Genomic DNA, 60,948 nt, shown 5'->3' with positions numbered 1-60,948 from the left:
GCTTTCTGCTTGCTTTTAGTCAATGCCAAAAATGAAAACCTGTACCTAAGTGTAGGTAATAAAAACAAAGAAGATGAGTTTACTGAAAGCGTTGAAGACTGCGTAGAGTATGACACTTTAGAACTACCAAAAAATGTAACTCTAGCAATAAGCAACACTCAGAAGATGGGCATAATTAGTCTTCATCTAAAGCTTGAAGATTCATTTATATTTTCTTCTATTCTCTCAGATGGATCTGTTACACCATTATTAACTCCTCTGAGACTTCTTTCAGGCACTTCAGTCTTTGTGTGTCAGGCTTAGACCCCTTTGCCATTTGTGACTTGCCTTTCTCTGCAGACTGTATCAGAAGTGATAGGGATCTAGGGGGTATGCTCAAAGATTTTCATGAGTTTATTTTAAAGGGGGCAACTTTTTTCAAAACCCAAAAATCTTTATTTCCTGTCTTTTCTCCACTTCTATTGACATTTCCTATAAAACCAGGATGAGTATAGATTTTTCAGGACACAGAATTGAGGAAAGCTGTGATAACACGAGTACCATAAAATTGTGGATTTTTTTTCTTTTTTCTTTTTTTTTTTTTTTTTTTCTCAGAAGAAACCTTCTGGAGAGACTGCAACTGACATGCTGGTTAAATCTAAATGTAGAAAAGGGCAATAGTGGGCAATGAGGTTAAGCAGAGATCTAAAGATTAGTGGAAGCAATAAACAGAAGGTTTTTAAAAATGAAAAAAATATTGAGAGTCTGGGAAGGAGAAAGATTTAAGAACTATAAAGTACAGAGAACAAAAAGCTGTATTGCAATTTGAGCTACAGATGATGCTTCAGTACATGCTCGTAAGTCATCAGAATACCCATTTTAAAATAAATAACAACAAAAGGCTCAAGAAGTAGTGGCTGACTAGAAGTATGAACAATACATACAGCCAGTTTCATAAATGATGCATTTGTTGAAGTCGGTTTTATATTTAAAAGAATAAATATAGCTAGTAATAAAAAGCCAGAGATCAGCTTGAAGAGAATAGAGAAAGTTAACACAGAATGATAATACAGAATTGATAATATAAAAATACTATTGAAGAAGAGTTAAATGAGGTTTGAGTAAAGTTCAGAAGTTTGATATTCACAGAAGATTTAAGTGGAGGAAAATGAGATCTAAAACATATTCACAGCTTTAGCTTCTTGTTTGTTTGGGTTTTTTTCTTTTCAGGATTATCTTGATTTGGGGCAATTTTTAATTCAGCAATTTAAGCTTCTGAAAAATACAGTTTATTCAAAATCAAAAACATTTATAAGAGATGATGCTTTTGCTTCAGAGTCCATTTCTTTAAGATTACAGAACCAAATTAACAGTTACATGAACTTACATTCTCTTCTATTGTTGTAACTTATTGTCTCTTTCATACCAGTATGCAAATGAGTTTTGCTCACAGAGAGAAGTATAAGGAAGTAAGAATACAGAAGAAGAAGAATAGGAGAGAACTTTTCTGTTCTCAAATTGTGTTAAGTGAACATTGATGTTATATTAGTGAGCTGATTAAGTGGGTTCAGTATACTCTCTTAAGAAAGCAAAGGAACCCTTCTTTGGTAGATTTGAATTGCAATGCTGTTTTTTACATCAGTCCTGTTTTGGAAATAAATACAAGGTATTTTCAATGGTTTGAGTAGAAAGCATGCTTCTGAATTTGACACAAAATAAAGGTTAGGAAAAGCAGTCTTGCTGAGCATGACGCACCACTGCCAAGGCTGTTCCAAATCTATGACCTTGAATGATCAGCTTATGGCCTACTTTTCAACATGTCCCTTCCTAATACAAATAAGAGTGTCTAGACTGTAAGAGCTTGACGACCTGTCCTTTTCTGTGCATGCGTGTGTGCACACTCACGCACACACACAGAGTGGATGAAATTTTACTGTCCTGTAGAGATGTATATTTAACTGACCTAAGTGTTCTTCAAATGTACAATAGGGAATGTGGCCACATTTCTTTCATCTAAAAAAATAGTCACTAAGGTAAGAGGCTCTTCAGTTTTTGAGATAAAAACTAGTGCCTAACTTAAATCATAACCAATAAATTGAAGAGTACCTTTAAAATAACCTTTTGTATTTTCTAGCTTTTTATTATTTCAGAACTCAAAGTACATCATTATTGCTAGTATGAAAATTAACATTCAGCCTTATAGCCTTATAGAAAACAAAACTGTTTATAGAAGTACTTTCTCTGACTGATGATTGACCCAGAATTTTGTATCCTTTGTCTATTTATGCAGCTTATGAAGGGAACCTCCTTTGGTTTGACTCAAGTTGAGGACCACCTTCAAGTGAAATTCCCATGCAGTTCCACATTTGCTTCATGCAGGTACAATTACACACACTCAAATGGAATCAAGTTGTCTGTATTTCTGGCTGAGTAAAGATGGTGCAAAAGACCCTCTGCTCTTTACCATTTTACATTCTGTGTAGCTGTGCAAGAATGTTCACAAGAACCCATATCTTAAAATTCTGGTGTGGCAGCTACAGACTCCTCTCTTTTAGCCACTTGTCCTACTTGTACTTTAATATCTTTTCACACCAGCTCTCAGAGGGCCCTGCAAAATTTGCAAAATTGCCTAGTTTTGTGCTGGCCCTGAGAGCATAGTATCAATATTTAATTTCACCAAATCAATTCATTTCTCTGCTTTGGACAGCACAGTGGTTGATACTGCTTCATTCATGTTTAAAAGGCAATTCTTGTATCATTTTTTCACTGCAAGGAAGGTTATATAAGAAGGTAAAAACTGACATGAAGAAAATAGATTTGGTTAAAAGTGAAAACTTTAAAACCGGGGCTCAGATGTAGCAGAAAGGGATATCAAAGGAGTCGAGAATGGGAATCTAAAGGTGTCATGGTTTAACCCCAGCCAGCAACTAAGCACCATGCAGCCGCTCACTCACTTCCCCCCCCCCCCCAGTGGGATGGGGGAGAGAATCAGAAGGAAAAAGGTAAAACTCGTGGGTTGAGATACGAACAGTTTAATAGAACAGAAAGGAAGAAACTAATAATGATGGTACTAACAATAACAAAATGACAATAATAATAAAAGGATTGGAATATACAAAACAAGTGATGCACAATGCAATTGCTCACCACTCACCGACTGATGCCCAGTTAGTTCCCGAGCAGCAATCCCCCCCAGGCCAACTCTCCCCAGTTTATATACTGGACATGATGTCACATGGTATGGAATACCCCGTTGGCCACTTTGGGTCAGCTGCCCTGGCTGTGTCCCCTCCCAACTTCTTGTGCCCCTCCAGCCTTCTTGCTGGCTGGGCATGAGAAGCTGAAAAATCCTTGACTTAGTCTAAACACTACTTAGCAACAACTGAAAACATCAGTGTTATCAACATTCTTCACATACTGAACTCAAAACATAGCACTGTACCAGCTACTAGGAAGACAATTATCTCTATCCCAGCTGAAACCAGGACAAAAGGACAGAGGGAGAAATAACATGGTGAAACACTGTGCCAAGGGAAGCATGAGGCACAGGAAGAATCCCAGCAGTCCAACTGTGAAGACTTCACAGGCATAAGCAATCAGCTTGGCTGAAGTCAATGACTAAACAGATGTTTGAGACATCTTACTCTTTATGCAGAAAACTAGTTAACAACATTGGTGATGTCATTTTCATTGGTGTGGCAGGAGAAGACAAAAATAATTTTGCTTCTGAAACTTCCTAACCTATGTTCCACTGACATCCATTTATGTAGGTAATATTATTCTTATGGACATTTGATCAGTTTTAGACACAGAAGATACTACCTCACCTCTTAGCAAAGATAGAACAGAAAGCTCTAGTACAAAGATTTCAATCCGATTACAAACCATTTACTAGATTAAATTGCAAAATTATCAGAAATAAATAAGGGAAATAAGGGGAAAAAAATTATGTAAGTAAATGGACAAAATCAATTACACATCTCTTGATTTCTCTTTACCCTATTTGTTCACCAAAGAAAACATATTTGTCCTCCTTTAAAAGGCAATGCTTAATGTGAGAGTAAGCAAATGTAATCTTTCTGCATTTCTTTCTGTTAATGTATAGCTTCTGTCTGCATTAACACAATGGGACCAACTCACAAATTTGCAGAACATACTTCTAAACAAAATAGCTATACATTCTTTCACTTGTTTAGCTTTTCAGTATAATGAGAAGAGACAAAAATTGACTGATTTTGAGTTGGAAGGGGAAGAAACCCTGGTCCTACCAACTGGTGGAGATTTTGATCAAATCTCCTTTGACAGAAGGAGTCAAACCAAACCTGTCCAATAGGAAAGAGCCTAAGCCAGAACTATAAGGAAAATTGAATTTCTGAATAAATCCAAAGATATCTTTCAGTACATCAACCTGAAACACTCTCCCCAAAAAGATTAGAAAACATATTCTAAACAGCAAGGATTTGCTTTCCAACTGGAGATAGCTCTGTCTATTAAAAAGAACTTACTTGTTTCAGGTGTCCATTGTACAATGCAGCATCGTAAGATGATTTTACTAGGAGTCATTCAGAACATATCTGTGAGTCCATAATGACTCCAGCATAAAGGAGAGTTGGTATGTTCATTTGGTCGTCTCTCTGGAATTATTCTTTCTGAAATTATCCGTTACTTATTCTGACATTACTTTGTAAAAATGTAAAATCTTTCAATCATCTCAGCTAAACAGTGAGGATCTTCTGAGGATCTTCTGAGGTACAGAAAAAAAATTTTGTGTGGCCAAAGTGTTTGGGAAGTTAACTGAAGAAGCTGACAAATAAGACTTATTAAAGTCCATATTAACATGGTGTGTGTGGCTGCGTGCCTGTGCATATGGGTATGCACGTACATACACACACACACAGAGGAAGTCATGCAGTGATTAAACATTTCCCTGCATGTCCCTCTCTAACATTTACCAGATTTTTTTCCAGTTTAAGTAAGCTTTTTAAATAATATGTCTCTCTGTTTGACCCTCTGAGTTCGCCAACATGCAAAAGCTTTGAATTATGCAAAAACTGAAGACAAATTACTTGTTGTTAGCTTGAATATAATAATTAATTTATAGAAATATTTAACCTTCAGTTTACTGAAAGAGTACAGATGTGTGTCATCTATGCTGTACTCCAAAGGCTTTCCAAAGGCTTTTCTAGATCATACAGTGTAGTTAAATGTAGCTATGATGGCCCTGGCTTGAAAAACAGTTTAAAAACAGCTAAGAAAGAATAATCACTTCAGAAAGAAATGGTTAGCCTGTGGTTACATTAAAACAATTTAGATTTTCATAGGGCTTGAATTTAACATGTGATTTCTAACATATTTGAAAGCTTTTATAGTTTATAATTTAAATTAAAAATTATCTGATTACATTATTTCACAGTGAATTTTACTTTTATAATAAAACCCCTTTTGTTAAAAAACCCCATACCTTAAGGAATTATTATTTTCATATAAAAACTTAAAGAATAGCAAATAAAAATCAATATTTCAAGGACTTCACTTTAGGGTCATTACTTAAGCTTTTGGATCATATAAAATTTTGGAATGTGGTGTGAAATACTTTTATGGTTCAGGAGGTTATCTAATGTATATTGATGAACATTCAAGAAAAAATATGCAGTATCATCAGCAAATATGGAAAACAGAAACTAAATATCAGGGAGGGGAGAAGAGTCCTTCCATAAATCCACACAGGATACATGTACCATCTTTGTTACGTGTCTTTCACCTGACCTCAGAGGTAAAATACATCTCAGAGCAGCAGGAAATGAAGACTTCTGTATATGAGTTGTAACTGATAAGGGTTCTTCCATGCTACTTACTTCATTTCAACTCTTCTTTCACAAAATATCATCCAAACGGAAGGGTTTCTTTAATAGCTTCTAATCACTGGAGTAATTAAAAGTACATCAAGTTTTAAAAAATATCAGTTCAAAACCCTTTTAAAAAAAAATTGTTTGCTATTGGTGCAATAAGATCCATGTGGCATTTTATGTAAACAAATAAAACCAGGCAAAAAGGTGTCCTGGTTTTGGCTGGGATGGAGTTAATTTTCTTCCTAGTAGCTAGCTAATATAGTGTTGTGTTTTGGATTTAGCATGAGAAGAATATTGATAACACTGATGTTTTAGTTGTTCCTGAGCAGTGCTTACACTAAGTCAAGGACTTTTCAGCTTCTCATGCCCAGCCAGCAAGAAGGCTGGAGGGGCACAAGAAGTTGGGAGGGGACACAGCCAGGGCAGCTGACCCAAACTGGCCAAAGGGGTATCCCATACCATGTGACATCATGCTGAACAAAAAAAATGAGGGGAGTTGCAGAGGGGGGGGACAGGGAATGGTGGCCCACTGCTCGGGCACTGGCTGGGCATCAGTCAGCTGGTGGTGAGCAATTGTATTGCACATCTCTTGTTTTGTATCTTCTTTTATCATTATTATTATTTTCCCTTCCTTTTCTGTCCTATTAAACTGCCTTTATCACAACCCACCAGTTTTACCTTTTTTCCGATTCTTTCCCAACCCACTGGGGGAGGAGTGAGTGAACGGCTGTGTGGTGTTTTGCTGCCTGCCAGGTTAAGACACAACAAAAGAAAGATAAAAAAATAAACCTGTACTTTTTCTGTATTCTATCCCAAAACTTTTCTATTCACTCTTAGGTAGGGAGATCAACTCTCACTGTAAAGAACTGTTTTATTTGCTTTTAGATAATCTGGATGATTTAGATTACCATTTTGAAGTGATGTTCATTTCTCTTAGGCAACTGTCTCAGGATTTCACATTTTATAATAAAATTCTGAACTTAAGAGTAGTGAGAAAAGATGGCTGCATCTATACATGCATGTAATATATCATTCCCTAAACTGCCTTCTGGTTAGTTGTTTCAGTTTTGTCCAGAAATTTTACAAACTGCTTCAAGTATTCTTTTGCCTGTCCTGAAACAAGATACTTGCACTGAAAAATGGTTTGCAAAAGGGGTGTGGAAAGCAATCCTAGTGTTCTTTTTTTATGTCAGTGAAAAAATAGCACTCATTTCAGTGTTGTCAAAATAATGACAAAGTAAACAATATTTGAAAATGAAATGGTATTTTGAGTTAGATTAGACAGTATCTTTTTCATAAATTTGTGAATTAAAATCCCAAACAATTGATTTCATTAAAAGCAGAATACAGTTAAAAATTATCTTTGGATGAGGACTTTATTCCATAATAATCCATTCATAGATGCACCAATGCAATATATGACACTAAAAACAAATAATAAAGAAATAAATCAGGAAATATCATAGTATGACAGGGTTCGGTTTTGTTTGTTTGTTTGTTTTTTTAAATAGTGATTCTTCAATGCTTCCTAATGTCCCAAAGCTAAACAAATGTTGATAATACTCTCAAGGACATCGAGACAGGAAAGCTTCAGAAAGGTGACTCAAAAAAGGGAGGATTTTAATAATATTTAATCTGGAAAACTAGGATAAATTGAGCTTATCCCAATTTGTAAAATCATTTTAAATCTGATGCACTGGAAGAGGATAATTTAATTTCAAGAGGTCAGGAGTTTGCCTAGATATGTACACCGAGGGTGTATTTAATAGGTGACAAAGTTTGCATCAAAGGAATTTTGCCCTTGTGTATTGTAGGATATTGTGGAATACTCCTGATAAGGCCCAGGGCTGAACACACAATTTTAAATGTAGTTTTGCTAGACTCATACAGAGGGCAAATTCATAGTGTGGTTTAGATCAGTTCAAAATACCTTAACCCTTTTCTGCAATTACATTGAATTGAGGTACGATTCTCGGTGAGTTTCCTGTAAGAAGTATGTGAGTAAAAGGTTTGGCTTCCTGAGGAGTGGGCTGCTCTTAAGGATGACTCCTTGACTAGAGTTACAGTCACGGTCTCTGGCAAGATGTTATATAGTCTCTTTCTCGGCATGTTCAAAATGTATTAATCCTTTAAAGAAGTATAACAGCTGGTGTTTTGAAGACACCAACAAAGATTCAAACTAAGATTCAAAGAGTCAGCCTACAATTGAGCTGGACGCGTTTTGTTTACAGCTGCTGCAGTGAAATGGAGGTGAATCCAAGTGAATCGAGGAGACTGAATAACTGACAATAAACATGACATTTTTATTTGATGCAAGACTGAGCTTGTTTCTGATTTGTTCCTGATTGTTTTTGATTAATTTCTGCTAACTTTCATAAACTTTTAGGGTGCAGATGAAAGGAAGACAGGTTTTCATTTCCAATACTGAGGTGGTTCTCTGTTCTGCTTTTAGAATGCATTTGATAGTATTGTTTTTCTTAAACGTTTATTTTCCATAAAAAAAGGAAGAGGGGGGAAACTAGGGGATTGTTTTTAGTCAAGCAGAAGTTTTCTTATATTCCCCAAGGTAACATCCTGTATGTTCCTATGTAAGGCACTGGCTGTTGCCAGGTTCACTTTTTTTCTGATGCTACTTAATCCTTCTAACTTGTGACAGAAATCCAAGATCTGAACATAAGTCTTAAGAAATGGAAATGCCAATATGTGTTTTTCTTCAATTAGTTGTTCAGACAGTCCCTATAGTAAGTTCTGTCAGAGACAATAAATTTGCCATATTTCACTAGATTTTTTTCCTCAAATGCCCCTTCCCTTGCCCGCAATACCTAGCAGGTTCTCAGCTTGCAGCATCTTCTACCACACCAAAAGTTAATCAGAAAACATATGTTACCTGTGCTGTTGTAAGCAACAGAAAGACTATAAGTGCCTTTCTACTTTTGCTGTCAGGCATAGGCTTAGATGAGATAGATTTGAAGTTGCTTGAACTTGCTACAGGCATTTTATCCCAACAGCTAGCATCTGTTCCCAGTGAAGCATTTTATCAAGGTATTATTTCACTGGAGTGTGAAGTGGCAAAAGTTATCTTCATACAGGCTGTTCAGTTGTAAATGTTAGTTATGCTAAGGCTTTTATTGTTGTTGTTTTATTTTGTGCATAATTAAAAGTTAAAGTATCTAACATTTACATGACAGAATTTTTACAATTTGTTCCCTACAAAGTTATGAAAAACCTTGTCTTGATGGAAGAAGCTTGGCTTGATGGAATGATCCAGATTTGAAATTCTGAGATATTCTTCCAAAAGTGCCTACATGCAAACTACCTACTAAAGAAGGGACTGCATTTTCAGGAAAGATTTGATTTATTGGATGTTTAGTGCAAAACAGATTTTTTTTTTTTTTTCAAAGAAGACCAGAAGTGTTTCTATTATTTACTAGGCAAAAAGAAGTTCTGAACAGGAGGCAATTTCTTCATTTGAAACGTTGCTCTTTGAACATAAAGAAATATAGAGATGTGAAAGGATCAGAAGCAAGCCACGCAAACCACAAACTCCTTTTCTAGTCCATACCAGAAAACCCAGTGCTCTAGTTTACTTGCAAAATGTTTCCTTTTCAATTACAGTGCAGTCAAGAAAAACCAGCCACAATTATTTTCACAAACACAATAATATGTGACTTTACTCACCAACAGAAAAAAAATACATGTTTTTCATCTGAAAAAGCTGTCTTCTGAAATTTCCTGTTCTGAGACTGAAAAAAATGGTGTTATGAATGGACAGAAAAATTCTCTATGACACTTTTTAAAAAATTCCTAATTACAAGAGGAAAAACATAATTTCTGCTTCTCTTAGCTGTCTGGAATTCTCATGTTTAATATTCAGCTGTTATTTTGCCTTTAAACATTACTTGTATCTAACATAACAAAGCTTATGCGTTTCCCTAGCGCTTAGCCTGTTAAAGTGTGTACAGTCACAGTGGAGTCCAGCACATAGATGGCATTTCAGCAAGTAGATGTTCACTGTACATGAGCTGATGGTGCAGACTGCTAAAAGTCTGGGTCAAGTCATATTAGAGCCTGCATTGTGGGGAGTTAGTGCTGCTTGTCGATGACACATCATAAAGGCCCCTTGGAAAGAGGGAAAAAAGCTCAGACACCTGCCTTAAGTGTCTAGGGAAGGAAGTTAATGTCCCTAAACTCTCTATATATGGAAAAAAAAGTACATGCAAGCTCTTACAGAGAGTGCTCTGGACTATGTTCCTAACTTAGTTCATGTTGAAATACGAGTCCAAAATAAGTAGCCTCCTGGTTTAGGCATAACTAGTGTTTGTCAACATGAATGGCTATATGCTTTGGTGAACTAAGTTTGTTTCATAGATAAAAATAGAAGAAGAGCTAAGCGGAAGTTGTCTAACCTATTTTGGCAAATTCTGCTTCTCTAATGTTAGCCAAAAGTCCAGAGACCTTACCTGTCTCCCTGAAGAAATATAACTTTAAAGGAATCTTTCTTTTTCATGCTCTCATTTGCTTTTTAAGTGGAACAGCTAGTGAAACTTTGAAAGTGGAACACAGTGGAGCTGAGCTGAATAACAAACTAAAATTTGCTTCTAGCCAAAAAAAGTTTTAATTCTTTTTTCTTCTTCTTTCTTCTGAGCTTCCATGTCTCTAGTTCCTTGCAGTTCCCAAAGGACTGAAGATAATGGCCTTCAACACAGACACTGCAGAATAGGTAAGATGTCTGTAATGTATAATTCAGCTTGACTTCTCCAGTCCATATTATAAGAAATGGCACTGTTATCGCCTTTTACAAAGAGCCAGCATCACTTATGGGTGGCAGCTCCTTTTTTACTCCATGTGTGCTAATCTGCATGGGAGAGAACATCGAAGGAAGTGATGAATAGACTGGACTCCCTAGGGAATGAGGATTATTTATGAAGTTACTCCAGTTCAGTGAACAGTGTAACTCATGTCAAAGTGTGTGACTTAAGCCCAGTGAATTACAAACTTCACTCCAGGAGGTGATTTGAAACCTGGAGATCAGGGGAAAGCTGTGAAAAGGCAGTGGCTAGAGTACATTTTCTAACGTACCTTTCCTACCACACACCTAATGAAAGCACAACTCCGAAACTCTCTGTGCTCCTTTCAGATCACAGATATAATCCACTTTTTGTCACCATTGCACCATGTCACACAACCACCTGTGCAGTGACAGGCAAGCTCATTTTTGCTCATTAACAAAATATATTTCTCAGTCTTAAAATATTTACAATTTAAGTGTCTGTGTGAGAAATTACTACAGATCACATATTCTGCAGAGGGTGTTAGCAGATCATCTGGCCTATGTGATATTTTAGGATCAAAGACAACAATAGCATTTTATGGAAAAGCTTATCAATTTTGAGCATCACCCAAGTTATCACTTGTTGTTTGTTTTCAGACCATAGCTGTCAAATCAACACAATGGTGCTAGTGGGAACTCTTTTGGTTGTGACTCAAATCATTCAATCCTATTTCTGTTTCTCCTTCAACTGCTGCCCTATGACAAAGCATGTTCTGCTCCTCTATACTTTGTATACTGCAAAGGCAGCTAAGGTTCACAAAATCTGTACAATTTAAACTTGTCATTAAGTACTTGCATATGTTCAGTGGATTTCATTTTAATGAGCATATCACCCTAAAAGTATTAAGGAAAAATAAATGAAACAAGCAGGTGACAGATTCACAACAAAGACAGCACTTCTTCATAAAACGAGTAGCTATGAGTAACTCTTAGTTGCCTCTTGGATTTATTTACCCGGATTAAAAAGGCACACAGGCAAATTAACAGAAGAAATATGGGACATTGAACACTCTGTTATTCTTCTCATTTCCTTCAGATCCTATGTTAGAAAGTTGCAGTGATGGTCTATGTATAATGTCTGAGCATTTCCCAGTCAGCTAACAAGCCAGCAGGGCTTTCGAGGGCAATCATCCAATATTCCACATATAGAAGCCCAGTGCAGATGTAATTCAGATCCCGTGATTCCTCAGGAAAACATTTAGGAACACTAGCAGTTTGACATGAATTCTGACCGTGGAATTGGGCTTCCGCTCCTGCGCCATGTTTTCTCCAGGCTCTTGACATCTAAGCTATTCAGAACTAGACTAAATCCTATTTTTCCCAGGCAGTTTCCTCCCTTCAGGTCTTTCCTTTTTCTTTATTATTTTAATTACTTTTCATCATTGCTTTCCGTTCTTTGGGGGGAGTAAGAGGAAGGATTGTTTAGTTTTTTCACCCCTATTTCTTCGTATTTTCAATTTGGTCTCTTTTACCCTTACTCAGCCACCTGAGGTGAGGGTACACATTGGTGTCTGAGCAGGCAGCCTCAGCCGACACCACACCGGGGCAGAGCCTGCAGCTCTCTCCTGTGCATGTGAGCTCTTTCTTGGCTGATTGCATGAGGGCAGCTGCCAGAGCACGGACAGAAGGTGGGAGGTTTTCAAGGATCTCTTCTCTACACAAACATGGCTGCAAGAGCACAGTCACCCTGAGGATTGGAGAATCTGGGACACACAATATTTTTATTATTTTTTTTAATATGGACCAACAAGAAGCTGATGAAAAATTATGCAACTGAAAAAAATAAATAAACCCTTGAAACAGTATATTTAAGACAACACTAACAGTAAAAGTCATGAAATAATGCACTGATGTTCTCATTCTTCACAAGTGTCTGCAGGTTAGCATGCATGTTTCTAATCCACTCTGTAAAAGTGTGGTTTTTTAATTCCTCTTAGCTCCTCCTCAAATTCCCTTCTGTTACAGGACACTCAGAAAGCAGAAAACTTTTGTTGGAAACTATACATTTCTTTTAACAGAGATTGAGGAATTCATCCCTGAATTGAAAGAAGAGGGTGATTGTTAGGAATCCCTAATAATGAAAAAATTCCAGAAATCATAAGCTTTATTTACTCTTTTCTAAATAAGAAAATGCTGACAGAAATATTATATTCATGTCTAGTAAGTACTGCTCTAATTTCTTTATTGCTTCTATAACTGCTAGCAATGCAAAAATAAATCCGAGGATTGTTCAATCCCTTTTGGGCAGACAGGCATGATAAACACTTTTTTTGGATGTGCAACTTACTGAAATCTCAGTTTTGAATAATGAAATAAAACCTTAAAATTTAAGCATTCAGATGCTTACAGGGCATGTAAAAAAGTGCTAAGCCACAGGTAAAATTCAGATTTCCATTAACACAAAGACTACCAAAGCTCTCTGACCTCTTGCTAATTTAGTATTAGCGCACTGTTCTCTGGTCTGAAGCCTCTACACTAAGAATGCTCCAAGTCCTTCACTGGGGCATTACACGATCTGTCTTCCATCAGAGCTGAACTCAGGGATTTTTAGTGTCAACAAATTAAACCAAATGTCATGCAGCTGTCTTGCCTAACAGCCTTGCTCAACGGGGAGCCTAGCAAGCTCAGTTCAGCTGAAATAGCCCCCCAAGATCAACGCAGAGTTTCAGACATGCAAACAGGCAGAAAAGCAAGGTCAGGCAACAAAACACTGAATGATTCACAGTCCTGAGACAAAATTTCATGCCTGATGATGCTGACAGACATTTTTTTCTCCTACAACACAAGGAATAACTGTAACTCACCCAATTCAGACCTAATGCATCAGTATTGTGTTCATTAAATGAAGAGCTGATAAATCTAAGTAATAAGAGGGACTGGCTCTTTTTTTTTTTCCTTTTAGAATAGGCTGCAGTGACGTTGTGCCTGATGTGACAACCAACATAATTCCATCTTTGAGGTTCATCTGTTCATTACTATCTAGACAAACATTAAAAAATTTTAGGGTTTTGGACACGTCAGTTCTAATGAGTATTCTAACTATCCTATTGCGTTCTTTACTATTCTAACCTTTAATGGCTTTTAGAGTAGGAGTTAGCAGGATCTATTCAGTTGTTTGCTGCAGTCACTTAAGAGTTTGTTGCTGTTCAAACTGGTGGTAAGAATTTTACAATTATTGATTTTATGAACAGGGAGAAGTTAGAGTATGTGTTACCCTATAAAAGACAGTAATAGTAACCTGCATCCTCTGTGCAGTGACTTTTCATATAAAGCTAGGAACATGTTACTGAGAATGAAAATAGCTGATAGTTAAGTTCTGTTGTTGTGGTGCTAGGAGTCCTGAAAAAGTAACTTGGGGTGATATTTTCAAATTATTACACCCATGGGTAAAATTTCCAAAAGGCATTATGCATTTTTGAAATGTAATTTACATTTTAAAAGTTACATGGAAGTTAAAGTCTCATTGCAATTCAATAATACATATGCTCCTCAGTTAATTGTACCTAAAAATGAAATACAGGGTGTTGAGCCAAGTAGATAATTTGGGAAATTTTACTTTTAATATAAAACAAAATCTAAACACCAAATACATTTTTGTTTAGGAGGGTAATTATTGATATAGAAGATCACATTTAGCCACTACTTTTGAAAATACTGCCCTCTTTCCCCCCACCCTGAGTTCATCCATCTATAATTTTGAGGTACACAATACTTCCATGAGATGCAATATATTGATATCTAGAAAAGCAAGTAAGAATCTGAATGAAAGTATCTCAAAAACCGTATGTTTATTTCATTCACACATTACATGCAGTAAAGCAAAGACTTGCCCTGTAATGACTGTGGTATGATCTTTAAGTCGTTGATAAAGTATTAGTAATTCATTAGTCATTAAAATGGTAATGCTTTAACACATGTGTAGCCTACTGAAATGTTTAAGTATTTCTTTATCCAAATATTTGAGTGGCAAATTCCTAAGCACTAGGCAAGTCATTTTATCTCTGCCACATTTTTGTGAAAGAAAGCATGTTTCTGCTGGTGTGTTAAAGAGCTCTGAGATTTTTTTCTCTTCTGCTCAGATGTCCAGTTATGGTGTTTGGCAAATTTCAAAATGTTGTAAATGAGAAGTGGCACCTCCAGTGTTTTTTCAGGTAAGCTGTTTCAAAATACTCTAAATAACACTGCAGCTCTTGAGACTCTTCTGCTCAAGTGAAAATAAGAGATTCAGGGATTGGTTCCAGTATTTTTTGCCTATGGAGGGAAACTGCTTGTCTGACAAGTTAATATTTCTTGTCCATTTCCCTAGAATGATCAAACTTAAAATCCCACATAAGACAGAACATCTGTTTATCCACAAAAACCTTCCACGTTCATCCATGCAGGCTGGATGTATATCAGTTCTGAACTTTCTTTAACCAGGAAGGAACTGCGGAAAGTCATTAATGCTTACATACCCTTCTTGAGAGACATGCTTCAGACAAATATGAACTGAAGAACTGAGTGACTTTCGACAGCTATTGCAAAGCAGATCGATGTACTGACTACTATTTTCTTGCCCTAGTATCTACTATCACTATAAATAGTTACTTTTGCAAAAATACACTCATACACAACACTTGGTAGCAGTAGAATTTAAGGAGAGTATAAATGCTAACTGAACAAGATATTCCTAGCAGCAGCTGCATGCCAGATATTATGATCTTCGTTCATTAGTAACAGTATTAAATTTGTCTAAATAGAGCCTTGCCTGATCAGCTTTAATGACAAAAGGGAGTCTTCTAAACCACATCATCTGAATTGGCTGCAGGGAGGGATCCCAAACTAGACTCAAGGTACAGTGCAGAATATTCTACTGTAACTTATCTTCTATTGTAATTCAGGTTCCTCTTAAGCTTATTAATGCAGAAGGAATCCTAATGATAATATAATCCTCTTATGTTTGTAGTGTTTTTCTTCTGCAAGAAGTAGGGTAGAACTGCCACTGTGCTATCTAATGAGTCATTAAACTCATTTCAAAATAGTGAGAAAAAGAGGTCACATAGGCATAATTTCAGATTTTGCTTCAACAATTTAACAGGATTTCTTCCCTCCTTAGATATGGCCAAATAGTCTTTGAGGATCTTGATATCTGAAAGATCAAGTAAATTTGCTTCCCATTGTGAAGATTTAACTGAGATTATATTCCTAAAACGAACTGGTCTTATAGAACACACTACAACAAATACAAAAATTTTAGTCAGGGCTGACACATAGGGTGAGGTACCAGTAACTGCTGCCCTTATAAACATTCACTGATTAGTCCTGATTAAACACCTGCTTTGTTTTGAGCATGAGTTATCACATTCAGATTTAATAAAGGACTTAAGTTTGTGCTTAAATTCCACCTAAGCCAGCATGAATGAAGCATTTGCTATAAATTAACAATGTATTTTAATGATTTTTTTTTAAGCTGTGGTCAGAATGCATGATCAGCAAAATGGAGATGTATAGCTAGACAGACTTCTTTTCTTACCTTTAATTTCCTTCGTCAATGTTTATTTCACCTCTAGAAAAACAAAACAATGGTCACTCTGTTGTTCTTACATTTTTTCTTTATTCTTCATGCATATAAAATGAGCATTATTAAGAACTACAAACATTTTATCATTTTTTTAAGCACCCATTATTTTCTATCACATTTTTAAAACTCTGAAGTGGGAAATAAATATCCCTGTATTTGCAAGCCACATTTTCTCAAAACCACTTGATTACGTTTGTTTATTTTTTAATAGAAAAGGAAGCAAAATTAAAATTTTTTTAGAGCACTGCATTTATACAATATATGTGTTCTATCAAAACATTGAAAACAGTAAAGACAGCCAAGGCTGTAGAACATCATGAAAGAAATTTTTCATGCTAAAATTACTATTTTATCAGCAAGACTGTGTTCTCAAATTGACTTTTTTTTGTCATGGGTTACCATTCACTTTCAAGCAGTTTTGAGACCTGCACTTTTTATATAGTGCATGTAATACATATAGTACCTGACCCCTCATTAAACACTTAAAGGCATTTTGAATCAAAATCTGTAATCATGTAATAATTTTTTAAAGAAGAAAGTAATTTGTGAGCATTCCTGGTTCACTAGTCACTAGATAGTTTCTGTGTATGTTCCACTTCTGCAATAGGGACTGTGATGATTTGGACCCAGCTTCCAAATGGTTATTTTCCTGTAAATATATGCTTCAACAGACATTAACAGATTCAGGCTCTTCACCATAAAAGTCCCACATGAAAACTGACCCATTTGATGTATCAGCTATTTTTAACCTGTAAATCCAGACTCCTCAGCCACACAGATATCCAGTTTCTGCAGCATTCTTACTTGACCAGAAAGCTAGACTTTGCAGCAACTGTCTTAAGGGCGTTACAAACTGCTTGCCACAAATTACATGCTTCTGGGAGAAGAGCCAATAATGGTTGCTGAATGTTAGAAGTGAAATCAGTTCCAATGGCCACCTTAGGATTTCTGGTGGCTGAAAGGAAGGTATTTCTCTAGAGAGTTAAGGAAATTAAATATTAAAAGTTCAGATGATAATTGAGCTAATTAGCTTTGATCTAATTCTAAAAAGTTAATTGAATCAAAGCCAACTTTCGTTGTATTCTTTGCAGTCATACATTGTAAAAATTAAAGCTCTGCAGGTTGTCTAAAAGAGGTACTAATAGCAATATCTTTCAGAGAAAAATAATTTTCATCATCTCATTTGTATCAAAGAATGGTAACTTGCTTCGTGTTAGCTTGAATGGTAACTTGTTTCGTGTTAGCTTGAAAATATGGATGTGAATATGGAAGGACACAAGATCTTACACTAGTCACACCTGGATTATTCAGTGCATTTTGAACTGCCCTATTTAAATCCTAAATTCTTTGAGACTTGAACCATTTCTTCTTCATTTTTATTTTGCTCAGGATCAGGCATATGCCAGTGAGACATATCTGTTACATATCTGTAAGCAACAGCTCATAATAACTACTCTCAGTGTCAGAATAATATAAAAACAATTGTAAGTTTGTTTTTGACACATTAGTAAAGTTTTGCCCTGACATTGGGAAAGCATAAACTGCATAGCTCAGTTAAAACAACTCCACTCTCAAATTCAAGATTTGTTTGGCAAACAGACCTTACAGTCTTCATAGTGTGAAATAAAACCTTAAGAGCATAAATGCAGCTGGGACACTCAACAGACAGTATGTTGTATTTAATTGCTTGCTAGTTGAAAGTAACTGCGATTCAAAACCCAGAGTTTTACTTAGGAGCTGTGCTGGTTTTGGCTGGGACAGAGTTAATTTTCTTCATAGTAGCTAGTATGGGGCTATGTTTTGGATTTGTGCTGGAAACAGTGTTGATAACGCCGAGATGTTTTCATTGTTGCTGAGCAGTGCTTACCCAGAGCCAAGGCTTTTTCTGCTCCTCACCCCACCCCACCAGCGAGGAGGCTGGGGGTGCACAAGGAGTTGGGAGGGGACACAGCCGGGACAGCTGGCCCCAGCTGACCCAAGGGATATTCCAGACCATATGATGTCATGCTCAGTATATAAAGCTGGGGGAAGAAGAAGGAAGGGGGACGTTCAGAGTGATGGCGTTTGTCTTCCCAAGTGACCGTTAGGTGTGATGGAGCCCTGCTTTCCTGGAGATGGCTGAACACCTGCCTGCCCATGGGAAGTGGTGAATGGATTCTTTGTTTTGCTTTGCTTGTGTGCATGGCTTTTGCTTTACCTATTAAACCGTCTTTATCTCAAACCACAAGTTTTCTCACTTTTACGATTCCAATTCTCTCCCCCATCCCGCCCTGGGGGAAGTGAGCAAGCAGCTGTGTGGTGCTTAGTTGCTGGCTGGGGTTAAACCATGACAGAGGCTAAATTGGAAAATACGCACAAACAGATACCGTGGGAATATTCCAACACAGCATAAATCTGGAAAATTGTAACTTGTCACTAAATGAGTTTATTTGCTATGGTGGTACAGTACAATCAGAGACAAGTAGCAAAGTGAGGTCTGTCTGGTGACGTGAGAAGTATGTGTTTCAGTTGTAATAACTTAATAAGTGACTCTGAGGATCTGTACTATTTGGGTGGTAGAGATAGACCCACATTCCTAAAACTCAAAGTGCCCTGCTATAGATCTTTTACATACCCACACAAATACCATTTGCGAGTTGTGATCCCTATTTACTTAATTTCTAAAATAAAGTAAAAAAACTCAAGTAAAGGAACAACAAAACAAAGTGGAGAACAAACTGCCTGGACCTCTGCACTTAAGGACTATCAAGGCCCATACTGGTGTTCTATAAAAGTTTTCTGAATATTCTGGACCCACAGTCTAAAAACTGCATTGAAATTGAGCGTGCTTGCTATGTGTTTCACATAACCCCTTGAAAGCCAGGCTGTTCGGACATGGATATTGTTCCCAGTAGCACTTAAGTCCTAATTTTAAAATGGGTCTGAATTCAAAAGGGGGCCTAGGCGATATACACCATGCAGTGCAGAGATTCCTGAGCCCAGATGTAAGGCTCGTTTGTTCAGTTAAACTCAGTGCCACAGGTCTGCACTTAGACCATGTACGGGTCCAGAGCTATGCTGAGTTCTGAGTTGTTCTCCCATGCAGACATGACTGTGGGTGCATAATTAGCAACTTAAGGGAAATTTAGCTCTTAAGTTCAAAACTGCATTTCTCGAAGCCCCCAATTCAGCTGCGGCCCAATTTCTGAGGTGCTCAGCCTGTAGAAAACCTACTTTTCCATGCTTAAATTCAGCCTGTGTTCTGCGTTCAACTTCTACATTAAAAATCCTCAGTCTTCATAGGGACAGGAAGCTTAGCACTTATCTCGGATCCAAATTCCCCAAAGGTCCAGAATGTATACATTTCTCCTTTGTCCTCAGGGGGGAACTTGATTCTGTAGGCATCCCTTCACATATCTAAGACACAACTGGTGTTAGGCTCCTTATAAAATACATTGTCAGACAGCATTTTCTTTTATAAAAAGGCCTTATTTTCCCCCAAAGCACGCAGTCAGGTTGTGAAAGAGATTAATTAAATTCTAACCAAGATTACTCAGACCCACGCCAGCCCCCAGACAAAGCCCTAACTAGCAAACTTTTCTTCAACTTCGGGCACTTTGTATGCTTTCTTTGAAGCTAAGCCACTGTTCAGGATTTATTAGAAAAGCAAAAAGTAATCCATCACCTGAGAAGTATGTAACCAAACTCCCCAACTCATGAAGAGGGCTTCAAACCTGCTAGATATTTGTAAGAATGGCATCAGCAATGGATTAGCTACTACTATAAGCAGACAGGCATTGCCCCATGCTGTGTAGCTGATATCATGGGAAATAAATCAATAGCTACCACCTACTGGACTTTCAAGCTATTCAGGCTTCAATTAGCATTAGTATTATTTTCTACAGATTCCACAGTTCATTAGCAAGACTTGACAGTCCTGACAGCTGGTGCTTTGGAGCACTCCTGTATAGTATTCTTCCGTGACCTTGACGAACCTTTTAAATCACTTTAGCTCTGTTTTGCAGAACAGATTGTCCATGCTGAATTTATAACCTGCACCACTACTGAGGCAGCTTTATTGGCCAGCTTCTGTCTCCCAATTTCTGAACATCTGCTATTCAGAAAATCTAAGTCATCACCTGGACATTGGATGAACTTCAAGGTAACCAAGTTCCTAAGAACATAATTTGCCTCATTTCCCATACAATATATTGAGGTTAATATGTATTTTCCTAATTCCTATAGCAGTGCGTGTTGCAAAATGAAACTACTGAAAGCGAGCTTTTCAGTCATGTAAATGTATCAGTACAGTCAGCAATGTCTGAAACTGTTACAGAGCATTTACTATCAAGCCCTAGAGAAGGTAAAGTTTGGTTCCTTTACAATCTTATTTTTTTTGTTTAATTTCACTGTTGTTGTTTCTATGCCAGCTAACAGCATCCCTCCCCATAATCCTGCAGTCTTTCCTGTAAGTCAGACCCAATTTTGTCTGTCACTATGGAGTTAGGTTTTTTGGACAACTGCCCAGACCCTCAGCAGAGTCACTTCTCTCCTTTGTCTTTCCAGTATGCATGAAGTGCTCATAAGTCACATTAACTAGAATTGAGGCAAAGCAACAAATCAAACAAATAACTGTAGTGACTAGCAGGGAGAGCAGAGACCTGTTTATAATTGCTCAGTTTGCCGAGTACATGGATGTTAACATGACTCACTCCAGGGCAATTATGTTGTAGCTTCTGACAGGTGTGATATGGCATTGTTGATTTTGGCAGATATCTCTAGTACAACTACTCTAGTCGACCTTGAAAAATCTGATGTCAGCATTCACTGCTGTGGCCCTGATACTGACCCTTCTCTTCTTTGAGAAACTGAACTTTAATCCTTTTGCTCAATATTCCAAAAAAAATCTCTGATTTACCTGATTTCATTGATATTTTTTGTTTGTGTCTTCCCCAGAATGATTGTTGATACAAACTTTTGCAGACTACCTTGCTTTATAACCCCTTTTCTGATGTCTAAAAGGCGCCTGGGGTTCTCATGAAAAGGATCTGTATGCTACAGTTAATCATCCATGTAAAGTATCTCCCACTTCCTTATCCCCAAGGATAAGGGAATAAAATTTGAGCATTATTTTAACAATTCATACCATACCCAAAGTCTGAGCTGCTTCCATATGAGCCTGTTCAGTCTGAAAGTCCTGCAGTCTTTACACCCCATCTTTCAGCAGGACTTACTCATGCAGTCTAATCTGCATAAGCAGGATCACATACCTTCAGGGTCAAAGCTCACCTTTGTCTGGCTTGAATATTCTTCTGGCACTGCGAGCTTGGATCTATGTACAAAAGACACACATTGACCAGCCAACTCAGATTTACAGATGGATTTGGGCTCTTATTATATTTACGTATTTTTGACAAATATTCTAAATCAGTCCACCCATATTTTGTGCTAAAACCCAAAATGCAATAGAATGGAAAATAGGAGAATATAACAATGACATTAGGGTCCAATTAAAAAAAAAAAAACAAAAACAAAACACACTTCCCACTCCTTTTAGTTATCCATATTATTGCAGGTAATAGTGGATTTCTTTCACAGGCTTTTCTCCTTTTTGTTCACAAATGTTAACAAATTAATTTCCTTGAGAATTACCTTTATTCATAGCAGCTCAAGACCTTTGGGGTGACATTTTCATTTCTGTTGAGCAATGTCTAATTGTTCTAATGTCTCAACATTTCCCCATGAAGCTCCCACAATATCTGGGACCACCAGTTACTCATGGTTGTTGCACAATGCCATTTCCATTCTCTGACCAAGTGTCAAGGTCTGACAGCTTAAACACTTGTAATCAACAAAATTTTGCTGACTTGCACATGAGGATAGTGATTTGGACACCAAGCTAGAGCATTTCAAAATGACCTGGTTTGATAAATAACAGTGTTTAGCACATCTTAAAAATCAAACACTTTAAATGTATCCTTATTTGGCACTAAATCTAAGGGACAGACAAGTGTAAACTTTCTAAAGTTTATAACTTGGCTTCTATACACTTTCATTTCAGGAAAATTCAATTAATTGAATGTCAATGAGAAGCTCCTTCAAATGGGGACATAAACTCAGCTGAAATAAACTCATTTTTCTTACAGGGAAATGTTTGAGGAATATTCTGTTTCCTTTGCCAAGTTCTAATACTTATTGACCTTCAGGTGAGTGTAAAGTAGACTGCAGTGATAACTGCAGTCTTGTCATAAAGTTGAGAGTCCCAGAATTTAAAAAACCAAGTGATAGAGAATGACCAAACACATTTTGTGCTCTAATTATGAACACACACTGATTAGACCTCCTAGGCAAAGCAAAGACTGATTTGTTTCCTAGTATTCAAAATGTACCAGGATTAAGAACATTCTCATATATAATAAAAACAATTATTAAAATATACATTGGAAACTTTAGCAAAGACAATGAAGTTATTCCCCACACTGCTAGCAGATGCACAAGAAACTTCTATTGTCCAGAGAATGTGGTAAGTGACTTAAGTGAAATACTTGCCTTACACAGCAGTCCTTCATAGCAAGCTATAACTAGTAATCTACCCAGGATCAGAGCCAAAGAGGGATTAACCCATCACAGAAAGACATTCTATTTTAGGCAGCAGGCACAAATGTCTAGTGACTGAACACACTGAGCTTTGTGCAATATGCCACTGCAGTTTGCTGCTTGATGGAAAAGAATACTACAATTTATCTTAAGCTCATAATACTGTGTTGATGCATCACACCTGTCAAATTGATGTTAGTGTAGTAAACTGGTAAATCAGATGCATCTTCCAAAACCCTTCTTTGGTGACTCTTGCAGTTTGAAAAACACAGCTATAGCTTAACAGCAGCATTCTTTCAGTGTAGGAAGAATCAGATTCTTCCTGCCATCTCAGAATGTGCCCACATTAAACAGAGAATCTAGGTTTGCTAACTAATCAATTTTTTTATTTCTATACTAAACTGATTATTGAGCCATTGTTACAAGTGACTTTACTCCCCAGAGAACTATGCTTTAGCCCTTGCAATAGAATTCATGAATCTGATACAGGGATTAGAAAATATTTCTGTGCAAGGGCTATGTATGCACCCTTTTGAGCTATTATCTGTAGCAATGACTAGAGGTTTCTGCCTAGTCTTCTTCTACTACCTTTGAAAACACCGTAGACCTTACAGTTGCTGGCCACAAGAGCTTCTGTTTGCAAAGCAGAACTGTTTAAAAATTGAACAGGTTAAACTTTCCCACAAGTATCCCTCACCACTCCAGTTTAAGGGTTTATTTAACCAGCTGTAGTTTTCCCTTTTATTCATCAGTAGTATGGCTGATTCAAATCCGTGTATTCCAGCATCACAACACGTGCCCATGTGCTGTAAGACTGCAGTCATTTCCCTGGAACGTTTCACACCTGCCTGTGCCACGGGGTCTGACATGACACTGCAGAGTTCAAAAAACCTACTTAACTATCGAGGGAAATGCTCACAGTGGGTGGGCAATTATATAACTCTCAAATTCTAGGTATGTTACCTTAAAAGCATTTCTGATCGGCATTCCCCAGATGACAGACCAAGGAATACAATTTATAGACCCAAAAGTCAGCTTGAGAATAAAGTGCTTCATGTTACTTTGTATAATGCACATTAACCCCTTTTAATTTATTCTGGTGGTACATTGCTATTACTGATTTTAACGCACAGTAAAGAGTGTTTTCTGGCATTTGAGTGATAAGTCAAGATCTCTAAGTTATCTGAAAGCAGCTGACAGTTTAAATAAGCTGAAAACTTGAGCCTTTATCTAGCCTTGTACATCATTAAAATGTGTATGGAAATTATATACACTCATTTTCATATACTTCAAAATATTCTTTCATAAATTAGATCTATTTTCTATAGAAGCATTTCTCATTTTGTGCAGTAGAGGAATGAACAGCTATTTCCTATTTTGCTTTATCTTCATGAATGGATGTATGGAACTGTCTTATTTACGGCACATCAATCAGTCTCTCTTCTGAACACACAGTTATTTGCCTTCTCATGTAATTCTTCTATTTGTCCAGCATTTGTAGATCTTCACAAACATGACCGAGCTTATCTTTGTACCACTGTGGTGAGCTGGCATTCTTATTGCCAGATACATAAATATCAGAATTCTGCACTAATTTGGATTCCCAATTTCAAGCACTTCTGCAAAGAATTTACCATTCTGTGCTATCATCTGTGTACAAAACACAGGTTTTGCTTTTAATTGCAGCTTTAAATGCTCAACATTTCCAATAAAGTGCTCAGCAACTCAACTTACATCTTCAGAAATGAATAATTGCATGTGGAAACCCAGTCTAAATTTACACTTCATAGAAACTATGCGACAGAGTCAAGGATAGAATCTAGTTCCCTAGAGTGATTGTCCTTTTTTTAAATTTTTTTTAAGCTTATCCATTCCACCCTATGTATCTCACAAATTCTCCAACAAATGGAACAGTTATCCCAGAGATAGCAAACTAATTCAGCCACAGTACAGATCTACCTGGTGCACGGAGGTAGGCATGGCTGAGGGGAAAATGGTGTGTGATCATGTCGGTTTAGATCAGAACTCCATAGGTTACAAAACTAGAAGGGCCCATCTTGATCATCTAGTCTGACAACCTTTATAGGAACAGGCCATGGGAACAGCTCAGAATGAATTCTCCTTTCATAATGCGTAAGTACAGAGGAACAGAATTAAAAATGTGCAGGCAACTTTCATTCTGACAGTCCACAATTTTGAATGTCTCTTTTTGTAGTGTAGATCTTTTTCAAGAGAGGAAGAAGGGTACAACTGTTTCATGTTTAATTCCTAGTTGCTGTTTTCCAAAGCAATCAGAAATTCCATCAGAATAATCTATAAATATCCTCCTGATCCAATTTCCTTCCCTCTGGGGTGTGTAAAGTACTGGCTTTGTAGCGTGCCAGTGAAGTGACCATGTTGTCTTACTACCATAGATGCCAAGGGAGGGAGGCTATTGAAGCACTGCCACCTTAGATGAAAATATGTCTTTTGTGGGACAGTGAAGGAGGTTGGGGGGTGGGATATGGGGCTGTGTTTACAGCTGGGGAAAAGGGTGCTGGGACAGAAGCAGAGAGGGAGATTTATTATACTTTACTCTCTGCATGCCATAGTTACTGTGTTCTCAGTCAGTGGCATGTGTTCTTTGGAACAATGCCCACCTCCATAACTATTTTGCTATTTTATTTACTTATAGACTGAGTACCGTTTCTAAGTCACTTACCCATTTTAGTGGCAAACACCTACGCCACTATATCATTTACAAGTGCTGTGTCTCAGTTAGCTTCACCTAAGGAGGCATCTCATAGACAGATTGTTTCCCTGTTGATAGTTTGTACTAACGAGCAGCAAAACTTGGCAATCTCTCCGTATGGATTAAATATCAAAACTCTGTGTCAGTGTCTGGTCAGAATAGGGTGTACTGAGAACTCGGCAAGCAGCAGAAGGAATCCCTTCTGCTCTGCGCATCAGCTGAAAGAGTCGATCTGCCGAGGTTCCTTCAACCAAAGGCAACGCTTGGGGAGTGCAGCAAGCAGCAGAGCGCCTGCCGCTGCTGCCTTGCCACACGCCATCACCGCCCTCCCTGCCCCAGATGTCAGGCTGTACGTCACACGACGCGTGCGCTGAGCCCCAGGTTTGGTCTGTCACACACCCCTCTTCCTAAGCTCCTGGTTGCCACAGGCAGTGTTTTTACCTCTAGGTATAGGACTTTATAGAAAGTCATGCATAGAAAGTATGGTAACAATACTAAAAGCTTGCAATTGTGGGCCAAATCCTGCTCTCGGGCATACTTGAATATGGCTGTAATTGAACAGTTAGACATTTTTCAGATCTGAGAATGTGCATAATCTATTTCCCTCATCCAAATGTCTCATCTTTTAATCCAATCAGCCAACAAGTTTGATCCCAGCTATGTAGATTTGATTTGCAAAATCAAATGGAAACGGCCAGCATAAACCCCATAGTACTGCAAATATCATTTTACCCACAGTCATTATGCAGTTAATGCTGTGAAAGTAACAGTGTTGTGTTTGGGGGATGGGCTAAAGCCCTGCCTGAATGTTTCTTACCTAAGAAGGGAAGAGATCTTTCTTATTGCTGCTATTAATCTGACAGTAGAGCTGGAGGGACCAATTCAAATTTAAAAGCTAAATTTAATCTGAAATGATCAATACCCTGGAACTTGCCATGTCCCAAAAGATTAGGCCAAATAGCAGCATCATGTATTCTGAGCTCATGTTGCAAACCACTGTGCAGTTACTAATTCTATTAGGGAGAGCATATTTCCTCCTCCTCACCCGTTTCCAGTGGATTGGCCCATGCTAATGAATTTGACATTCAGTGTTCAGAGAATCAATGGTTAGCAACATACAGAAAAACCTTCTTTGAAACCAAGCAAAAATGTATTTCACATCCCTGTCATAAGAGAAAACATTTGGCTTTTAATCCAAATGGGTAATGCCTTTACCATCAGTAAGTGAATTTTTAAAGCTAATATTTGTTCCTGACTTACAAACCCTTTAATGGCACAGTGTGCATGGAGCTGCATACTACAAGCTTAGGGGGCCATCCATCCACACATACCTAAATTCAAGACCAGGGTCTTAGCTATTTTCCAATCATCACCCTAGCATGCATCTGAAAGTCACTGTGTCACTGGTGCTGGCAGCTCATTTTAGCACAACATGCAAAAATGAGCTTTGGATTCTGAGCAATGTGACAACCAGTTTAGATTAAGATTTTTCTAGGAGTTAGATTCTTTTTTTTCTACGTTACAGGGAATTTTTTGTAACCCTGGATTCTTCCTATATGGCACCTGGTATGGAGTGACTGAATTATGTAAGGAGGGGCTGATTTTTTTGTATTAGTGGCCTACTAAAGCTAGAAGCTAGGAGCAAGCTTGCTACTATGACATTCCATGATGTTATTACACTCTTGGCCGCATGGAATCAGATCATTTGTAAAAGTGTTGATATTTTTTTCATACTTTATCTCATCTGGGCGCTTGCCTTGTCTCAGGTCTTGCTCTAGATACTCCTTTTCACTGTAACTCTACTCAATTCAACGAAAAAATGTATTGTATCACATGCGTAAAAGAAACGTGAATGCCTGTTAATAAAATTCAGAGGATGAAGGAATAAAGCTCAAATTTAGCTCTCAGACTTAGTATTTCAAAAATGGAATGGAAATATGGCAGCTTTCTGTGCAGTTGTGACTGTGTTTTAGTAAATTCGCAGAACATTTAGATTCTAAAGGGACAGGCCCCATGATGCTGATATTGTGTACAGAACCATCAGACCTCGGGAGAATCACACATCATGAGTTATTACAGTCTGGTGACCTATTATTCCTTTTCTTGCTCAGCTAGAAACAGTGGACCAGACACTGGCCCAGATAAAGCAACACTGGCATCAGTGGTATTTAAAGACAGGTGTTGATGAAAAGGGACAGTTTTATCCATGTACTTTTCTGAATCAGAGCCATAGGCATAAACCCTTACCCTGTTGAAATCAAAGATTTCATTTGACTTCTGTGAGAGAAACATAAGCATGCACTCTGAACTGAGATAAAGGAAAATCTACTCCACTGAATTCAGTTGAGTTTCAGCACTTTCAGAATATTGGAAACTTTTTAAAAGTTACAGAGTCAGTGCACATCTATTTATATTCACCCATCTAAAAAGTGTATAAATTAAATGATACATGCAAAATACCTGCATATATCTATAGCCCCACAGTAGTCTAACTCTACATTGAATGCAAAGCAGAGTAAGTATATCTAAACACACAGTGTAAACATGTAAAACACATAATTACTATTATTTTAAAGCTAGGTCTGGATTATCACATCTTAATGTCAATCTGCACTGGAAGAAGCAATTTTAGCATGAAAACAAGGTTGAACATGTTCACAGAAAGTTGAGCCCAGCCCTGTTTTTAACTTCTCTTTACTTAAAATCCAGTTGCTGGACCAACTGCAGTAGCAACTGGTTGGCTTGGAGCCCTCTTTTGCTTCTTTTTGTTTTGATATAACTGACATGGCACTCTGTTAAAAGTTCTTCCTCTCTGAATAGCTGGTTTGGAGACCATGTAGAAGTCTTTAAAGATACCCTAAAAAAGAGAGGGGGAAAAGCCTGAAGTACCACCTGTTGTCTGTAGTACAGCGAGTTCCCCCCACAAAAAAACCATTTTCCTTCAAACAGTTGCCTCAGTACATACTGGTTTATTTATATGACAGGTGTCTGGTTCTGAACACTGCCACCCATCACAAAAGGAAGCCATTTAAATATTCTACAGAGCAAGAAAAACACATTATCTGCTCTGCTTTGTAACTGGCATTACCACCAGGCTACCCAGTGATAAATGTCCAGCAAGAGCTGAATTCTCCTTTCTGATTTACAAAAGAACAAGCCCTTCCACTTCAATATATTACTTTGCTATCACCCTATCAGTCTGAGAATGCGTAACCTTCATTAATCAGAGCATCTGTTTACCAGCCTCTTCTTGCTCCATTTAAAGTCAATACCAGAATTGCCTTAGTATGGTCAATACCAGAACTGCCTTAGTATGCAATGTCATAGTGAAATTTGCGCCAGTCCTGCTCAGCTGCTGCTACCTCAGAAACATCCCTGCTTGGCTTTTTACATTTGCAGAATGATAAGAGCAAAGAGACCAGTACACACGTGGTCACCTCCTTCTGCAGCATCTCACAAAACCTGAACAGCAATATAAATCCAAACTGTCTTCCTGCTGAACAGTTCTGAAGGATACTCTGCCTTCCTGATTCACAGCCCATCCTTGAGTTTTCAACAGAGTACCATTCCATACTTGGTCTTGTGTATTGTTAATAACCACCCAGCTTCCTAATCTGACTGAACACCTGTATTTCTGCAAAATTTGTATTTTTACATCACATAATACACAACTATTCAGAGATACTGTGGTTTATCCCACAACGAAGCAGAGTTCATTTGCTCATGCTGACTACCCAGCTAGCGTTCAGTTAGCTGACAGAGCTACGCTATGTCATATAAACATAACCTGATCAAATATCATTCTGTTGCCATCAATGGCAAAAAGCACCCTACCAAACCAAATAAGGCCAGGATCTCACCATAAATGTATTTCAGCCATGTAAGTGGGAGGCAAGCATGCAATGTCCATTTTTAAAGCAAAATCGCTATGTCATGGTGATACTTAATGATTTTTCAGGGTCGGCAAGAGAAGTCTAGCCCTTAGGACTCTCAGAAATACCATAGAGACATGTAAGCGTAAGCATAAAGCTTTAAGAAAGCTTTAACTAGCACATGAATCAGTATTTTGCATGCAGGAGAGTTTCCTATTGAGCATTTAAATGCAGGGGTTTAGTTCCCTAAATATAAATAGCCACTACTGAAAAACTGGGTTAATAACAATATAAGTCTAGAAAAGTATTTGAAATCCAAGTACTTTTTCTTGCAGTCTGTAGTGTGTCACTCAGTGCTCTTAGCCCCACATGAAACTGGAAGTGTGTTTCCATGAAGAATGCAGAGAGCCTGCTACAACTTTCATCTGTGTCTGCCAGAAATTCTGACTGAGAGATTTAATGGCTGACGGTTCCGCATATGTTTCTGTCAACGTGATCCTCGACTCCAACTGCGTCCTACAGAGAAATGCTTGAACACACGAGAGGTACAGCTGAGCCGCACAATGACAAAGGCAAAGCTGACACAGTGATCCAGTTTTAGAACAGAGACAATATCTTAATTCATCATCTAGAATAGAAAATGTACTGCTTGAATAGAATGCCATGATTCATAGCTGGATTGCCATCATGTATGTTTTTTACATAAGGCAGCAAATAGATTTGATAGGACTCTCTTAATTATTATCTGTTAATTTATTCTAAGGATTCTACTGCATGAATTCACAACTTGAAATCTGGTACAACTTGCTTTATTGTGTTGTTGGTTTACCTGCTGTACCTCTCAGCCAAAATTCCTCTATTTTTCTATATATGGAAGACTCTCATCTCATTAATAGTTAAGCACACATTACGGATTATGTACAACATTCTGTAAGGCTTTAAGAAAGATACACATCACATTCCTTGTGTTCACCCGTTCGTTTCAAAGGCGTGGGCTTACAAGCTCAGACCTCCACACAAGGGGCTTGATAGTTTAATAAATCGTTCAACAAAGCCAAGCTAGTCCATAAAATCTGAGTCGAAATCAGGCAAAATCAATAGTTTGGGCTGAGATTTTGTTTGTGTTTCAAATCAAAACCTGGGTCATAAACTCCCAATAAATAAATCCAGCTGTCATGCCATACTAATCTCACTGCCTACTGATAACGAAAAGAGAAGCATCTTCTTGGGCAGAGCAGGTGTTAGAAAAAAAGCAGCCTGTCTGAGCCCCAAGCCCAAGTACATGATTGCATCCCGCTGGGTTAAGTTACGAAGAAATCCAAATCATTCAGTGTGGGGGTGAAAGGAGGGAGAGGCCCATGCCTTTCTTTCTCCTTAGGCTCCTCATGAGTCTAACACTGCCCCTCCTCTTTGAATATGGTTATCAGCAAATCTGACTCTGAACAGCAACTAACAGATATTCATGACGACAGCAGCTGCAAAGTTGTTAAAAATATACAAAATTTCATTGTGTGGGTGGAAAGATTGCCCTTGCTGAACAGAGACAGAAATCCTAGCGGCCCAATATTTTCGGCCACAGCTTGCTATATTTCGACACATAGTCTAGGAACCCCAGTCTGTGTTGTCCTTGTTGTTGACCTTATTATCCTTGTTGAAGATCTTTTAAATGCAAGCTTTTAAAATAAAAGTGAGGCTGCTTTTTTTTTTTTTTTCCCTCTTGAACAAGGCTTTCATGTTCAGAGATGGAAAAAGAGAAATTATTTTTCCACCTGCTATCAATACACCAGGCCAAGCTGCCTGGGGTAGCTAAAAAAAAGCATTCCACAACTCTGCATGGATTCCAGTGGATTACTTAGCAGAGCCAAGATTTGCAGCTTTCAGCTGCTCCTGCGGGTTTGTGTGGCAAAGTGCACAGAAAATGCCATGCCAACGATTCCTTCAGAGCAGATGGGGAGATGCATATTTACTAATCATCACAGAAACTGTTATATGTGTTTAAATCCTCTTTATAAAAACAGTTTGCTTTTCAGCCATTTATTGAACAGCTCCTAAGCTGAACCTCTGCTCAGCAGTACGTGAATACACGATCAAGCTTTTGCTTTCTCTCCAGGATCCAGTTGGGCAATGAATGGCAGTGACCACAACATGCTCCCACTGTGACTGTGACTCCTAGCAGCCTTTCTGACAGCTAAAATTGTCTAGGACTTCATGGTTCTGTATTTCTGAAAATGAGGTTGCTAATTACAACCAATGCAGAACATAATATCTAAAAGTGGAAATTTTGTGGCTTAGCCTAGCTTTTTTCCATAGTGCTATAAATTACCTACAGAAATGCACTCAAATCAAACTAAGAGATATAACAGGTATAACTATCGTGACTCAAAGCTGTACTTTGCTTTCTAGCCAGATACCTAAGCCTTTAAACTAACCTTGAAAAAGGTGTAAGTTCCTCAGCCTCTCTGAAAGCTTCTGAAAGCACCTAAAACAATTTTAAAAAAAATGTATCCTAAGACTCCAGTCACCCTTTCTATAGCTGAAGGCAGACAATACTTGAAAACACTTGTGCCTTTGACAGTCATTTTCCCTTGTTCTAAGCCAAAGGGAATGACTGTATGATTTCTTCTGCATGTAGTGAAGAAACAGTAAATAAGTAGCCCTGCATGCTCTCAAAATCACTCTTGCCCTCTGCAATTATCTTTATCCTCCATCATAAAATTAATACACAGATGACTTAAAATATCAAACCGATAAAGGCAGCCCAGCTCTGCAGTTTCACAGTTGCCAGGGGTGGTGGCTGCAGGAGGCAGCGCTGCAGAATAAACGAGCACTCTGGCATTTGTCTTGCACATCATTAAGTGAATGCTGGGGTTTGCTGGGGTTTTTTACCTAGCAAACCCTGAGTACACCTGTTGTATTTTTACCTTCAGCTGAAATCGCTGAAAGAGTTTGAGACAGCAAGAGACTTCATTCCCTATGATTCGACATGACATAAAACCTTAGGTCCCACTCCTGGCAAGGACTCCTTGCTGCTACATTATTGTAACTATTAATAATTGCTAATAACAACATTATTAGTACATTGCAGCAATTCTTTTTTATATTCTGTAATATTTGCTCCACGGATCCTTTTTGTATTTCTCTCCTCTCTGTGTTTGTCTCTAGTTTGAGGAAATTTCCTACTGGCTGAACTTAAAACCGTTAGTTCTTCTTGCTCTTTTATAAACTGGATTGAACTCCTTCTTTATTTCAGTTATTTGCATTTTCATTCATTTATTGCATTACCTGCAGTGTGTCCACTTTACACTGCAAAACTTCTTGGTGTTTCTTAAAGATTCACTTTAAAGCACTAAATAAAATAGCTTAAGACACTATCTTGTGTCCTCAAGAAACAGTGTCATTTGTTTACAGCTTAGAATCATGACAGCAGCTGCATGCAGTCCAGGATCGCACTGATTATTATGCCATGGTATCGTAAGAATGCTTTCTCTATTTGTAGCGGTGGATATATTAGAGCTATCAGTCAGAATGGAAATGTCTGCATGAAAACTCTGATAAGTGAAATAGAAACTGACACTTAGAAACTTGACACCTAAAATTGTAAGAGAAACTGTGATAGAAGCAAGCCACAGAAATAATCCATTTCTTATGAAAGAAAAGAACCTAAAAAGCAGAAAGACAATTTGCCCCAGGAGCAGCAGAGCTGCAAAAGCATGGTTTCCAGTAGATTTGTAACCTTTATCCCAATCTTTCTCCCTGCTGCTTACCTCATTATAATAATTACAGCTCCTTCTGTCTCCCTTTGAAACCTCCACTGGGAGAGAAACAGCATGAGATGTAGCTTGTTAGCAGCTACATTTGCACTGATTGGCCACAGAGTTATTCTTAAATAGATAGTAAAGCAGCTGAGCTCATCTTCAGTGAGAGCTCTTTCTTGGTCTTCCCCTCTGTTAATTTTCTCAAAACTTCTAGGAGCGTCATTCTCTTTGAGATTTACTTATCTTTCAGACTTATTTGAAATCACTCTTAGGGTTCAAAAACTGTTAGGTGAGGAATAGGTAACTCGACAGACAGACAGCTTGACTGCATAAGCCTATTGTCTTTAGGAAATCAGGCTGAGAAATGCTACTTTTCTCTTGGCTAGACAGCTTCGGCACTGTTAAACAGGAATGGTTCAGGTGTTAAATTTTCCAAGAACCATTTCCAGTAGTCACCTAGCATGTAGCTACTCTGTTTTTAAGAGTACAGAGATAAGTCCTGGTCTAAGGAACTTAATTTATTCATATAAGCAGAGCCAGAAAGTACCAGAACTTCAATGGGAATCTTGAAGAAGTGGCAATCTTTTGTCTGAGCAAGAGAGCACAAGATAAAATAAAGTTGAATAATACAGTAAATAGAAGTGGATGGTGGCCCAGGTCAACAGTAGAACTTAAGGCTTCTTACCTTCCACCAAAGAAGTGAGTGACCCAGCTTCTTCTGATTTTCAAACAAGAAGAGCAGAGGACAGGTACAAGCTGGATGGACTGATGGTAAAGCCAAGCATAATCCCTGCCTCTTTTTGAGGAAATGGCACATGTTGCTCCTCGGATACAGCTTGACATACATCGCTCTTCTTGAAGCCAACATGAACTCCACTTTTGTTGTCAAAGATGTGTCAGGCTCTAGAGCAAGAGAGATCCATTTTAAGTCATAGTCACGGCCCAGAAGAAGCCAATGTTGTGCACTGACAAGTAATTTACACTGTGTAAGATTGAGATACATACCTTGTACCAGCTCCATTTCACTATCTTTCTCTCCTCAAAAGATAGCAGAAATTTACTGCAAAATTTGGTCAAAGATAGTAGGCAGTCATTTGGCAGATGTAAGTAACTGAATAATGTAGATGGGCTCAAAAGTAATTCTAGGAGCAGATCACCATATGGAGTGGAGACAGTTGTGGAAATGAGTGTTGAAAGAGATGGAATTCAAACACCTACTGATGAAAGACAGACCGAAGCCAGGAAAGTACAGGACTTTGAAGAACGAGAAGACACAGAAACTGGAGGAGGGGAAGCTGAAGCAGCAGGGAAGCATGAAGAGTTGTCTAAAAGATTTCAAATTAGTGTGACATGAAGATGACTTTAGTGCCAAGGAGCTGGAGATACTTAAAGAGAGAAGTGCAAGTCTTATCATGCATCACGTAGTTTATAGCATAGGAGACTGAGTTTTGGACAAAGACCATGACAGGAATGGAGAGAGCATAAATTGTGGGAGATGACTGTTGAGATTGATTTGCATCACAAAATATTTTATTGGAACCAGGTTTTACATATATGCATACACATATATGTAAAGGATAATTCTTAATAGAATAAATACAGTTGTACTGCCCAAATAAAACTTTGTTAACCTAAATACATGACCTTTACAAGATGTACAGGGCGTGAATACAAAAGCTACACTTCCCCAATGTCTCATCTCAGCTTCCAGCAGTCTGCAGTTTAAAGATGTTCTGAACCAGAGGTTAGACTAAGATTGTTGTATTCGAAGTCCCAAACGATTTTTCTTCCACAAATCTGTCAAATTAAGTTTTTTTCACTTAGGGTATAAAAATGTTTTTTAGCAAAAATATCTACAATTTCAGGGAGAAACGTACAAACAATTACTTCATGTGATTAGTTTAAATACGTCGCTTTTTCATTTAATGCCCTTTGATGTGTTGTCAATATTAATAAACAATACATTTTAATTAAAGAAAAAAAACTATTTTTAAACAGTTTTCCTTTTATTATGTTCTGTTAGTGTTTCCTTTATTATTGCACTTTTACTTACAATTCTTAAGTTCTTGCTGACTGAGCTTTTCCATTTTCAGTAGCTCTCATGACTTGGGGAAACATACTTACAAGAATATTTTTTTCTTATTTTCAGAAGTACTTTATTTCAGTATAGAGAAAACTCCATTCTGAGAATCAAATTTTCTAGACATGGAAAAGTGTTTACAAAAAAAGAAAACAGAACATTTTCAAATGTTTATAATATTCCTTTTTGCATCTACAATCCAGCTGTGGTAACTTAGAAGTGAGAACAGCACAATAACATGGAAGGCAAAGAGGTGTTGGGAGCATACTATCCTGCATGCATGAAATTCTTAGCTATGATGGAGAGGAAGACTGTGGAAAAAATGAAACCAGCAGCTTCTTAATGAGTGCCCGAGAGACAGTTGCAGCTCTAAAACCAGGTGGAGGGCAGAATTTGAGAGTCAATTGCTTTGAAAAGGAAATTCAAGCACTGCGAACAGAAGGGGTCAATCAAGGATATTGTGACTGTAAAGCACCAAATCTAATCCAAAGACTTCACTCCAGTTCCAGCAAATTCCAGAAAAATGCACAGAACTCAGCAGCAGAACTTCCTTTTACCTTGTGACAATGCCCTAAGTTCTAAAAGGGATGACTTGGCTCCTTTCACAAATAAAGGCAATCGTGGAATTGGTATGCATTCATTATTTCTTATTCTGACAAACCCAGAAGTCTACACAAGAGCAAAAAACATATTCCTGAAGGCTTTTTATTTTTAATTTTCAAAAGCGTAGGCTAATATGAGAACAAAGGCCCAAATCATGTATTTAATTATGTATTTAATTTAATTATCTCTGCTTATACTGGTCATTCTTTTGGCAATGACACGTTGACCATTGGAGCCTTACAGCCTAGACTACCAAGATGGGTATCTATACATTGTACTTCAGTGTCATGGAGAACGCACAAGAGCTGTGATTTAGCTAACATTTAGATAGCTCAGTCCGCAGCAGACCTCAGTTACACCACTTTACATAAATGAGCATGTGCAGTTATGACAATGAAACTCTTGCTTTACCTGCTGCTAAGGAAAAATCTATTGTTAGGCAAGAGGCCATATCATAAGGCAACATAGATCCATCTGTGTTGTTCTATTTATGTGGTACAACTGCAAAAGGAGGGTGGCACATCGTCAAGTTTCATATCATTGACTGTGGGAGCAGCTGCGCCACATCCAAACTAAAACCTGAAAGTGTCACCATCAGCATATGAGAAATACAGACTCTTAGCATAGATGTTATATTTAACTGAAAGCAGGCTCAAGAGGTGATGAAATGGTGAGGAAATGTACTTTTTAACACCTCCTGCAACACTATATTCTTTTCAAGAAAGATGTTAATAAAAAAAAGATTGAATTTTTTTTCACTTCTCATTTAATCAGCTTCAGCCTCATGTCTACTGAACAAGGTTAAAGTTATTCTAAGCACACAATTTCTGTATAAATTTCCATCTATAATAAATAATCACTCAAACAGACTCTATTTCACATACCTACTACGTAACTTTACCCTTCTGGTAGAGATCATAGAAGGTTCGCGTTGTTAGTATATAAGTCTCTATCTTCTCTAGGAAAAGTACACAGGTTGTCAGAACCAAAACAGAGCAGAAATAAATTATTATAGACCCTATAGTCTACTGCAAACCAAGTTAGACATTACATTTAAAGCTCCGCTTTTCCCACTGGTTGTCATAAATGTTAACTAAGAGCAGATAGGGCTTGGTTAATCTGTACTTCAGAACAAGTACGTCAAAACTGTCAGAAGTGTAACAGGAGCAAGAATTTGTATCTTCCTGATTAGATGTTCCAAACTCTGATCTTTTTATGCCCCCCCTCTTAAATTCCCATATACCCAAGTTCCCTGTTTTCTCCTACATTAAACTTCTTGTCCATCTCCAGAGCAGAGACTGTGGAGCAGGGAGGGATGAAGGGATCTCCTTCAAGTGACTTTTCTTTATGTAGGTCAAATTTACTACTCACAATGGATAGCCTTTCTAGTGCAGTATAGTTCTGGGATATGAATCTACCCTTTTCCAGACAAGGAGAGGAACAAGGGATAGAAATCCAGCTGATGAAGGAATATTCTGTTTTCCTAACCCACTTTTTCCATGGGTAAGTACTGACTGTTTTTTCCATTTCTTGATGCCCTGTCTGAGACATCCCAGGTCTCACTCCAAGAAGTGAAAATGAAAATTGAAATTGATTGGAATACTTAAAGTGTTCTAGAATTGCTAATTGCCCTGAAAGATGGAAAAATATTAAGAGAACAAGAAAAAAGTAAAGCAATGGTCCTCCCGTAAGCCAAAAATGAAAGTGATGCCTCTCATTCCGAAATAAAGAGGAGTAAAAATATTTTCCATGTTATTTGCAATGCTTTTGTTTCCATTTGTTCTAAATGTTCTCTTGAACACATATGCACACACAAAAAAATTATGGTATTTTCAGAGTGCGCTAATACTATTGTTAATATCATTTATACGATAAGTCAGAGCATAACAGTATCTTTGTTTAGTCAACACAATACATTTGAATACTTCATACACAGTAAACTATTTCAAAATTGTAAGGTATACGAACAAGTTATTTCATGGATATCATGTAACACAGAACTTCTAGAGACTTTCCGTGTCTCTATGAAGAAAATGAAAGCTGTAAACTCATCAGATTATGAATTCTAGCATATTATATCCCATCTCTTTGCAAAAGGAGCACTCTAAGGCTGTTTTCAACTGCAGATCCAGGTTTCAGCTCCCTCTCATTCTTCAGTTCCACATCATTTTGACTGCAGCCACACACAATTAATGTTTATATTCACATACCAACAGGTCATATAAAACAGAACAGAAATGACTGTGCTCCTCACTTTTTGAGCTGCTCTGCAATGGGCAGAAATTTTCTTTTGAGCAGCAGGCAAGCTGTTTCATGAGTAAATCCAGCCCACCACACAGCCTTATGAGGCTTTCCAGGTTTTACCCCACAAGCTACATAAATTGCACCCTCGACAGAGCTTTGCACGCCAAAGGCAAGCAGCATATCTTTTTTCTTGGTAAATCCTGGTGAGTCTAATGTGTACGAACAGCACTGAGGCCCCTATCCAATCTTAGTACGTTTGCTTCACTTGTTAACGAGGTGTTCAAATCCTATGATACAGTTCACTAGAGTCTTGTCATTGATACCTTACTATGGACCCAGGGAAATTTCCATGGCACTCAGTCAAATGCTTTTACAAGTAAAGTTTCTTGCACCATTACCTGGAAGTCACTGATTTCCTTAAGCTCTGGATCCCTATAAACAGCTTGCTTTTATGGCCCAGAGTCCGTGTTGACAAGCACAGAGGAAGAGAAGTTCCTGTGTAATAACTTTGATGAACACTGTACACACACCACTTGACAGATCCTTAGATGATTTCATATTCAGTGCTAGATGCAAATTAAATCTTCACCATGAGTTCTCACCATTTAGACTGTCATTTATTATTCATGAAACAAGCTTGCATTCCCTCACTGTCATTATTTTCTCAGCAAAATACAATGCTACTAGGATTCTTTGCATGGCATTCATGTTCAGACATCAGATGTCTCTGGGCAGTTTACCTAGAGAAAGTATCACATTAAAAGATCAGAGTGATAAGTACGGGGAAGAATTTAAGTGCAAATGTTGTCAGATACAACAGTTCTTAAACTATCAGTTTGCGCTTTTAAAAATGCAACAAGATACATATCCTACTGTTCCATTTTGGCTCTGACACTGCATAAGCAAGGTCATTTCAGGTGATCTATATATAGAGAAAGATCTTAGTCTCTTGAATACTATACTGAAAAAAAACCTGTATAATTGACTGCTACAGGGAGAGGATCCAGCTCATTATTTGAATTACACATCCATCTGTTTCAGTCAGGATGGTTTATAAAGAGGTTGCAAGCGTTAGCTGAAATTGTCAAATAGCACATAAGATAATTTTAAACTATAGAAGAGATTTAATATGCTCTTGCTTTTGTGAATCAGCATTTTTTTAAAGGAGAAAAAAAAAAAAGTTTATTGTGTAATCCAGGGATTTTAAGAAGCTTATACCATCTTCTTTTTTGCCCTGGACTATCTGTTATTCTGAGCCTGGATTTTATGTATTCCTTGCCCCTTTGCTTTCTGATTAATTTACTGTATTCAGTTTAGCCTCTGATGTTATTTCTCAGTGTTAAATATTAAAGCAGAAATATTAAATCATAACTAACACAACAAATATATTAAAATATATATCTTTTGCTCTTTCCTTCCTTCAAAATATTATGGAAAGGAAGAATGAAAACATGTCTCTCTACAGACTCTTGTTGCATTTCATCAGCGTTGAATTTCTTCATGTTTTGGCTACTAAGAGATTAAGCAGATTTTGACTATGTGATTTGACACAATCTGTTAATGTGGCTCAGATAGAAACACCCATTTTCTATCTATCTTCTTTTCCTTGCTTTTTATATTAGTTGCTCTAAGCTGAGGCCCCCAGTGTGCCTGCTGCTGAGGTGCAATCCATTGTCCCTTGCCTCGGATGTTCCATGAAATCACAACTGGAACCTGATTTTCATGATCTGGAATTTCTTATGATCTCAATGAGAAACATTAGTAGCAATTTACTTTCTGCTTTATTCTTTATTATGTACATATCCTCTTTCAAACCTCTGGAAGTCACTGATTTCCTTAAGCTCTAGATCCCTATAAACAGCTTGCTTTTATGGTTTTTAGTCTAGATGCTAAATTCAGAATGCTGACAGATGTATTGCTTTGAAAACTTACATTTTCCACATGGTTTGGGAAAATACCTGAACTTCTTCTACACAGTTCTACACAGAAATATATAAACCCAAAATGTTTTAAGTTATTTGAACCTTCAATGTTTCAGATATCTGACTGCTGCTACACTGAGAAGTCAACTCCTTTCAGAGAAAATAATTTCTTCAGTTCTCAGTGTACATCCTGTTTTCCTGTGATCAGAGGAATGTCTTCAGTTGAAGTACTTCATAACTCCAGCATTGGGTTGTTGTGGGAAGAGAAATAGATTCATGTAGGTGCTACCAAGAAACTAATTCAGTGATTCAAGGTCTCCTTACTGATTCCAGATGCTGGCATGGGGAAAAAAGCAAAACCAATCACCAAACAAAGCAAAATTTATTCCATGCTAAATAAGGTTCCAGAGGAATTTATAGATACTGAAGTGTATATTCTGATATAGTTCAATTGCCCACAGTTAAGGAAAAGATGGTTGGCAAAGGGAATTGGAAAACAGAGGAAAATTGCCATAAGTCTACAAAGATCTGAGAGAACTAATACCTCTTTCAACAAAGGGAAATAGTAAAGCATGGAGAGAATGAAAATATGTGTATTATTTCCTCACACTAGAGTTCAAAAGAAGCCCGTCAAGCTTCAGTATATGGCTTTTCTTCTCTCATAGCAAGAATAACTCAAATAAAAGGAAGTCAGGTAATTATTTTGAGATGAGCTTTCAGCATTACAGGAGGAAAGTTGATAAGCCCTAAAAAGTCCAGATACTCTTCCTATATCTCCAATTCAAACAGAGCTGTTTGTTTGATTGATAAGGTCATTCTTCCTATGTGAGACCATTAATTGTCAAGTGTTCTTCCAGTTCTGCTTCCACTGTAACCTTTTTTTTAATGTTTGATGTTGTTGTTTAGTTTGAGTATGACACTTGTGACAGAATTTATCCTCCAATCCAACTCATTAGAAAGGGTGTCTTAAAACAGGTTGAGAGGGTACTTCTCCTCATAAGGACCATTAAACCCATACCTCTGCACTAGGCCTTGCTATTTTTATTACAAAGAAGCAGAATTTCCCCAGACCTACATTAGTGTACTCTTATTTGGGGATATTTTTGTGTCGTTTAGATAATGGATGAGGTGGGAATTTCCCAGTAAATATGCACTTGTGTCATCAATTATTAACAATTCACAGATGCACCAGTTTATTTCTGTGCAGAAGAATGGATCAAGATAACAGTTAAGAATTTCCCTTTTTTTTAACCACAGGAGATGTGGAAAGCCTAACCCACCAAATATGCCTGTCATACCTTCATTCTTTGGCCTACTATAAGCACATTAGCTCAACAATTAAGTACGGCATCCTTGTTATTTACACTGAGATGAAGTGCAAGGATAGAGATTCCGTTGCCCTCAAAAACCAGGCCAGGAATTTTTTTTTTATTTTCCACTGCATTTCACCTTTTCTGGAATCTTCATGTAGGCAAGTTGAAGATAACAATCAGTTTTTTATGATACCACTCTCATAGTAGTTTTTTTCCCAGATAACAATAAAACACAGATGTTATGAATCCCAGTCTATGGTCTCACAATTGCAATGAACAAGTTAAAAGTTTAAGCTAACATTTCCTCCCCAAAGAGATATTTTCCCACTTGAAAGGTGGATGTTTTTCAAATGAGGCTGCCACTACCTCTTCAGTTGCCCTCCTGTAATCACATGTGGTTATCAGACCAGGTCTGTTACATACCTGCAAGGTCACAAGTCTCCTCCATGGTTCAGAGGAAACAGGACAACTTGTTACGTCAGATAAGCTTAGTACCTCTCATACTCTTCAAATGGGAGCAGAAACAGAAGTGCATTTGAGAGGTGCAAGGCACTAGAACTTCACTCTGGCCAGGCTTAGAATATTGCTTCTGAGGGTCCAATTTAGATGATCTCAAAAAAGTAGCTTGCTTGGGTAAGCAAGCAGCAATCTCTCCCTGAGACAGGAAGAAGATAGAAGGTTCCAAAACCAAACAGAGAATAAGAGTCAGACTGCCTGTGTCCCACTGGGCTTTTACTGCCTGTCAAGAAAGCGAAATAACTCAGCCTATTGACCTGTCTGTGCCTTCATCCACCCGTCCCTTTTTTTGTTAATTATTTACATAACTTGCTTGAATAAGCAATGGTTTAAAACAGAGCTTTCAAAGTGGCTCACAGAAAGCTAACATACATGATTCAGCAAGCCAGCATTCTGGTCCACAAGTCCACCCGCCCCCAAGAAACAGCAAGGTTAGACCAACCATAAACTTTTTCTCAGGAGAATGGCAGGTTTCCAGATTGACAATGTGCTGCAGCTGACAATGCCTATTCTCCCATCTGCGGTGAAGGACAGAAAATGCTCATGTCACTTCCTCTGCTTTTACATTAAACTGAAACAAGACCAGAATTTAAATAACTGCACTAAGCAGAAACATGCTTCAGACTGAACAGCCTTGATTTTAACCATAAAAATGTCATAACTTCTACAGACTACTCTGCAGACTGGATTTGGAAGAATGTACAAAGACTGGAGGTGTTTGCATAGTGAATTTCTGCTATCTAATTTTGCCTGTTGTTATAAAGAAAAAGGAAAGACTGCTGCTTCCTTTAGAGTCTGAATCAGGACGATGTTTCTGAGTGGCACATTTATTGCTGTATTCATTAGGTTCTGTACTGAACTAAACTACTGTAATTCATTTGTGAATGGCACATCATTTATTTATTGCAAATTTTCGATGGTCATTCTTAGAAACACAAATATTGTTGTAATATCTGGAACAGGTGCCATCAACAAAACTGCTCAAGAAGTGTCAGTCCCTGAGAATACAAGGAAGAGGGAAAAACCTGCAATATAGTTTTGTTTTTCATCAAATATAATTTCTGACACTGGTGACAGAGAAGTGAAAATCACCTAGTCTGGGTAATATTTAGAGTTCTGAGAAATGCATACCTAAAGCTGAGATTGTTTTCAGCCTTTTGATTTTCAGATTGAATATAGGAAAAATGTTGTTGCAAAGCAGTAATTCCTGTAAATATCATAATGTTGCTGAAAAAATTTCCATTGAACAAGTGACAAATGAAACACACTTTAGCCCTCACCTCCTACTAAGCTTAATAAAACTGGCTAAATAAATATCCAAACTCATAGGCTGCAGTATGGCAAAGTATTGAAACATACTCTTTTAGGAAATTATGTGTATTCAGGCTGTCTTTTAAGTATTTGATCAACTTGAGATATACATAATCTGGTGACTTTCCTTCAGAATTTTCCCACATTATTTTCAATGCCTGAAAACATGACATTATCTCTGCCAGTTTTCATTAGAACAGCTAAGACACTTTTATATGATAAAGGCAGCAGCTATCCTGGCCAAATATCTCTGTCAGGCCCTGTTGGGCTCTCCTGTGGGTATTCAAACTACAACCTGCCACCAGAGCACAAGCCATCTAAATGGTGGTTGGAATACATGTTAAACACCAGTTGCACAAAGAGACTTCACCAGTTCCTCCAGGCTGTTCAGCATGGCATCAGAACTACTACTGCCTTCTTTCCCTGAAGCCTTAGCTTCAGGCTCCTTGGCTGTTCATTTGAAATGGGGAGTCAAAGTCAATCCAGGGTGGATATCAGCCTGCTTACTCCTCTCACACTTCTGGCTACAGACTATTTAACCAGGCAATCCAATACACCAGCTCAGGTACAATAGAAGAAAAGTGTATTTTCCCTGCACTCTCTATTCAGAAGAAATGCTTTACCCAATTTAAGGAAAAAAGAGAAAATAATATTTCAGGCAGCTGTTAGATATGAAAAATATCAATTCATATGATCACATGATTACAACTATGTTATTCTACGTGCCATGGAATTTGGATATTCTAGGAACTTTAAAGCAGGCACTTGATATCCTGTGGAATTGACCAGTTTGGAAATAAAGGTTTGCAGCACTCTAGAGTGCTCTGAGGAGACACTTGAGCTAGCTTGAAGTTTAAGGGGAAGGCTACCCAAGTTAAAAACCCTGAGTAGCCCAACGTTGTGATTTAACACCAGCCAGCAACAAAGCACCACGCAGCTGCTCACTTACTCCCCCCCACCCAGTGGGATGGGGGAAGAGAATCAGAAAGAAAAGGTAAAATGCATGGGTTGAGATAAGAGCAATTTAATAGAACAGAAAGGAAGAAACTAATAATTATAGTAATAACAATAATAAAGTGACAATAATAATAATAATAAAAGGATTGGAATATACAAGTGATGCACAATGCAATTGCTCACCACCTGCCGACTGACGCCCAGTTAGTCCCTGAGCAGCGATTCCCCCCACCTCCACTCCCCCCAGTTTATATACTACACATGACATCACATGGTATGCAATACCCCTTTGGCCAGTTGGGGTCAGCTGCCCTGGCTATGTCCCCTCCCAAGTCCTTGTGCCCCTCCAGCCTTCTTGCTGGCTGGGCATGAGAAGCTGAAAAATCCTTGACTTTTAGTCTAAACACTACTTAACAACAACTGAAAATATCAGTGTTATCAACATTCTTCTCATACTGAACCCAAAACATAGCACTGTACCAGCTACTAGGAAGACAAATAGCTCTATCCCAGCTGAAACCAGGACACCCAAGGAGAAAGCTAGGCTTATAGTCACTACAGTATTCCCTACTACTGCATTGTGCACTGTAAAGTAATTCAAACACAACTTTATGTATACAACAGTTCCATGGGATAACTTTATTGAGTTACTGATGCATATAGGCTTATACAGATCCTGTGTTGGACTGGAACAATAATGTTGTATATGTCAACCCTACTGAAAAAGAAAATATACTGTAGGTTGTTGAAGTTCTTCTTTGACAGCTCCCTTAGGAGATAGTACAAAAGTATTTATTATTTATATATAAGCCAGCATGTCAACACATTTTTAGATAACTCTCAGTGTACTTTTTTCTGCCTAGCAATGGAAACTACAGAATAAATTATATATGACATTTGTGGCTATTCTAAGAAAGTTGGTATTGCACAGCCAGCAATCTACAAATTAGATACAAAATGCTGCATGGAAGTGATATTTTTTGGTATGCTGTTGATGTTCCTAACTATTTCTTGCCACTACCTATACAAAATTCAGATTAAATCCACTCAACATAGCCTTCTGTAATCTGATAATATCTGTCCACTTTGTGCACTTTCAGATGTCCTGAGGTGGCATGCCAGATGTTAGGAAGGTTGTATTTTACTTCAAACCCCACAGGTATAGAGCAAACATATTTTGCTACGCGTACCATCTGGTACCTGGTTTTTACCAGAGAACAGAGTGTGTTTAATCATTAAGTCTCATCTTGCAGTACTTAAATCAAATTAATTCATACAGATATATGCATTTTTCTCCCTGTGGATTTTCCTATCAAAATAATCTGGTTACTTTATGTGACAGCAGATGAAGTCACTGGACCAAATTCTACTCTAAGATATACACACATAACCAACAGGAAGTCAATAGGTTTGTACAGGTGTAAATGTTCACAGAACAATCACATATGAACGACAGCTTCATTTAATATGATAAGTATCTTACATACATGGTAAAGCATTGTCTTCTATTTTTCTATTTTTATCCTCATATGATTTGATTACTAAATCAGAATTTACTTTATATTAATGTTAAGGATATTCATCAATATCCTTCACCTTATTTTTCCTGAAATATAGGTCTAACAACATTTCTTCTCTGCCACTACTCAAAATTCAAACAAATGAAACTTTTACCTAGTGCTCTTGACAGTTTCAATAAACAAAGGTTTTTCCAAAGAACAAATTATTCTTAGAACTGTTGCTTTGGACTGCTCTGTCCATTCTTTCCTTCACTGGTTTCTCCCCTCTTTTATTGCAATTAATGATAGAGCAAAACAGGTATTTATATAAGCAGGTTAGATTTTTGTCAAACAAGTTATAAAGAACATTCATAGAAGCTTCTTGGTAAAAATTATGATTATCTCCTGTCAGCTCAAGAAGTAAGATTTATACAGAATTTTTTTTCCTGGTCTGGCCTTAGATGCTCATGTCATTAATCTTTGTGACTTAGTTTGCAGGTTTCATCAAATTCTAGCTTCATAGCATCCCATGCTTACTTTATAAGCAAGACCACCTTATTTGAAAGACCTGCAATGTTCTAACACCATTCATGTTTCTTTCACAAGCAGACAGAGTTAGCTGTCAAAAAAAAAAAAAAAAAAGAAATCAGACAGTTTAAAGCACATGACTTGAACAGCAGTATTAAATGACGTGTACTGGTTGAGAGACCACAACAGAGGTAAGAGTAACACTAAACAAATAAGGGTCATTACAGAGGCTAAATAGAATTTTTACAGTTACTAAATATTACTAGAAGATATTCTGTTAGGACAACAGTCCTATGCATGCATTTACATACTTGCATCACAGAGACAAGCCAGAAACATTTGCTTCACAGGTATAGAGTGTAAATGCAGCAGCACTAAACATATAGCTGTGTTTGTGCGCAATATCCACTAAATAATCAAGAAAGTGACAAAAAGTAGTAATTATTCAACACAGTCTTTGCTAAGTCTGAAGCCATAGTGGTAAAGGTAGTCATTGAAATTAACCTTGCACCAAGGCACCGTTCAACAATCTCTTTCAGTTAAGTGGAAGAATAAATAAGAACAGATCAGGTACAAGGCTTTTATTTTCAAAGGCAAATTGATAAATTAAGCAAACTGGTCAATGGAATGACTTAGGCTGAAGAAGAGTTTTTACCAGTGGAAGAAGTCTGAAATTTCTTTCAAACAGATTTGCAGAAAGTACCTGGAACTTGCATCCCAAAGAAACAGAAAAAACTTTTAAGGAAAGACTCTGTATTCAATTGAATGAATAGTCACTTTGAAAAAAGAAAACTGATTTTGACACTTACTAAAAAAAAGTTGATTGCAGTTTTCACACAAAATCAGTACAAGTTCATATGGACATACATTTTTTGTGGAAATAAAGATAGCAAGTTCAAGATTACAATCTATTTCTCACTAAGTTGAAAACTTTATTTGGTGGTTAGAAAAAGTGGGCCTGCAAAGCTGGTAAATGGTAGGCCATCCAAATAATCTTGCAGGAGCTAAAAGGCTGCAATTAGATGCATATCTCACTTTTCCACCTGATACCAAGCTCTCATCAGGTGTCACTGCACTACATATGGCGATTATTTTTGGAATCCCCAGTTCTTTCACCTTCAAGATTTTTACATAATAAGATTCACTTCTATTCATCTGTTTTTGCTCAGGAGAGCTAATGAATTACACATTACTGTCTTATAAGCATTCTTGGGTTGGATTTAAAGGCTTAAAGCCAATTAATGAACTGAAATTCTAAACGTTTCTTCTACTCCAGGGTTTTAGGTAGTGGCCAGACTCTCCATACTTCTGGCATACTTCTGACTGAGTTCTGGGTCCTAAATTGTAGCACCTTCAAGAGTACCAAGTGCTGGCTCCATGCAGAAGTGCCGTAGGAAGTGTCACAAATTTCATGATGCAGAAAGAATATAAAAAATGTTACATGCTTTTCAGGGAATTTAACAGCTCCTTTCCTAACCCAAAGTTTCCACTAACCTTCTACGTGTTGATAGCAGGACTTCCAGGTGGCTGTCAGGCTTTGAACTGTGTGCAGTCCTGGACCTGAGATGAGCTGACAATCCTCCACTGTGGCTAATCCTGCCCAAGAAGTGCTACCTGTCTCTCTCCCTTGCCATTTCACATATCTACAAGCTTAATTCACTCTTAGATCTTGCTTTATTTTTCCAGGGTACATGTAAAGTCATAAACACCTTTGTAGGCATGAAGGATGGAGCTCAAAGTTGAAACAACTGCTGCTATTTTGTTTTCAGTTTACTCCTTTTTCTGCAGCACTGTAAGACAGAGGGTGGGGGAAGGATGTATGAAATCTATTTAACTACAGGCTCTTGAATAAACTAATTCAGAGCAACAGTTTTTAATATAACAGTTTAACTTGGTAAACAGCATTAGGGAAGCTTTTGGACCAGTTAGCTAAAAATCTCTCTCAAAGAGCTTTCAGCTGCTCAGAAACACCAAAGGTAGTCTTTTGGTCATTGTGCATTGTTACAAGGATGCCAGGTAGGAGAAGACTTTGAATTACATTGATGTGATTTAGTAATGATTGATTTAGCAATGATGTGATTTAGTAATGTAGCTCAGATATGAGCTACAAAGGTGAACAATAATGAACCTGGTAAAGGTGAGTTACTTGAAGTTAATGACCTAGATCTATGTGACTAAATATGTGATATGCAATCTATGTGATATATCAGCTAACAAATAGATTCAAATAAATGCTTGAATAGCTTCCTAATAATTAAGAACATGGGTTCACCCACCATTAAGAGCAGAACACTAGAAATCAGTGAGATACTGACCTTTTAAGTTAGTTACCAGGCCTTTGGTTTTCCCGTAAGTTTTATTCTAGACTCTGCCAATGATTTTACTGATGTTGTGTAAGTAAGTTATCTTTGCCATTTTTTTTCCAACCTGTCATCCACAGACTGTTACTTGTACATAAGATATCAAAAGAGAGTCCATGAAAAAAGCCGTATTTAAAAAAACAAGCAACCACTGTCCCACACAATCAAGGAAGGAAACAAAGAGAATAAGCCATTACAGAAACAACTAAAAGTTGGTACAATAAAGGAACATCTACATTTGAGCTTATTGTTATTTTTGTTTCCATTTTGATGTAACATGCAATACATTTCTCGTAAAACTTCACTTGAGATCTCTTGGTTTATTGTGGGCTTTCAGTAACAGAAAAAAAGGGCTTTGCTTCACCATTTCCCCTTTTATGACAGCGTAGCTCCACCAAAATCTAAAGGTTCATGGAAAACCCACAGATCACAGAGGATACAGTCCCTAAATTGCCTGCAGTGGAGTATAATGAAACCTGAGTTCATTTAAACCAAGGCCGTCGAGCCTCAGGAGGAGGGCCCTCAGCAGATATTAACAGCTGGGTGTGAGTTCCCTGACACCACAGCCAGGATCATAACAGCGTCTGAGCATACCTGTGCAACTGCAGCATGGAAATGCTCCTCACAGTGAGTGACTGACAGCAAGGGGTAGAAGGAGGAGATGGCTTACAGAGATGTATACATTTCCTCAGAGTACAGTCAGGTCAGTGGAGTAACTGCAAATAAGAATAAGTGATAAATTCAACATGAGTGGTTGCACAAAATAACCCTTAAAGGTGACTGAATTTTCTCTCACTATGATAACAAGATATTCTGCTGTGCCATGGGGCTGAGCCACTCACTTTTCCTAACAAGTGTTTCTGTCATTAGCTTTTAAAGTCACCTCAGTGAAGTCAAAATAAGCCTGTCGCTAAGCAGCTATCAAAAAACAGCCCACATGGAAGGGACGGCCTAAGATGTCTGTGCAATGAACAGGATCTTTCATAGTATTTCCTTTTGTAAGGATTGAAAGGGCAGCTTAAATGCAGAGGGAGTCAATACAACCTCAGATCTTCACTATATATATAAACATTTTGGCGCATATGTGAGTTTAATGGGGAACTAGCAAGCTGATCAAAAATGTGACCGGAATAAAAAAGACAGCTGTCATATATTCATTTTGAAGTATCATACAGTTCATATGGATGCAAAGCTGTAACAATTGCACAACAGAATAAGTGTAATCTGAATTATATTTTTATGACATTGCTTAGTAGTAAAAACAGTGCCAGACCTGATTCTCACTTAACATGGTGAAATTGTGAGTCTGCACTGAGTCTACAAATCTCCATGGAGTCATTCCCTCTGTACGCTAGTGAAAGGTGTCCAGACCACAATGGACAACCTATACTGCAAACATTTCTGCACATTCTTTTTCATTCAGGTGTTTATGTCCTCATATTTGTTCTGTACATGCTGCACTTACTGCACTGCCTTTGCAAGAGGGCAGGCAGTGAGCTGCTGTCTGTTTCACAGTAAACTCAGACCTGCCATCTGTAATAAAACAGTGTAAAATTATTCAAGTAGACGATTGCTAGGATTCTAACAGACCATTTATGAGAGGCATTTTATATGCTCTGAAATACTTTCCCCTGTGCCTGTCAACAGCCACTGAGCTGAAAAAAAGGGACCGAGTTACAAGAGTAAGGGCTGAGATACAGTCTATCATTTGAACTAACCAGATTAATACAATGAATGAAACCAGAACAAAAACAACAAGACAAGCCTATCTACCCCTTCATGTTTTTATGATGGTGTAAATCAGAGATGGTCAAAATTTTCCAGATTTTAAATTTTCACACTGTACTATCAATAGCACAGTTGTCAATAAAAATAAAATCATGGAAACTACTCTATAGATCAAAGGGCAATTTTTTCATCTTTAAGATGAAAACTTTAGATGCAAATGACCCTGAATACTCAGAAACCCTGCTGCCTTTACAGAAGCCATGGATTTCTTCCTGTTGATTTGGCCAGAGTTTAATGTCTCAATCCAGGAAAGCAATTTAGCACATGCCATCGAAGGACGGAAGCTGCTTTGCTGACTGAGAATTGACTCTAAGGGTGCTGACAGGTATTGCAGAAGAACCAGCTGAGATGGTTTAAGAAGTCACTGGCCCCAGCTCTCAGTCCCTCTTCTCTGCCGGAGACTTGTCAGGACTGAATTCCTTAACAAATGTGAAGCCAACTTTCACTCATGTTACTGTGAAATACTTTCACTTAGTTGAGGAAAGATGACAGAAAGTGATTGACTACCCTTGCAAAATAAGCAAAAAAACCTTCCACGTTTGCACAGCTCAGCTTCTTCTTTACAAAGCTTGCCATGTTAGTTAAAACTCCTTCTTCAGCAGTTTGAAAGAAGTTGCAGGATCTCACATCGATACAGCTGAGGCAATTTTAGAAGTTTTTCTATCATGCATTTCTGCTATAAGCTCTGACAGAAGAATAGTAAAGTTTCTAAAAGCCACATCTATAGCCGATAAAAAATTTTTGTGTGATCAAAGCTCATCTGCACAGCCGCAAGAGAGGACAGAGAGATAATGACAGGTGGGGGGGCCTAAATAATACCCTGCCCAATTACTGCCACACCCATCACAGGAGCCATTAGCCCATAAAAAGCCCAGAGCCATACAGGAGTATAAAGGCAAAGAGGGAACCCAAATTAAGGGCTTAAAGGAAGGGCTGGTCTGTCCCAGGAGAGCCTCAGCACCACAGTCTGGGTATTAAGCCTGTCAAGATGAACTAAGCCAAGAGCACCTTTTGGTGGTTTTGCCCCACCTGAGGTGGGTGGGCTGCCTAGGGATATGGGACTTATTATGGGATGTGGGGGAAGTGCATTTCAAGACTTACTCTGGGGTGTTTGGAAGACAAACCTAAGGTGGGGAAAGGGAAGGATCTAGACAATTTGGGCAGGAGCGTGTGTGGGGATAAGGGGAGACAGAGGGGCCAGTTGGGTGTAGTTTGCTTGTTATGTTTGTCTGGCCATACCTGTACCTGAGCAGCTCCCTCTGTCCTAGCTTCTTTTTAAATTCCTCCCTAACTCTTTCCTGGGTGAGGGGCTCTTTACTGAGTGTATCTGTACGGGGGTCTGGGTGCCAGTGACTGGAGTCAGACTACGGGTCGGGGGCGGGGGGGGGGGGGTCTGGAGTTCTCTAAGGGTAAGACTTGCCAGTGTGTGTCTCTAAGGACAGCACCATAAGGGGAATTGGCTACTGGGGAGCAGGGGAGTCCCAGCCAGCTTTGGGTGTGTGTACTTGTGCATGTGTGTATCTGTGTGAGGACGGGGTCTGCACCAGCAACCGGAGTGGGGCTGCAGCCTTACGGGCTCGTATGTCCAGGTGCCAGCAACTGGGGAGACTGGGATCCAGGGGCAGCTGCTGGGCAGCGCAAGTGTCTGAGCCCGGCTGCTGGTGGGGTCCACATTGTACACGTGTGTGTTTATATTTCCAGTAGTGCACCTCCATCCTGCTGTGCCAAAGAGGGGAGCAGGATGAGGTCCGTGTGAGTACTCTGTGTGTCTGTTTGATCTGTGTGGCCAGCCATGTATATATGTGATGTACGTGTGTGTGCACTGTGTGTATGTGCCTACTGGGAATACATGCTCAGTCTCGCTACTGGTTGGACCTGGGGTGTGGAGCTGTGACAGCCTCACCCCTCTCAGGGCTGTCAGGTTCAGCAAAATATATATTCACCTAACAATACGTTAACCTGCTTTTAGTCAATACCTTAACTGACTCCCCCAATTCTTTAAAAGCTTTAATTTAGTCTCTCCTGGCACTTGTTTAAAATTTTTCTTGATAAATTCTGTTTTAAAAAACAGTTCAAAGTGTTTTCTAGAAAGTATAGTCAACTATATATTTCTTCTTTGAAAGACTTTTTGAACTTCAGCTTTTTTTCACTTGAGGATATTTATGTGTTTAAGTACATTCATCTTCAGTGTTAACTATCCTACAGCTCTGAGTATGCTGAGTGCCAGAAGAAGGTGTTATAAAAAGTATTACAAAAAAAAAAATTAGCAAGGGGACAATTGCATATTATGCTCATCAGAAGTAAAGATGGAAGATCTTTTTTATATATAGTGCTTTATTTTAAAATAAGGGAACTTTTTAGAAAATATTGCCATTATTTTTTTTACTTTTCACTCTACTTTGCATGTGACATTATGTTCTTTTTCAGGTAGGTCTAAGGATTTCTAACTGGCATTGACAGAAGTACCCTCACACTTTCTTAGGTAGAAGTCAACTTGAAGTATGCGTTAATTCTGTAATGAGTCAGCATTTCTGGATGAACGATCCAACATAAATAATTTTGTTGTGTATATCTCTTAGCAACTGAGAAATTACAGCGTTAATTTTGTAAAACAACTCTTGTGTTTATTAAACCCTTTTTTTGCACTATGGATCGAATGCATGAATTATCAAGAGTTGCCTTGGGCATGATATTACAGGCAGCTGTCTTGCACAAGAAAAATGCGTGATGTCTTGCTGAAAAACAATGAAGCCATCCCTGGACAACCAAGAACTACCAACTGCCAGGGTCTTTCAGTTGTTGGGCCCGTTACAGTCCCTACAAAGGCACCAGCAAGCAGGACAGAACAGGCACAACCACAGAGTTCGCCACAGCTGCTGGGTCCAGGGAACGGCCACATATGCGAGCTGACAGCAGCCTTGGAGAAGTGAGGACAGGGGTGAAGGCAAGGACAAGCAGTAATCACAGCTTTCCTTCCCCACTTCTCCTTAGCAGCAGAAAACTGGCAAAGCCAGCTCTTCCTGTTCTCGCTAGCTCTCTCCTGTGGTTTTGCTTATGCTGCTGAACAGACTGGAGCCAGTTTTGTGGGTTTTAGTTCCTGTGAGAATATGATCCGCTGTCCTAGGATAAACTTTGAGAAAGCACAGTTGCTTGAATGAGAGTTTTACCTCATGGTGGGTAGCTGCATGGAGTGATGCTAGCCAAAAAAAAATTAGGGGGTTTAGCTCTTTTTAATGGGTATGCAAGCCATACAGTATCTTCAAGACAGACACTCAACCAGTGGCCACTCAGGTGCTAATTACATTTAAATATTTGCACACGGGAGTGCAGCAGCCTTATGGTAGCTGTCACAACCCTATAGTATCATTCATAGTCTTATAGTAGAGTAGCAGGGGAAGTTTCTGAGCAGAAGTCCTGTTTGACTAGGACTGACAGTCTAAACAGAGTTCTGGTTTTTTTATGCGTTTTGTTTTAGAAGCTCACACACTTGCTAAGGAAACAGCATGGTCAGGGACTTTAGCATAGCCAGACCTCCTGACCGTGCTATTGGCATGACTCCTTTTTTCCTCTCTTATTCAAAGCAGAAGGTCGTTGAAACAAACAGGGAAGGAATTCATAAGCTTTTCAGTACTGAGTGGAATCAAATATCCGATGCTGCATAGCTCTTTGGCACAGTGTATCACTATAAACCCTGTAATACTGCAAAGCATAAGCTGCTATTCCAATGGTGTGACAGTTTCAATGTATCAAATTTGACACCTTTTCAATAAAATAGGCTAAATTTAGACAACCATATGCTCATGCTGACAAGCTAGCTTCTCCCTGATATGTGTTTTCATGAAAGAGTACAGGAGGGCCTTAAAGTTTAATTAGTTTAAAGTGAATTCAAAATATTGTATTAATCTACAGTAGAAAGGTCAAATTGTTGAGCAAACAGCAGGGATGAATATTTTCTACTTAATACACTAAGATTCAGCTGTACAACCTCCATTAATGTTTTTAGGAGTCATGCTGCCAAATTCAAAAATCATACTGGAAATATTTTGTCTGTCTATGCTCTTACTGCAGTCTAATAAACATTGCACAATTAAAGCCCCTTCTCTCTTGACTGCCAGCTAGGCAAAGTTGAAGAGTACATGCATACAAACAAAGCAGTCTTTTATCAACAGAGATGTATTTATCACTTGTGCTTCAATAACTTTAGAAGATGGGCCCATTTCACAATTACATTCCAATCTTTGCATCATGTTAAGGGATTTTCAAACCACCATTTGAAAAATATAAAAATCAATGATTTTAAAATAAAAATCTCCCAGTCGTAACACTGCCTTTTTGTTAGTAAGACTGCAGGTAATATACAATGATATCTATTAATTTCTGTGTGATTAAAACATAAAGACTGATTTCATATACTATATGTTATTTATAAGTTCAACGTCACTCTAAAATTCAGTTATTTTTTTGATGTGTCCTACTAAGCATTGTGATTCCCGTGGTTGGTCATATGCTGTGATCTTACTGGTCTAAAAGTAAGCCAAAAATCTGAGATGCACACCACATAGCTGAAAGCAGAGAAAATCTTCAGTCTCCACTTACATACAAATTACCTGAATAAATGCAGGAGACATAATTTCTTAAAATGCAGTAATAATTAAAGTGATAAATAAAAACCTTCTAGTTTCTTTTTTAACCAAAACCCACAATTCCAATGATACATAATTGTCTGCCTAATGCAAATTTAGCCAAAAAACTCTGACTATATTTGCTGACACTCTTTAAGAATTACAATACCTTAAAACATGTGCAGAATCTCAGTTAATTATGATAATTAAAAAAGAAAAACAGAAAAATTACTCATCTCTGGAGACAAAATCCAAATAATAACCAGAATATCAAATTGAAGAATACATCAAGAAAATCTGTGCCACACAGGAAAAAAGAAAAAAAAAAGCAGCTCTGAAATTACTGTAAAAATGTTAAATCTTTTTTAGAAATGTGTTGCCACCCCTTTTATAAATAGAGAAACCTCAATAGTTTCATGAGATAGAAATATGAAGTGTTTCACTTTGGGAGAATTAGTACAAATATATAGCAGATACAACAAATTATCTCCTTGCTTTTACAAATTATATTCCCACTTGCATGTGAGAATATGGTGGTAAAGAGTTGAATACATTATCTCTCTATGTAAGCAAACTAAATACTGCTCAAGTACACTTGCTTGTGGGCATATAACAATGATGTCAGATGTGGACTCTTCCCTCTGAGAAGCTGTACATATATAGAATTATAAACATTCTTACACAAAGGACATTGCTAGAGCAGATTTTGTTTTCTTTTTTCAAAGGAGAAAGTAAAGAAATTCCTAAGGATGTTATCTTTCTTCAAAACACCTGAATCTCTAGTATATCACATGCAGTGCAAATGTGAAAGCCCTTTCACATTTAAGTTCTTCTGACCATGCAGTAACTCCATTCATAACGTGTGTTCATCACAAGTCACCCTTTAATGTGAAGCTTTAAGTCTGATCGCTCCATCTAAGTCTGCTAGATATCTCTGTCAAGTACTGTCTGTCTTCTGATGGGCAAATTTTCTGATGGCAAAATGGTCTTCATTGCAGACCAGCGGTGAAGAATGTGGTGCATTTCAAAAAACCTCCAGATATGTTAAATTCACTAAAGTTAGGGGTGAAGCTAGGGACATTAGTATTCATGATGGCTTTGGGCAGTGTAATGTACCATTTAGATTCTTCAAAGAAAAGCTGGAAAATATTTGTAAATAATTTCTAGAATTGTTTTGCTTACATAAGAGATAATGCAAGGAATCTTGTATATTTGCTCATGAATGTGTTCTGAACATGTTTTTATCCCTAAACTGCATAATAAGTAGAGAAAAGTAAGTCCATAGCCCACCTGTTTTTCCTTAATACCTACAAATCCTTACTTTTTTCCTAATTTTGCTGTTATGTATGCTTCCTTAATCTTATCCCCTCACAACCTGTAATTCTAATAGGTTATAAAATCCCTGCTCAGTGTTAATTTTTCCAAAAAACTTACAGATTTGACAAATAAAGCTTGTCATTGAAAAGGAAACCATCTCTTCCAGAGGCAATGCTGCTTTACTGGTGCAAATAATTATTTACTTTAGCCCTCCTCCAAAAAACACATTTTGTTAACAGATTTAAAACACAGGATTAACTATTAATAACACTTTTTTAAAGATAGAGACTGAGTCAATTTCAACCAGCAATCTTTTGACCTTTCTCTGGAAAAAAAAATGTGAAAACATTGATCATGATTGCATCAGAAACTTCATAAAATATCTCAAAAATGAAAGTTACATTTAATTATGTACCATGAAATACATTTATAGAGAAATCATATGCAGCAAATGCTGTTTTCAGTAAAAGAAACTAAAAGTCCAGAATTGCTTAATCACTTTAGGATGTATTAATTATTCTCCAGATACTGGTAACCTTTCTCTGTCTTTTCTAGCCACACCACATACACAAAACCAGGTGGATTAGTAGAAAATTACCTTACTTTCACATTCTGTTGAATACAAGATATATTCTCACTTTGGGGGGACATCAGAGGCTCGCTGTATATGTGCATATCCACAAGCTAGAGGTCTGATTCGTTCTGTATTTCAGTCATCACTAGGAAAAGCTGATAGATTTTAATGCAATGAAGGCAAGCCTCTTTAGCTATAACTTACATACCCAGCTGCTCAGTTAAACTTGCTGAAGCAATCAGTATAGCCCATAGCCCCAGAATTTCACAGGAAACAGGTGATTGTTGGGGTTTTTTGCATGTTAAATATCCAGTCAGGTCATTGCACTTGGTTGTAAGGATATATGCCTGTGCATTACTTGCACAGTTTTTAACCGTCTCTGGATATGTGACTTCTTCTGTATCCATCTCTGAAATTCAATCTGTAACACAGTAATATAATCTAGGTATTTTTTTTAAAATATATATATACACATGTATATGTATGGATTATTATCAATGCGGTGCTATGGAATTCTTCATATCTGCACTTATTTCACAGGCTGCTGACTCCTGGTTGACTTCTTTAGTACATTTTAATAGACATAATATGAAGCACTTCCTAGTGCAATTTTTCTTTACAGAGATACTATCAGAGTTTCACTGAGAGGACAGTGGGGGGTTAGAATTTAGTATTAGTAGCAGATAGCAACATAGAATGGTTCCTGAAAGCTTACAATAAAACAGAATTTCTGGGAAAAGTATCCCACAATGTCTAGGGATGGGTGTGCAATGCAGAAATAGTGTAATCTCTCCTGTTAATCTCATCAAATAATGGAACGGAGTTTTTCCCCCACCTGGGAGTTAACTTGGTCCCACAGAAGACAAAGTCCCATCACTGAATTCATGAAGAACAAGACCAGACCTGAAATGAGGAAAACCTATGCCTGTTTCCTCCTCATATGTCTCAGGTTTTTTATTCCCATTTCTACACTTGTACACCAAACAAAAGCCTCTAACCTGTTTCACTGAAGGAGTAAGGCGGAACATTTATATTCAAACAAAATAAAGCCGGAAGGATGCAGGGACAATGTCCGCCTGGTCCATTCTCTTGCCCTACAAGAAATATATTCTTTTAGATGTGGATTAAGAGAATTCTTCCTCACATTTAACCTTAACATTTCATGTACATCTTTTCCTATGGTTCTACATAGCAGCAGCTATGTCCTACCCTATTAGACATAATGCAGGACAAGCACTGAGCTGGCTTTGGAGTTTCTGAGTGTTTCTGACTTCTCTAGCGTAAAACAAACTAAAATCCATCTCACCACTTCTGTGATTCATTCAACTCACTTGATTATCTTTGTTCTTCAGATTTTCCTTAAGATGAAAACCCTTATATTTCTTCAAAGTCAATGGTCTCTAAAACCAAACCATTTAGAGGAGCTGTCAATTCAGCTTCCCCATGTGAAAATGTATCTAGTTTTTATTATTAAAAAAAAATCCTATTTTTTTAAAAATCTTTTTATAGACTCTCATTGCGACTTACATATAGCCAGTGAAATGGTTCAAAACCCCTACGTAAATAGTTTTTGAAATTCACACAGGTTCCAGAAGCACAAGATCAAGCCTATGTAAAAATGAAATAATATCATTATTTTATGTAAATTTTAAAATTCCATGGAACCAATAGTGTATTAAAATCTATTGCAGTTTTCCATAAGAGCTTAGTGAACATGATTTTTATGTTTGCACGTATGATGACATACAATGTTGTCTATCACTACAAAACAGGGTATACAATGAATAAAACAAACATGAACTCAATTTTCATATTTAATGCCTGATTCTTCCACAGATGTCAGTGGCAAGACTAATTTATTTTACTGAGGCAGGAGCAAGACCTAAGTGGCCAGTAATGTGCCCTTCAGCTTCATGTTCACTTAGTTCTGTTCAGTTAACACACTTTTCCATTGCTGTGACAATTTTAAAGAGTTTATTCTGTAAATGAATAGTCAGCTTTCATGCAAACAGTCCATTAGCATTAATCATATGACTCTCACATGGTACATTGACAAAAAAAGTGTTTTCAGTATTTCTCTCGTCCGTGACAAATGACTAGTTGGTAAGAAATGAAAAATAACAATTGAAAAGGAAGATTAGAACAACTGATCTCTCGACATAATTTCATTTCTCTTCTGAAATACGAAAAGCCATATTCTATTTAGCGTAAATATGGAGGACGGCATTTCTGTTGATCAAAATATGAGTCTTTGCCTGCTTTACCACTGATCCTGTTGCATAAATTAACATTTGCATTTCCTGATGTATTTCTCTTAGGAAAATTCTGAAGAATCCCAACTTACTGGAGTACAAAATGTGCAACTGCATAAAAATAATTGAATGAACTGAGTCACTGGCATTGACTATTATAAACAGATACTTTCTTGGTCTTACCTAAAGAATTTTAAGGTATTAAAACCTTACAGCTTTCAAGACATGCACCTTCAGTAGATTTTGACCGAACACTGCTATGCAGCCACTGGAAATAACTTGCATTAGGGCTTCTGCCTAACAGGAAATTATGCTGAACCTGAACCAAAGCCCAGTGAATTCAGTATGAGGTTTTTTCCTTCAACTTTAATTGGCACTGGATCAAGCCCTTTGCACACAATCTCCCTTTTCTTCAACATTAAAGCAATGCTTATGACTGTCAGACAACATTTTTCCTTTCAATATCCATTCAAAAGAAGATTTTGAAAACCATCCCAGAGCTCTGCAAAATGAAAATCAGACTTGGATTTGTGTGTCAAATAATAATCTTCAGAAGCTTGTTATATTGCAGATGGAGATTTTAGCTGCCATGTTGTCCTTCTAAAAATAACATGCAGTTTTCCAGTGAGCGTGCAGTCAACTAGCAATATCAGTGTGCATTTATATCACAAGGAATCATTTGAGAAATCCATCTTTATAGGTTTCTATTATCAAATTGGAAAAACTGTTCATTTTATACATAAGGAAAAATATTTTTAAAATCTTTAAAAACATGACACATCTTAAAGTCCTTTTATGTTTCACAGTGGAAGAAAAAAGACCACAGATGAAAGTGATAATGAATAGACTATCTAAGAATTAATCGACATTTTTTTAAGTGACAATGCTGGCAAACCTCAAGAATGGAACGTTAAGGTATTTACTGTAAGCCAAGAGGAAAAGACTTATATGTGTTATCTCCAAGCCAAAATACAATAAAATCCATTTTCAGGCTTGAAATAAAATACAATCAAAAGGCCGTTTTTGACTCTGAGCCCCTGTCTCCTTCTTACAAGTATCCCCAAATTTTGCAGCACCATTTTGGCCCTCTTCTTTAAAGGGCAGATACTATTTAGTTAGGAATGCACTTGTATAGTTTTTCAGTCCTGATCCAACTCCTACTCTTGCCAGTGGGGTATTTTCTGTTGAATTCTAGTGGGAATAAAAAAAGGTCCCTAAGTAAAACTTAGTATCCTATATAAAAATGGTTCCTGTTAACAGAGGTTTATTTGTGACTGCCCCAGTGGCTTACCAGTAAGTTGATGGGACATGAACGGTGTATTTCTTGAACCAGCTGTAAGGCAGAAAAGCTGAGGTTAATATTTGGATTCCCTGATGAAAAGCTGCTATTGTTTCATTTATAGGTAAATGTATTCTGGCTATTCCCAGAGTGACCTTGGCAGCCAACTGTGTTGCCCTTAGTGTCAGCAGAAAGAAGGCTTTTGGTGTCAGTGGGCTTTGGATCAGGCTTTAAAGACAGAGAAAGCTTGCTTAAGGAGGAAAACAGACATAAGGAATAGTCCTGATTGCCCAGGTTTTGTCACTTAGAGTTTAGAATATCAACAAGACACTTTAAACCCTGAAGAATAATTGTTGTAAGTAAGTAAATTATTTTGACCCTGTAGGTTTCTACAATTGTGTACAATAATAAAGAAGAACAAATGTCTCTGGCTTACAAAAAAAGGCAAGTACTTTATTTATCAATAGAGATTTTAGCTGCTTTTTACACCATTGCAATGACTAAACAAATAGCATAAAATAAACAAAGGAGAGTATAAAATCACTTTATTCCAGCTGGTATCCCAAGACAACCTTTTGACTAAGTACAGAGTTAGATGTTTCAAGTATGGCACTTATATATATAAGAGCA

At 37.7% G+C, this 60,948-nt stretch overlaps 1 protein-coding gene and 1 long non-coding RNA gene across 6 annotated transcripts in view; one reads left to right on the top strand and one right to left on the bottom strand.

Moving 5' to 3' along the window:
- The first annotated feature begins 2,257 nt into the window (after positions 1-2,257).
- LOC128139717 (uncharacterized) lies at positions 2,258-33,961 on the top strand. Of its 5 annotated transcripts, none has more exons than XR_008234480.1 (6): positions 2,258-2,358; positions 10,474-10,548; positions 14,739-14,810; positions 20,224-20,360; positions 20,444-20,561; positions 29,734-33,961. It is a non-coding gene; the product is annotated as an uncharacterized LOC128139717 (long non-coding RNA). The 5 variants fall into 5 exon arrangements; XR_008234478.1 differs by lacking the exon at positions 2,258-2,358 and adding an exon at positions 13,562-13,618 and having other exon boundaries at positions 6,329-10,548; XR_008234476.1 differs by lacking the exon at positions 2,258-2,358 and having other exon boundaries at positions 6,329-10,548.
- Positions 33,962-60,750: 26,789 nt separating this feature from the next.
- The window catches only part of GJD2 (gap junction protein delta 2), a 2,968-nt gene continuing 2,770 nt past the window's right edge, over positions 60,751-60,948 (bottom strand). Inside the window, exon 2 of the mRNA XM_052782512.1 lies at positions 60,751-60,948. This exon is cut by the window's right edge and continues 1,719 nt beyond it. The gene's annotated coding sequence lies outside the window, so the exon portion shown is untranslated.

Source organism: Harpia harpyja, chromosome 3, assembly GCF_026419915.1.
Source record: "Harpia harpyja isolate bHarHar1 chromosome 3, bHarHar1 primary haplotype, whole genome shotgun sequence".
In the NCBI taxonomy this organism is placed as follows: Eukaryota; Metazoa; Chordata; class Aves; order Accipitriformes; family Accipitridae; genus Harpia; species Harpia harpyja.
This window is presented reverse-complemented; position numbering and strand designations above follow the sequence as displayed.